General features: G+C 29.8%; 5 protein-coding genes, 1 long non-coding RNA gene and 1 pseudogene across 11 annotated transcripts; 4 read left to right on the top strand and 3 right to left on the bottom strand.

The window, feature by feature from the left end:
- Positions 1-5112: 5112 nt before the first annotated feature.
- LOC149884788 (glutamine--fructose-6-phosphate aminotransferase [isomerizing] 2-like) lies at positions 5113-9430 on the bottom strand. Its single transcript, XM_090095684.1, has 18 exons — positions 9306-9430; positions 8967-9074; positions 8611-8653; positions 8484-8530; positions 8276-8401; positions 8142-8200; positions 7890-8036; positions 7645-7795; positions 7447-7549; positions 7243-7313; positions 7071-7157; positions 6764-6957; positions 6544-6664; positions 6182-6454; positions 5879-6006; positions 5670-5798; positions 5353-5553; positions 5113-5236 (listed from the first exon to the last, which is right to left on the bottom strand). Exons 1-18 carry the CDS (start codon positions 9310-9312, stop codon positions 5192-5194), a joined length of 2040 nt encoding a protein of 679 aa, XP_089951810.1. The 5' UTR covers positions 9313-9430; the 3' UTR covers positions 5113-5191.
- A 1167-nt stretch (positions 9431-10597) lies between these two features.
- Positions 10598-11574, bottom strand: LOC149884787 (uncharacterized). The gene is made up of 3 exons (XR_016455159.1): positions 11417-11574; positions 11053-11235; positions 10598-10888 (listed from the first exon to the last, which is right to left on the bottom strand). It is a non-coding gene; the product is annotated as an uncharacterized LOC149884787 (long non-coding RNA).
- An 11691-nt stretch (positions 11575-23265) lies between these two features.
- On the top strand, positions 23266-24819 carry LOC145186707 (uncharacterized). The gene is made up of 3 exons (XM_080062928.2): positions 23266-23308; positions 24024-24337; positions 24492-24819. The coding sequence occupies exons 2-3, from the start codon at positions 24029-24031 to the stop codon at positions 24795-24797; spliced, it is 615 nt and encodes a 204-aa protein (XP_079919054.2). The 5' UTR covers positions 23266-23308; positions 24024-24028; the 3' UTR covers positions 24798-24819.
- Positions 24820-28762: 3943 nt separating this feature from the next.
- LOC145186692 (pre-mRNA-splicing factor RBM22-like) lies at positions 28763-34252 on the bottom strand. Its single transcript, XM_090095320.1, has 9 exons — positions 33027-34252; positions 31923-31976; positions 31697-31726; positions 31250-31382; positions 31006-31106; positions 30175-30347; positions 29760-29960; positions 29414-29664; positions 28763-29276 (listed from the first exon to the last, which is right to left on the bottom strand). Exons 1-9 carry the CDS (start codon positions 33078-33080, stop codon positions 28882-28884), a joined length of 1392 nt encoding a protein of 463 aa, XP_089951446.1. The 5' UTR covers positions 33081-34252; the 3' UTR covers positions 28763-28881.
- A 245-nt stretch (positions 34253-34497) lies between these two features.
- Positions 34498-46986, top strand: LOC145186611 (heterogeneous nuclear ribonucleoprotein F-like). Of its 6 annotated transcripts, none has more exons than XM_090095318.1 (10): positions 34498-34707; positions 35553-35638; positions 38708-38816; positions 40032-40210; positions 40502-40640; positions 41784-41918; positions 42986-43092; positions 43214-43468; positions 46125-46205; positions 46317-46986. In XM_090095318.1, the coding sequence occupies exons 2-10, from the start codon at positions 35557-35559 to the stop codon at positions 46655-46657; spliced, it is 1428 nt and encodes a 475-aa protein (XP_089951444.1). In that variant the 5' UTR covers positions 34498-34707; positions 35553-35556; the 3' UTR covers positions 46658-46986. The 6 variants fall into 6 exon arrangements, with proteins under 6 accessions (XP_089951444.1, XP_089951440.1, XP_089951445.1 ...); XM_090095314.1 differs by having other exon boundaries at positions 46125-46220; XM_090095319.1 differs by having other exon boundaries at positions 34498-34743.
- A 9805-nt stretch (positions 46987-56791) lies between these two features.
- On the top strand, positions 56792-58818 carry LOC149884786 (uncharacterized; annotated as a pseudogene).
- Positions 58819-60146: 1328 nt separating this feature from the next.
- Positions 60147-62031, top strand: LOC149884785 (uncharacterized). Its single transcript, XM_090094567.1, has 2 exons — positions 60147-60168; positions 60893-62031. Exons 1-2 carry the CDS (start codon positions 60147-60149, stop codon positions 62017-62019), a joined length of 1149 nt encoding a protein of 382 aa, XP_089950693.1. The 3' UTR covers positions 62020-62031.
- Positions 62032-72089: the final 10058 nt, after the last annotated feature.

The following is a 72089-nucleotide window of genomic DNA, read 5'->3' as shown; positions in this document are numbered from 1 at the left end:
CATAAAAGTAATCAATTACATAAAAATATGTTTCATTACATGAAAAATACAAAATTAGGGCCATAACGGCAAGACATCATGCATTTCCCGACGTGATTTTCACGACAGGAGCTATATTCTACTGTTAATAACTTTGACATCCTTTATGAAAATCTAAAGTAGTTAATAATTAGTATGTTATAATGTAAAATATTAGAGCTTTATTAAATGCTCCATGCAAAATTAACTTTAATTTACGGTGCAAGCAGCGTTGCATTTATAAATCACGGCGAGAATCAAAATGTACTCGAACATCATCCTACGATTCTTCAATGAGCTGATGTTAACTATTATAAAAAATATATAACTATTATATAAACTATTACTAAACTATATATTATTCGAAAGGTTATTTTTGGTCTATTTGAATCAGTCAAGTTGATTTCACAAATCTATTGTTAAAGCAAATTATTACCTTACCAACTGAATGAATAGAAGGAGGAGGAAAATATAGCTTTATAAATCCATACATTTAATGGCTTTAATATATTCTAAAGTAAATAAAGTTTTAAAAATTCATTTATTTGATGATTATGATAGTTACGAATTCACATTTTAAATCATTTGCTACAACTTTCATTTTTATGCTGATTATCACTTCTTCCATGGAGTTGCCCCACTATAAACAAATCCTGGAAAATTAAGGTGATGTAAAGTATGATTAAAAGATCAATCATGTAGTGCACGGTTCATAAATTATTTTAAAATACCAAGTTGTACTTAGAAAAAAAGGTATAAAAACTAACCCAACTTATCCTTATCAATTTATCAGATGGTCGCTTTTATCCTCTTCATTATTTGTCATCCGTACTTTATTCAAGTTGTACTATCTGATGTAATCAAATTTATGTTTTACTTATAATAACGCGTGTTAAGAACTGTCTTTATTTTTGTAAAAAAGGAAAAAGAGAGAAACAAAATGCTCATTTTGCATAACAAAGAAAGAATCATGAAAGGCCTACCTATTACCTAGTATTTTGGCTTCACTTTTATGGAGAGGCGGGTCGCCTGGATCTGAAAATTGAATTGGAATGTTATTTTCACATGCACTTCCTTCATTTTTTTAAGTATCAACAACGCCCAGAATTTGTGGTGATTAAACACTTGACTGGCTTGCAAGCATTTTCGAAATGCTTTGCTTTTTTACGTACGTCATTTTTTACAACTTTGACTTCGAATTAGAGCACTTTCCGTTGGTTTTCAGGTCTATGTTTTTATATTTTTCTGAATCAGCATAAATTTCTCTATCATAATCAATCATAAAAAATAAAAAATAAAAAAAGGGGGGGGGGGGGGGAACTGTAGTTGCGCCCAAAAATCTTGGGAAATTTGAACTTTTTTACTAATCTAAAATGTAACTTCTTTATTTTTTATAAGAAAGTAGACATTAGACGTGTGAATTATCCACTATAACTAACTCTACAGTTTTTACTTAAACTGCTATAGATTTTTCTAGTAAAAAAATTACATGAACTAAGTTTTATTAAGTTTTTTATTAGACAAAATTCATGAGACTTATTTTTTTTTAAAGCGAAAAGCATATTTAACTTGTCAAAATCATTTTGCCTCGATTGTTCGTCAAAACTGTTTTAGTGGTACGGATACAAAAATAACTTTTCCACAATAAAACCATAATTTTCCACCATAAAGACAAGACTTTATGCTGTAAAGAAAAGTCTATCCCTTTATTTTGTTCAATATGCGATATGTTGGCATACCTATATCTTTCAATAGTACTTGGAGAAACCTTAAAAAATCACAGAGGCGTTTGCTTGAATTGATAGTTATTAAGAGTTTATAAAAGTTTTAAGTTTATTTATCAGTTTAGTTAATGGTTTTTTAAGAAATAGTTATAAGCTTAGTCAATAAGCATGTATCTTATTATAATTTTAATGTTTAATTTTTATTTATTTACTGTTATTGCGATATTCTTGTTTATGTAGTTAAACCATAGAAGATCTATAAGCAGCATAAAGTTGCTGCTATCTTGAGTAGTTTATTTGGTAATTTTTTGAGACGATACCACAAAACATTTTATTTTTGAATCCTGATTTTAAGTAGCTATGAATAAAGATGCTGATACTTGCGAACTCCTTTCCTCTTTACTTAGACAAGTTGAGCCCTAAATTCAGCAAATATTGAGCTGATTGCCACTATCTTACACACTTAAAATTTAATGTGTTAAGATGAAGCATCAAAACATCTATCTCAAATCAATCTGCTTTTAATTTAACAACTTTCCTACATGATGAATAAAATGATTTCCGTTCTCCTGACATCAAATATGATGGCTTTAGTTTATTCTGATAGGGAAAAATAATAAGTGATCTTTTTGATGAAGTTGAAGTTATTTCTAACCTGTGTGCTATTCTTTATTAAGGTACAATGGGTGCTTATAAATATCTTGAAGAGCTTGACTTGCTTAGATTCTTATTTTGCATTCAATGTTGACAGCTTCATCACTTAAACGCAATTCACAGAGCTTCAAGACCAACATGACCTGATGAAACTTGAAGACTTGGTTACAAAGCTAAACAAAGTTATATTATTTACACGATGCAAGTTTGTTGTAGTGGAAAAAAGAGGCCTGTTGCTAATAGATCACCTATGGCAAACCTAAAGGTGAATGTATCAATGGAGCATGTTTCTTGAAATAAGTTCTTCTCCTTAACAGTGAAGTGACAATTTATATAAATGTTTTTATGAAAATGTTTAAAAAGAGTATTCAGCTGAATTATTACTTAAACCTAAATGGATTTCACAAACTGCTACAAAAAAAGTACTTGGAGGTACAGCTTAATGTTTTCTCCTGTTGAATGTTTTTACAAAACTTTAAGTATCACTAACAATAACTTATTAAAAAAACATGCTGATCAATACAGTGGCAAGTACAAGGCAAAGCTACTAAAGCTAATGGTAAGTTATGAAAAAATGCAATTACAACTAAATTTTACCAAGTAATGGGTCTTCTCATTGTTCATTAAAATCAAAGTGGGAGTAATAGCAATGACAGCAATATTGCTCGCATATTTTTTAACAATACTGACAAGGTATCAGAAGTAACAGGGCTTGATTTAGAATATTGGAAAGATTCTCAAATATTTTATGCTCACTGTCAAGTTGCCATTGTGTAAAAACAGGCAATTTTAGAATCTATTACTTAGAGGCTGCAAAGTTTCACATTATCAATGCTCTGCCATTGCCTGCTGGACAATTATCAGAAGATGTTTTGGAAGGAAGTTACAAAGCCTATAAAAGTGACTTTTTTGTTCTAGAAAAACCTCTAAAGTCATTACAACCCAACCTTTTTTGCAAAGACAAATTCCAAGAAAAAATAGAAAGCTGTTAGGAAGCTGCTGAAAACTGTTAGCATTGACATTATTTAACTTGTGAGATATTTTTGAGTTAACTGTTTCCTTATTGAACATATGTAGTTGTTCACTTGTGAATTGCTTTTTTTTTTTTGGAATTGCTAATTTATTTCTTCCAATATATTGGACGTCATATAATAAGAAGTTACTATTTTTGTGTGTGAGTGTGTGAGTCGATGCTTAAAAGTATGCCTTGAGTTTTAACTGAAGCCAAGTGAATTTGTTTACAATGGAAATAGAAATTAAAGAAATCAAAAAAGATTATAAAAAAATGGTAAAAGGTAAGTGGCAATTTTGTCCACCTACAATTTTAATAAATTTTCTATTTTCTATTTTTGTAGCAAGATACCAGATATGTAAATGCTATACGAACTATTAGTTGGGTTGCTTTGAGTACACGCAACTCAGAGTTTCATTCTAGGATTATTTAATACATGAATTTAATTAATGGATATATTATGAGACTGTTAAATACAAAATATAAATTTTTTTACATTTTATCATTTTATTCATATGTTATTTTATGTAATATTGCAGCTCTTAATAAACGAGTGAATTGTTTTTGACTTGTTATTGAAAACAACTTTTATTAAGGACATTTTTTGATATCATACATTATGAATGTTTTCAAGAAATGTATGATACATATAAGTTTATATCTTTAAATGTTAATAAGAATTATCCCTTATCATACTCCTAGTTTAAGATATAATTGCATGTAAAAAGACCTTATAAAAAACTTTGTAATGTGTTGTTTAATAAGTTTTTGAATGTAGAAGTAATTAAATCATCTTCTATACTTTTTCTATTGTTATATATTGTGGTTACAGTTATACAGAACTTAAATAATTTTATCATGATATCAAGTTGCCAAAATACTTGATCTTAAAAAGAAACTCAGTTGCCTACTATGCAGTTGTATTATTAACCTTCTTGCACACATCATTGGGTAGCTAAGAGCTGAAACGTGTATAAATTGTAAAACAAATGCTAGTTGTTTGAAATTTGAGATTTCTGAACAAGCAACCAATAATTTACGAAGTTGGCAGCAGGCAACACTTGCAAGTTGGTTAGCAATTATCATTTTAGACCAAATAAATGTGTTTCTTTCGTCTAAAATGAGTATTGCAAACTAACTTGACAACATAGTGAAGTTGGTCAGCAATAGTCAACTTATACAAATGCTTTTTCTTCACCATTATTAAACAAAATTTAAAATTTACACTTAGTTTAACTGAGAATTTGTATTTTATTTTATCATACTCTAAAAAATGAAAAACAGAAAAGTTGATATTTAACAAGTTGTTGTAAGAACACCTTTTGTTAAACGAAAAAATATATTTTATTTGAAGTTTATGTAAATATGTAATATTCCGTTGTTTTTTTTTAATAAAAAAACATGTGATGTTAAATAAAAAAAGTATTATTTGAAACTTAGATATTTATCAATACTTGAACTTAAGATTTAAGATCTGATAATGAGTTTCTTAATTTTCATATAACCGTTCGTTAATTCCGCCACCATCTTGATGCCAAAACTGACTTGAGAAAAATCTGCTTTATACGATATCCATTTATAATTTGAGATTCAGTGATCCTTGTGCATCGCTAAATTCCTAATAGTTGTGACGAATTTATTTGCTTTTTTTGCAATTTTATGTGAAGGTTTATATGTTTCATAACAAAAGCGAATAAATGAAAGTAATTTTAAACAAAGATTTCTTATCTAACGATATTTATTTAACTTATGAACACAATATATGACGCTAAAGTTCCAAAACTTATTCTACTGTGACAGATTTCGCTAAATTACGTGGGCAATCAACCTAAAAGAAATGTTCAAACATAAAAATATATTGCAAACAAAAAGTAGCTGTCAGCTTTGAACAACAAAAAAGTAACAAAAAAGAAACGATGAAATGTATTAAACTAAAAAACGTACGTCGTAACCACGTAAAACGGCAAGATGGAAAGAAAGAAGCTGCAATGGGATAACAGTGAGAACACCAGAGAGGCAATCCGGAACTTGTGGTATTTCCAAGCTGTTATAGCCTAATCTACTTGTTTCCTCGTCACCCTTTGAACAAATGATAATAGGACGACCTTTTCTGGCTAATACTTGTTGCAGAGCATTCATGCATTTCTGAAAAAATGTAAGACTGTAAAGTCTACTTTACTTCGTAAGCCGAAAAACACTACATAAGAGAAAATTCAAACTACACTACATAAGAGAAAATTCAAAAGCAAAAAACCCCTTACGTCATAGGTCTTATCTCTAAGTGCAATCATAATCACAGGCATGTCTTTGTCAACGAGAGCTAAAGGGCCGTGTTTCAGTTCACCAGCAAGAATTCCTTCTGAGTGCATATAAGTTATCTCTTTAATTTTCTAAAACATACATGAGGTATCAAAAACATCTAAAACACAAAACGCCATTGAAAAAGTGAGGAAGCTGAGCAGAAACTTACTAAAGCTCCTTCTAAGCATGTTGCAAACTGATAACCTCTTCCCATGACTAGTAAACTTTTTTCGTCTTTAAACGTCTTAGCGATTTCTTCTATTTTCTGGTCCAGTTTCAAGACTTCAGAAATATATTCTGAAAGAGTGGGCTATCAATTTACTTATTATCAATATTTACATATAAAAGGACCACTTTTTATAAAAGGACACCAAGGACCACAAATCATAAATTATAAAAAAAAAACACAACTTATAAAAGGGCCACTTTTGCTTAACTTTAAAACAAATAATAGTTAAAGAACGATCATTACCTGGAAAAACTTTCAAGGCTTGAATGATTTCTTTAACGCGCCCCTGCTTTGATATTCTGTCTTCTGACATCATTATAGCAAACATCACAAGTGCCAAAAATTGACTTGTATACGCTTTGGTGCTAGCCACTCCAATTTCCGGGCCAGCATTTATGTGCACACCGCACATGGTTTCTCGAGATATACTGCTTCCAACTGTATTTGTTATACCAACAAGAAGTGCACCACGACTCTTGCAATAATGAAGCGCCATCAGCGTATCAGCCGTTTCACCTATGAAAATAATCAAGACCTAATGTTGCGCACTATACCTGCCACAATAAAAGGTTTTTAAACAAGCTAAGAAAGAAACATTAACTCACCTGACTGACTTATGAAAAAACAAACATCATCACGAAATATTGGAGTGTTTCTATCTAAGAAATCGCTTGCTAGTTCTACCATTACAGGCAGTTCTGTTAACTCTTCCATAAGTTGGCGAGTCTAAGACAAAAAGAGTCACTATGCTAAAAACAATTGTAAAGCTAACAACAAAACATTTAAGATTTAGTCGGAACTACTGACAATAAAGTAAATTCATACAGCGACAGCACTATGGTAGCTTGTTCCGCATGCAATAAATATGAGACGCCTGCATCTTTTAATGTAATCCATGTGCGATGAAAGCCCACCAAGTAACACTCGGTTTTCTTGGAAATTTACTCTTCCACGCATTGTGTTGTAAACACTTTCGGGTTGCTCCATTATTTCCTTCTGCATGAAGGATGAATAGCTACCTTCAAGATAATATTTGAAAATTGATCCGTTAGATCAAGATAACGGCAACATAACTATAACAAGATATATTCTGATAGACGTAAACAATTTAATTAAGTTGCCTTGAGATTACCTTTCATTATTTCTTGGATCTCAAGTTGTAATGTTTGGACGTCCCTCGTTAATGATGTTTTATTGTTCATGCGTGCAATCTGCAGATCTTGAAGAAATATTGCATTTTTTAAACAAAATAAACAAGAGATTAAACAAACACTAAAGGAGTTAGGAAAAATAAAGCTTATTACTTCCATCTTTTACCCATGCTAAATCTTCATCCTCCAAAAAGATAACCCTCTTCGTATGTTCAATTATTGCGCTGTAACAAACAAACCAAAATACTTAAGGAAAAGTTTATCAATGACGAAATAAAAAGTTAATGAGGAATCTAGTTGGATCATTGTTTAAAACACAAATCAAACGATAGAAAGATTTAGAAATAAATTTCAAACCTCGCATCTGATGCAAAAAAATACTCCATGTCCGCACTTTCAGATAGTAGAAGTTTTTCACCCTCAGGGTAAGAACTCATGGAGGTTTCATCGCCAGCAAAGCCTGAATTAATAAGGCAGATTGAGTTATAGACAGTTTAAGATATGGTTTAAGTAACAATCAAATTGTCATTTTAACAAAAATGTCAAGATATTCACCATTACTCTGCCGTGCAGAAAGAACAGGGATTTGATCTACTATTATAGGTTTGTCGCTTTTGACCCCTATCAACAGTGGACTTCCACGACGAGTAGCAACGCATTGGTCAGGAAAATGACTGCTCTTGAAAACAAGAGCATAAGCTCCCTCCTAAAAATGAACATTCAGAGGAACTTATGAAATAACTGATATTTAAGAACATATAATTTATTTTAACAAAAATAAACACATATAAGTAATTTACCAGTTGACAAGTTGTTTTTTCCACAAGCTCAGGAAAGCTGAGCTTTGTTGTTCTTTCTGATTCCTGATCACGATCATATATATATTTTAGCAATTTAGCAATAACTTCGGTATCTGTCTGAGACTCAAGGGTGTAACCTTTTTTAGCCTAAATTAAGCACCAACATAGCAGTAAAGTTATTGATAAAAACTATATAAACTTTCATAAAGATAAGTAAATACTACATAGAGTTGATAAAAGTCATTTTCTTACCAAATACTGGCTGATATCTTTGTAATTTGTTATTATTCCATTATGTACCAAGACAAATTCTAGAAAAGCAGTAAAAAAGTATTCAATCATATGCATGTAAATATCATACATACAAATACTTTTATTCAACATACCATTATTTGAGTCCGACCGATGAGGATGAGCATTAAGGGGACTTGGCTCACCATGTGTTGCCCATCGTGTGTGAGAAATACCCAAATGTGTTGAGAATTCCTTTTCAAACTGTAAATTTTCATTTGCTGAAAAATAACACTTTCTATGATTGAGGAACTTTTAATTTACTTTAAACCATTCAATATTCTTAAACACATGTGTTATTACCTATTTCATCAGCAAGATTTTGAACTTTTCCCTTGGTCTTGATTATTCTAAATGTCATCGACAGAATTTTACGCATGAACATTGTAAATTTGCATATCATAGTAACTTTGCAAACTAAAATACTTACGAAACTTTACTGCCAGTTGCTTGATCAGAATCAACTGCTAAACCTAAAGTATTTTAAAAACATTGTGATAAACCTAAACTACCAATTTAAATAATATTAACTCACTAAAGAGATGTGAGTCCACTGGCAATATAAAAATGCCAGTTTCCAACATGGAATATGTGTACTGATTTGGATTAAGACAAGACATTGACAGTGTTTTACCTGCAGCTAGCTATATGAAGCAACAAAAAACTTCTTAAATCAGGTATGTAAACAACATGAAAAACCAATTAGAAAAACCAATGTCAGTTAACAAACTGAGTTTTTACATTTGTTATTATTTGATAAAAACACTCTAAGTAAATTAACCAAACCTGCAGAGTCGTATCCTCTATATTCGAGTCTATGAAGCCCGTTGACCAATGTGTCTAATATAAACTTTCTATTTCTTGGTACACCGTAGTTTAGGTAAGCAAATATTCCTTTTAAAAAAGAAGTTTGTAATGGTGTTAAAAAGTAGTACTAAAATACATACTTTGTAATTTTTTTCGAGAATAGTAGCAGTCAATCGAAAGGGCTGTAATGTCACAAGCAGACACAAACTTATTTAGAATCGTTAACTAGTCAGAAGCATGCATATATTGCATATCACATACTACAATCAATGGCTCGTTGTAGTAAGAAGTTTAAACTTAAGTTCATAGAGGACTTACCGCACATTTTTTTTGAATTCAATATTTCTCCGAAACGTTAACGTTGTTGTCAATGGTTTCATTGACATCTATGGTGAAGTTGAAGATAATTTATAGTTATTCATACAAACGATTTCTAGGCGTGAGAACAATTTAGTTGTTAAAAGTATGTTGTAATTTAAGGCATTGCGTCAGAATTTCTGCAACACAAATCAATGGGAAATTCCAACGGAAGCCTTTATTGGTTATCAAATGTGAAAGTCTTTTAAGAAGGAGAAAGTTACACTAATTGCTAAACGTTTTGCTACAATTACTCTTTAAAATGTTAACAATTGTTGACAGTTCACACGCAAAGCGTTTGTGCTATTTCTATGATTATTATATATAATTATTCCAATATCAATACGCATGCCTGCTGACCACTTTTTCGCTTCTTTTTTTTGGTGAAACAGTCATATTTTTTTAGTAAAAGCACACACACATACACATATATATATATATATGTATATATATATATATATATATCTAGTAGTATATATATATATATATATATATATATATATATATATATATATATATATATATATATATACTGCTAGATACCGTATAAGGTCGACATAGTGTAAAATGTTATATTAAGGCAACATAATTTTTTTTTTAATTTCAATTTTATTGCACATATTTAACATTAACATGTGTTATAAACAATGTGTGCTTGCTTATATTATGAATTTAAGCATGATTTACCACTAAAACAGCACAACTTACTTAAACTGTCGCCTTTAATTTGCGAGTAGCTAGAGGACTGTCGCCTTTAGTTTTTTATCACTAAAATGCATGAAAAGTCGACAGTTTTTAAATTTGCTAAAATCGATTATCAACCTTTTAGGAATTAGCAATAGGTGATATAATCAATATTTTAGTGATTTTTAAAGGTTATACCTTGTGCAAGACGATTGTTTTACGTCGCCTTTAATTGCTCGTCCATTTATTTGGCGGAATTAGGGAAAAGGGGGACATGGAGGACGGTTTCATATGGCCGAATTTCACACAAAGTGCAAATTAACACACAAAGTGCAAGAAAGCATTCTGCAGATTAAATTTTCTTTAAAAATTTACACTTTTTAATGACTTTTTTTACTATTGACATTTTTTAAATAGGCTACCATTATGGCTTTAAAACCCCTTCTCACGTCTAGTTCTAGACTGGATTTCCTCTTGGCCCACTTTTTCTTTTTCTTAATGAAATAGAAGGGTTCTCACTTCTGGACCCTTAATAAAAACTTCAAAGAAAATCAAATAGCAATCAACCAATGATTAATGTATCTCTTCAGTTATATAAATTTTGACTACACTGATGTTGCAAGTCTATTGTTGCAAATTCACTTCTTTTAAATGTTTATGGTAACTCTTCTAGCTTCATCACATTTATTTGTTAGTTCTCTCTGAACTGTTTTATATGATATTTCAAGCCAACTTTCTTCAATAGCTTAAGTTGCAAATAAATACCAACCAGACATAGTATTACACTCAGTCTTTTTAAAAAAACTCTCAAGTAATAGTTTTTTCAGTTCTTGAATTCCAGCAATTATAAGATCTTCTCACTAAAAAATAATGCAATTTCGCTGTCATCATTATCATATTCGCTACTCCTCATGTATATCAATGGTTCAAACTACTTAAATTAAACAGTTATTGATAAAATGACATAGAAAAAATGATTATCATTCAGTATTTAGCTACAACATTCAGATGTTATATTTATTACCTAAAATGTTAACATGCATCTGATACAGAATATTTTTTCTTTAGAAGGCTCAAAGTTTTGTCTTCAGATGAACATTCCATGATATTATCCTCAAATTCTATTTTATCTTCAGTATCCAATACATACTTACATCAATCAATGCATACTTAGACATAAGATTTTTTTGTAAAGGATAGGTTTTAACTAAAAATAAAAGCAAATGTTGTAAAGAAGCAACAAATCACAATCAATAACTAGTATTAATAGAAATCTATCATACATTGATAAATTTACATTTAAATCACTGGTAAGGTTTATTCTTTTTTTTTAGCAAGTAAAAAGTAGCCTTAAAAACAATACATTTTAAAAATACAAATGAACTTACTGACAGTGATCACTTTCCTTTCTTTTTCTTCTCTTTTTTATGTATGTTTTTAATAATCTTTTTGTGCTATAATTAAAACGAAAACAGAAACTTTAAGCTGTACTGCAAAAACAAAACAAAACTCTAACCAATATGTATGTTATGCCATTATAAAACCTTATATTAATTGAAGTTTAGAAGAAGTTTTCCAACTTTAGTAATTTCCATTAAACAAAAACACAATATTAATGGAAGTTATATTTTTGGAAAATAGAAAAGTATTTTATGCTAAATGCTCATTTTGCTCCATTCCTTTAATAAATTCCATTATAAATAGAATGAAAGGATATTTTGAATGTAGCTGTAAAATGACATAATGCTTAGGAAAAACTGCAGATAAAAAAGGCATTATATACTTCAAGAAGCTTATGCATATAAAACTCATCTATATTGTAAGTCACATAAAATCTTTTTCAATTCAAAGTATATCTTCTAATTCAAAATTAAACAAACTTTAGTGTAGAGGTTATTGATACACCTTGTGCAGTTTAATGTATTTCATATAATGATTTGATATACAGTTGTTTAGCTTAGCTAAAAACTGTTTTAGTTGTGACCTAAATACATCTAGTATAATTTTTTTAACATTAGGTAGGATTTATTTATGTTTATCTAGCTAGCTACATTTAAAAATTACGACTGTAAGGAACTGGTATAATTGGCAACTTAGAAGCTTGCATTACTGTTAGACATGGCATAGGTCAATAAACGTAACTGAAAGTCTTTTCAAAGAGAAGCAATTATTTATGATTTATAAACAAAATGAGAAGTTAATAGAGCTTTTCGTGTAAGTGTTATAAAGGCGACACTTTAGCTCGCATAAGTTTACTCATACGGGTTTTTTGTTCAGGAAAACTTTTTTGTTGTGTATATGTGCCACTGATCTCAAAATATAACTGGATAGCGTATTCAATTGCCTTTTTCAAAAAAAATTGAAGCCAAAATTGGCCTCCCAAGATGGCGGCGATCGGAGCTCCTAGCGGTGATCGATGTACATTTTATAAGGCTTTTTACAGAAATATTAAAGAAAATAAATAGAGTTTTGAAAGAAAAACTAGACTATGGAACAAAGTTTTAATGACTTTAAAGAAATGAAATGATTTCTAAAAAAATCAGACAATTAAAGTAATTATTTTGATACTAAGGTATAAAATATTCGATACTTTACGATTAAATATTTACTTTACGATCAAATAATATTTATGCATAATCTATGTACCTTTTAGTTCTTAGTTACCCAATGCAGTGTGCTAGAAGGTTAATAACATGACTGTATGGTAAGCGGCAGTGGTGTCTACTTACAATTTTGACAAATTTTATATTTTCAATTTTTGTAGCAAGATACCAGATATGTACATGCTGCATGAACTATTAGCTGAGTGCTGTGAGTACACACAACTCAGGGGTTCCTTCTAGGATTATTTAATACATATATGTAATTAATAGATATAGTATTTAATAAAAATATTAAGTACAAAATATTATTTTTTAATATGTTATTTTACTTATATATTATTCTTTGTAATATTTTAGCTCTCAATAATTGAGTCAATTGTTTTTAACTTGTTATTCAAAACAAATCATTAAGGGAATGTTTTGATAACATATTTTGTATGTTATCAAACATTATCAACATTATCTATCTTATCAAAAAATTTATGAAAGGTAAATTTACAATAAACTATCTGCATTAAATGTTGGAATGGATTAGTACTTTCTTATCATTTCGAACAAACCAGTTTTTTAAAATTCAAAGACAGAGGAGGTTTAATTAAACCAACTAAAAGTGTTACTATCATATGCGAAGAAACTGAAAGATGTTTCCAAAGGTTGCTTGCCTCAATAAATGGCAACCTTCCAAATGAAATAGGAATTCAAAATGCCATTTCTGGTGCTGTTTTGAGATCAGTTGATTACTCAAAAATATTTAATGAACAAACATCTCATATGTTTGACTCAGCTATAACTGATAACCATTTATTTGCACTGATTAAACTTATTTCAGAAAACTATGCAAATGTATATCTTTATCACCTGGGTAAAAAACAAACTGCCAAAATAACTGGAAAAAAGCTTAGAAAGCAATTAACAAAACTTATCCTATTCAAAAACCAATCAAAAATATTTTTATGATATATATATATATATATATATATATATATATATATATATATATATATATATATATATATATATATATATAATAACTCTAGAAGGAACCTCTGAGTTGTGTGTAATCACAGCGCTCAGCTAATAGTTCATGCAGCATTTATAATTTTTTAGTGCCTATCTGATGAACTAATGCCTAAAAAACATTTTATCTTAAAAATAAAATCAGCTGCCTAGCATGCTGTTGTGTTATTAACCTTCTAGCACACAGCATTGGGTAGTTAAGAACTAAAAGGTACATAAATTATATAACAAATGCTAACTATTTGAAACATGAGATTTCTGCACAAGCAAACAAATTTTCTTTACTTTTATTAAACAAACTAAATTATGTTAAACAAAACTAGATTTTTATTAGAAAATTATATATTTATCAATATTTGAGCTTAAGGTATAAAACTTGATTATCATCAGTTTCTTAATTTTCATATCACCATTCCTTAATTCCGCCGCCATCTTAAGAGGCCAAAACTGGCTTCAAAAAATTTTTTCGTATACGCTATCCAGTTATATTTTGAGATCAGTGATATGTGCTAAGAAAATTATATATACAGCTTAGGTACGTGCGTATCTGGGATTTTACGGCACCGATTTTAAAGATAAAAACTGTGACCTTTTTTTTCACAGCGTGCTCGAAGTCGGTGTGGTAATGATGTATTTATTTGTCTTTTTTTTTAGAATTTTATATTAGCTTAGACTTTATTAAAAAAGTAGAATGTTTTATGTTTAATAAATTATGTTTTTTTTTTTACGTGTAATAAATTTTTCAGTTTTTTTTATTGCTTTTTAAAATTGTGTTCCTGTTCTGGCACTGCATTGATATTGAAGGAATGTTGGTACATATTTGAAATTTTCCAGTCAACTGTATAGATCTATTTTCTATGTGCCTGCCAAATTTCATTAAAAAATATTCATGACCACATACCGTATTTTTCGACCCAGTGGAGGTACCGTTTCCACCTCTTTTAGCGTTACTGTGACTGATACACTTTATAAAACTGTTTCTGCTATTGTTACTGTTACTTTTTGTTATAAATTCTGTTGTTTTTTTTACAGTTACCAGTGATTTTCATTCGGTTTTAAAATTTTGTTTCTGTTCCGGAGGTGCATTAATATTGAAGGCATGTTGGTACATATTTAAAATTTTACAGGCAACTGTATAGATCTATTTTCTATGTCCCTGCCAAATTACATTAAAAAATATTCATGACCACATACCCTATTGTTCCACGCAGTGGAGGTATGTATTTCCACTTCCGTTACATAGTGTTAGGGGGAGGGGCGGTTTTTACAGTAGATAATTCAGTAAATTTGTTTATTTTATTCATTATAATGATATATTTTATTAGAACTGTTATTTATATATTTATCTTTCATTGAAATTCATTAGTAACGATAAAAATAAGGCAAAAACGCTGAGGCTTTTAAGGTGGCTCACCCCCATTAAAAATCAAAAAAAAAAAATTTTTTTTTCTTTTGAATTATGTTATTTTAAGCATTGAAGTACAAAATCCATAATATATTTTTACTATTATATGCTTAAAAAGTAACAAAAAATACCATTTTTGTGGTTAATACAGTTTCCTACTCCTTAGCAACGTCATAGCAACGGTATAAACAACAAATTTATTCATTACTTCTGGAAGGTTTCAACTTAAAGTTTTGAAGTATTTTTCAATGTTAGATCTATTATGCTTTTCTACTGTTCTGTAAAATATAATATTTCTTAAAAATATGCTCTGTAGCATTAATACAATGTAATTGAACTGAAAACTATCTATCTGGATATGGCGAACAAAAGAAGTAATATTAGAAATTTAAAGTGAAAATATCAAGGAAATAGGTATACATGGAGAGCAGAGGAAGTAAATGGTCGTAGCAGGAAATTAGAAACAACAAGTGTATCAAAGCTTAATAAATAACATGACTTAAGTGCTGCAACAAATTCTGATTCCAAAGTTGACAGTTTTTTCTTTATTTGTAACTTTAGAATTATTAAAAATGTATTTAAACAGTATTCTACATGCAGTGAGTGTAATAGCAAGCTAACTATTTTTCATAATGAATCTATAGGTATGGGATTTTCTATTGGAATTATAATACAATGTCCAAACTGTGACTTTGAAAGTACATTTTATTCATCACCATCTATAAATCGAAGTGCTTCTAGTTCAAAGCTAGTGACACAATTCAGAACTTTGTTGAAATGGCTATAAGACAAAATAAAAATAACCTACTGAGTATAGGAAATTCTGTAATAGCTGTACTTTACCATTGTACAAACTTTCCATATGAAGTCACTCGTCATCAATTTTGTTTAAAAGTGAAAAACAGTTGGTGCAAATGGCAATCAGATAACGCTATGGGTAAAACAAGCAATGGATAAAAAATTAATTTACCTGTGACAATTATGGAGGAAATTAAACCTATTTTTCAAGAATTGTCAAACCCTGAAATGCTAAGAAAGTGTTTACATGGGATGACACAAAACTGCAGAGTCATTTAGTGGTTTTATTTGGAAGTGACGCCCTAAAACTACTTTTACTGCAAGGAAAATTCTTGGAATATCTGTTTATTCTTCTATTTTAAATTACAATGATGGATTTTCTTCTTTAAGTTGCATTTTTAAAATGCTTGGGTTTTCTGGAGGTGTTAATTTCGAAAAAAGGAGCTTACAAAAAAGATAAAAAGTGATAATCAAGTATGTCAAGAAAATTGACTGATATTAATAAAAAACGAAGAAAACATGTAAGATCAATAAATGAAGGTTATTTAGACATTGAGAAAGAGAAGGATGATGTGAACTCTTATTCTAATGGCAGTTTTTAGTAACTTTTTATAAAAAAAACTTTTTGTTTTTGTTGTTGTTTTTTTTATAGTGTTTTTTAAGACTTTCTTATTTTAATATGTTTTTCTTATGAAAACGTTAATATCTTCAGTTTGGTTAAAGCTTTTTTCTTCAAATTTTCACAGTATGTGTATTAACTTATTTATGAGGGCTGGAACTAGAATTGTAACATTTTAAGTATAAATGAGTTAGTTTCAATGTAGTTTGTCAGACTGACACAGGCAATTAATCGATTTCGGCACATTTATTGCTGCCATTTTAGTTTTTTTTAACATTTGAAAAAAATTTTAGTTCCAGCCCTAAAGCAACTATTTAGCTACAATTTGGCAAAATATGGTGTAATAAGTGCAAATTTTACTCAAGATATCCTTGTTTTAGATAAGGTAAGATTTTAGACAAATTATGCTGACTCAGCATCAAAAAATGCAAATTTAATTTTTATTTTGAAAAGTTAAAGTTTTAATGTAATTTCTTTATATAAAAAATTAAAAACAAGTTTAGAAATTTTATAAATAAAAAGTTAGACTTAATGGGGGTGAGCCACCTTAATGTATTTAAAGATCACCTCCAATATATATATATATATATATATATATATATATATATATATATATATATATATATATATATATATAGCCAGCCCAAATAGTAAGTTCTATAATATTCATAATCTGGAAGACTGCAGCAATATTGTAGATGGAGTAGTTCACTAAACATGGAGCCATTATGCTCCAGGTACTTACAAAACTAGTTGATATTTTGTATCATTTACTATATCTCAAGTTATACATGTACTAAAGTAGTCAAGTAAATGTTGTTTTCTCGCAGCGAACACAACGTTTCAGTTCTACATTTTCTCTTCTCCTTAAATCATCTCTTTACAAAAAGTTTTCCTTCAATTTATACTATAAAAAGAATCTCAAATATGCTCATAAAATAAACCGCTTAAACTATATTTACAACATATCAAATAAACTACGTCAATCAAATCCGCCGTAAATAGTTTCTTCACGCAATTCAATTACACTCCTCCTTGATCCTTCGGGATCACATTTAATTCAAAGCAACTCTTGCTTTGCGGAACATCGCAAAAATTGTTTCTTTTGCGGATCCAAATCTCAAATACCGCTTCTGGCAATCCAACTACAACGCCAGTCGCACCCTCTCGTCAGGCTACTCTGCCAAACACGAGAAACATTTTAGATCAGCAAAAGAGACATCCATTTGTTCCTCATCTCTCATCTTCTGCTTCGTACACAAATCATGCCACGTAGGCATCCGAAGGAAAAACTCGATAAATAAATAAAGACATCTTCGATTCTCTTCACATCCTTCTTATCTTCTACTCACAAACAATCGAAGACTAAGTATTACTTCGCAACAAAACTGGAAAGAGCACTGTCAACTCAACGCGTTGCTTCTCTGCAACGACTTTGGTTCGCTTCGACCAAATTGCGGCATCGGATATACCATCGTATTTTTCAAAGATGTTCTAATTATTCGAAGATGGCTCCATCATGTGCCCGGTTAGCTTGTTGTTTTCTCGCAGCGAACACAACGTTTCAGTTCTACATTTTCTCTTCTCCTTAAATCATCTCTTTACAAAAAGTTTTCCTTCAATTTATACTATAAAAAGAATCTCAAATATGCTCATAAAATAAACCGCTTAAACTATATTTACAACATATCAAATAAACTACGTCAATCAAATCCGCCGTAAATAGTTTCTTCACGCAATTCAATTACAGTAAATGATCTCAATTTCTATTCTTTATCCACGTTATATGTTAAAATATTAAGAATGTCTATCTATATAAAATTAAGTTTAAAATTTGGTTCCATTGCTGTTATCTTAATAAGTTAAAGGAAATTGATGTGACTGGTTGGGCGAGACCAAATATTTTCGACGAATCCTACAGACTCTAAGAGAATTTGATTTCTAATGTTTAAAACAACAGATTTTTTACAATGCGCAACTGGCATGGTTTATGCGTTTTAATAAAAAAATGTTGTTATAATGTTAAAAAAATTCTAGTAATTTAGTTAATTTATCATATTGATAAAAATATCAAAGTATTTTTTATAATGAATTAAAAATTGATAATAAATTTTTATAAATTAATACGTATACAAGCCTAACAATATACTCTATGTAATTATGTTATACCATATAATATGTAATATGTTAATATGTAATGAATACCGCGCGTATCATAAAAGGTGTATTCCATTACTGTATTTTGTTTTATGCTGTGTATAGTTTGCATATAATATATTTCCAGCATTCTAGAAAGTCAAAAACGAACTTAAAAAGATTCATAGTTTTTTTTAATTATACCTATTTTTCGCGATGCTGTTTCCGAATAGTAATTAAATAAAAGACTTTCCTTTAAAAAACCGATTAAAATTTATTAGAGTAAGAATAGTAATCGAGAAGAATCGATTACTACTCTCAAACTAATAAATTGAAGACTTCAATAAATGTAAATAGTTTAAAAAAAAAATTAAAAAAAATAAATCTTAAACTAAAAGGCTTTTTTTCCCATTTGCTTAATAATATTTTTAATAGAATAGTGGCTATGAAAATAGCTTTTTTCGTGACTGCCTAACCATTAAAACATCAATAGAAGTCAGTCGATCCCATGTTTACTTTGACAAATCCTCACAATAATACTTGAAATAAAATAGATTAGATATATAAAAATGATAATGAAACAGTATAGATCTGTTTACTGCAGTTATCTATACACACACACAGATATATATATATATATATATATATATATATATATATATATATATATATATATATATATATACATATATGTATCAGATCTTTTGATACTTTCATATCAAAATATAGCTTTTACCCTAAGAAATAGTATTATTTAAATACTACTAGTATATACTATAGTACTAGTATATACTATTATACTATTATATACTATTATTATATACTGTTATGCATTTTTTTAAAAAGAGTATACTCTTTTTCAAAAAATAACTGGTTAAAATGAAACAGTGATGTTCTAGACATTTTTTACAGAGTTTAGAACAATTTAACTTTTTAGCCAAAAACTTTTCAACCAAGAGATATAATTTAAATTGTCTAACAGATGCTTCTTTTTTTAACTCAAAAAACCTTGCAGTTTGAGCATTAAAATCTTCTTTGTTTACAAACGTTTTTTTACTATAAACACTCTAGGATATAAGATTTCAAAAATGTATAGTTCAGGTTTTTTATTGAGAAATAAGTAAAGGTTTAGTAACAAACTAAATCAAGGAATTTTATTTATGTGCAAGAAAATCAATTTTGTTCTTTATATGCTTGCTAGTAATTTATTTTATGAAAAAAAATTGTTTTATATACTTATTTACAACCCTCAACTATTTGTATGGAATTTGTATGCCAGTTATTCGCCTCTTTTATAGCTTTTTTATCTTTTTAGGGAATTTTCATAGTTAGTTACATTAAGTTATGCTTTTGTTTGTACAGTGAAAGCTATGTTCAATATGCAAACTATATTTGTATTTATCATGTAGGCACACATGAAAAGAGAATTCCTAGCGAAAAACTTGCGATGAGACAAAAGACGCATATGAAGTCTGAGAAGGCTAGTGTTCTATTGTGTTATATAGTGTAAGTATAGTGTTACATAGTGTTTTTTTAATATGTTCATTGCAATATCTCTTAAATTTCTGATTGCTAATTTATGATTATATATAAATGTGTCTGTTTTCAGGGTAAAATTAGAAATCTGCAGACGAGTAAAGTAACGTAAAGAGATTTTTACCACGAAATAACTTGCCTACTAAAAATTGTATCTGATCGAAATGATGATAAACATGGCACAGCAGATTTCAAAATAAACTGCTTATATTAGAAGAATTAAAATCAATTAGCAAACACAAATTAAACACTAACACACCAATTTCTTGTATATCATATTTATTGATAACAATTTTATTATGACTTTAATATGTAATTTGTAAAATCTTAATAATAAGATGTTTTTCTGAGTATCTTTTATAAAAGTATTTCTGAGTATCTTTTATATTATTTATATTATATATCTTTTGTATTTGTTCACAAATTTGCATTGATCTATGAATTTATTTGTGTCTATATATCAAACCATTTGGTCAAAAGTATCGGCTGTGTTTTTCCAAGATTGTGTCGGCCTGTTGCAATCTTAAAATGAATATGCTCATTCTTAGGATTCAATTACTTGAAAAATGTAATTATCAGTTAACTTTAAAATAGATTAGTACGTAAAAAAAAGTAAAAATGCAAGTAAACAAGTATATTTATCCCTAGAAATGGTATTAAAAACCACTAAAGGCCCTATAAATTGAACCGCTATTGTACCTACATCGCACTATGGGACAAAAGTATACAAATTTTGCACAAAAATATTTGTGATAATTATTTTTTTTGTTTATGCCTGTAAATGTCATTACAAAAACCCCATATTGGTTTTTATCAGAATATTTGCAAAAATAGAGATTTGAAGATTGGACTTATTCCTGAGAAAGGATTTTGTGGGTTGGTTCCTTTCTGCATAACTCCATCCAATTTTCAATTTTTTGAAATGTTCTTAATAAAAAGTAAATGAAAAATAGTTTGGGTTTTTTATTATGGCATTAAGGATTATATTATAAGATATTATAAGTAGGTAGATATTGCAGTTATTTAATAATTAATAAATATGAAAAATTTACTGCTAAATATCTAAGTCCATGTCTTCAAAATACGTCAGGTTAGAATTATTCTGTTCTATCTCCCATTTTAAACGTTGGGAGAAAATGAATTTTTAATTTTACTAAGTAATGATCACTTTTAAAATACATTTTATTTTTAAATTTTTTTTTTCTAAATAGTTTCTTTAAACATAAATTATTTTAAAAATAAGTTATTTTTTAAAAAAGTAATTGTAAAATTTTAAGTAATCTTTACTTATAGAAAAAAATCTAAAACTTTCTTTCAACGTTTAAAATGGGAGATAGAACAAAATAATTCTAACCTGACGAATAGTCAATAAGATATCCTTAATTTAAATCCATGAAATTTGATTCCTCATTTGTAGAGTCCCAATCAGCTTCTTGTTCATAATTTTTAAGTAATAGGAAATTTTTGACAGCACCTGATATCTGATGTTTAATCCTTTTCATTCTCACATCCAGTTTTGCTGAAGACACTATAGGGTCCAATGAATCTAATGCTCGATAAAAAACATCGAGCAAATTACTTTTACGAGAACACTTTCGAGAATGATATCTACAATTCTGCCTATAGTACTTATTACAATATTCAGCTCCCTCTTCACCAAAAAATCCAGGTGATAATGGTAGTGTCATAATGTTTTTTTGAATGAAAAAGAATTTTATGAAGAGAGGCAGGCATTGTGAACCATTTATAATTACTGATAAGGAATATGTTTCATGGCAGAAGGAACCAAATTTTTCAAAGTCCAAATGTTCGTGACAATTAAGGGCAGCAAGAATTTTTACTTAAAAACGAGTTATACTTAAATAAATATTTTGTGCATGTAGGCTTTCAGAATTAATAGTTGATTTAAAATCAAATTATAAAGATGATCACATGCATGTATTAGCAAGGCCGTAGACAACTTTTTTTTGATGTTTGAGCTAAGCAACTTTGAAACATGAAGAAAACTCCATATTTAAGTATGTTCATATATAAAAGGAATGAGGATGCTACGCAAAAAATTGGGGTGATTGGAGACTGGGAACAAAAAAAACCCAAAAATGTTAGCCCCCCAGCCCCAAATATGAGGGCAATAAGTCAAGTTTGTTATTTTTTTTTAGTTTTAAACTTTATTTATATTCATCAACAAATTTCAAATTTGATTCAATAATATCTTTTTGATCGGCTTTCATGACTTTATAAAGTTTACACCCCCCTCAAATTGAGGTTTTTGTGAAATTCAATCATTCTGTTTGAAATTCTATAACTCTCAAACAGGGATTTGAGGGGTATATAACCTTAACCTTTTTGAAACCCAGAGTATTCACCTTTCATTTGGTACCAAAATAATTGATACTTTTTGGTACTATAAAGAATGCGGGTTTTGTAAAGCCAAAAATATGATAATAACCCCAAATTCCGTATCTCTAAATATTTCTTAAAATGCTTTATACGTGGAGAAATATAGATCTGATCAGTTGCAATCAATTGCTAAGAATCACATTTGTAACTATTAAATATGTGTTGTGGGAAAAGCTTCTACTTGTTGGTGCAAATTTTTTGCAAGAAATAACAGAAATTTTCTTTTTTTTTTTTTAAATTAATAAATATCAATTTCGATAACCTACAATATGAATACCGTGAGAGATATTTTCAAAGTTCGTTTAGCTACAAATTTCTATAATCCCTAGTTAATAAAAAATCATATCTAAATTGAAAATAAAAAAATTGTGATTTTTGATATTTGTGATCAATTTTTATTATTTTATCCCATAGTGCATCGCTTAGCCGATGTAGGAACCATAGCGGTTATTATCTAAAATTATTTATCTAAATTGTTGTTGTTTTATAAGAAAGTTGACTTTAGACGTGAGTTATCCGCTATAACTAACTCCACAACTTGTACTTAAATTTTTTACTGTTTCTAGAAAAAAGAATTACATGAAAAATGAATTTACAAGACAAAACAAAATTCTTCTACTTTTTTTTCTTTTTTTCTTGGTAAAAAATATACTTAAATCATCAGAAAATTTTTGCCTCGATTGTTCGTCAAAACTGCTTGGGTGGTACGGATACAAAAAATAGCTCCTTTACAAAAAACTACCATAAAGACGACAGGCTCTCTGAGGTAGAGAATAATCTATCCCTTTCTATCTATTCAATATACGATATGTTAGCATCACTTATTTCTTGTAATAGTATTTAGAGAAATTTTAAAGATATATCACAGGATCGTTTGGTTGTATTATAGTTATTAAGTTTTAACTTTATTTATTTAGGTATTAGTTTTTGAAGAGATATATATATATATATATATGTTATAAGCTTAGTTAATAAGCATGTTTCTTATAATAAATTTAATGTTTAATTTTTATTTATCTGCTGCTATTGCGATCTTCTTGTTTATGTAATTAACCATAGAAGATCTATAAGCAGCATAAAGTAGTCTTTGTTGCCGCTATCTTGAGCAGTTTATTTGGTAACTACTTGAGACGATGCCACAAAACATTTTATTTTTAAGTAGCTATGACTAAAAATGCTGATACTTGCGAACTCCTTTCCTTTTTACTTAGGCAAGATGAGCCCTAAATTCAGCAAATATTGAGCTGATTGCCGCTATCTTGCACACTTAAAATTTAATGTGTTAAGACGAAGCATCAAAACATCTATCTCAAATCAATCTGCTTTTAATTTAACAATTTTCCTACATGATGAATAAAATGATTTCCGTTCTCCTGACATCAAATATGATGGCTTTAGTTTATTCTGATAGGGAAAAATAATAAGTGATCTTTTTGATGAAGTTGAAATTATTTCTAACCTGTGTGCTATTCTTTATTAAGGTACAATGGGTGCTTATAAATATCTTGAAGAGCTTTACAAAAAAAAACAATGTGACTTACTCAGATTCTTATTTCGCATCCGATGTTGGCAGCTTCGTCACTTAAATGCAATTCACAGAGCTTCAAGACCAACACGACCTGATAAAGCTCGCAGACTTGGTTACAAGGCTAAGCAAGGCTATGTTATTTACAGAGTGCGAGTTCGTCGTGGTGGAAGAAAGAGGCCTGTTGCTAAAGGTATCACTTATGGCAAACCCAAAGGTGAAGGTGTCAATCAACTTAAGTTTCAAAGAAGTATTCGATCTGTTGCTGAAGTATGTTTATAAGTGATATCATTTAAATTTATTTCTGCTAATTGTATTTTATGTGCGAAAATAAGGTTTTAGTAATGAAATGTAATATGTTTATTCTTTTTTAAAAAAAGTAAAGCCTTATGTTTTTAAACTACTTTATATCAAAATTTTGTAGGAGCGAGCTGGGAGATATTGTGGTGGATTACGTGTATTAAATTCATACTGGATTGCTCAAGATTCAACATATAAATACTTTGAAGTTATTATGGTTGACCCTGCTCATAAGGCAATCAGACGTGATCCTCGCATTAATTGGATATGCAATGCAGTTCATAAACATAGAGAACTTCGTGGACTTACAGCTGCTGGCAAAAAGAATCGTGGTATGCGTAAAGGTCATGGTTACAATAAAGTTATTGGTTCATCTAGGCGAGCTAACTGGAAGAAGCACAACCTTGTATCTCTTAGAAGATATCGTTAAAAAATACTTTTTAGTGAATTAATTTGTTTCATTCTTTGCTTTTTTATAAATACTACTCCATATTAGAGTTTAATTGAGTTATTGGGTTTAATTGAGTTATTGGGTTATTGTTATTTGTTGAGTTATTGAGTTATAAGTATTGAGTTACCAATAAGAAAAGTTAGAACAAAAATGATTTCATTTGACATTCTTAAAGAAGAAAAGTTGTTAAGAAAATACTTATTAACTACTCATAGTGGCTTAAACAAAAAACTAAGTTACTGAAAACTTATACAAAAAGTTAGATATTAGAACCTTTGAAGCAGACATTTCAAGTTTGATTATTTTATGTTCCTGTTCCATTCTAAGTTTACTTGTCAAACAGGTTTGGACCAGTCAATAATATTAATTTTAGAAGTAGTTGGTTGTGCTTCAGAAGTTTCTTACTAATGAAGTTATAACAGGAAAATTTTTTCTTCGTACAAATGATTTACACAATGCTGGCGTTACAGCAATTAAGGTCTAAATCACTAGGGGTTCAGAATAAAGTAGGTTTTTGATCTCGTCTATCAATTTTCCGATTAATTCTCAAAAATAGTTTTCTCGTTTTTATTTAACTATACTTGGCTTCATTCCTTCGTTTAAAGCCGAAATATTTTTAAAAAGTCCTCTCACATTTGAACAGATTCTTTTCAAGAATGCTCTGAAAAATTCAGAAAATTGTGAAGCATTGTAAATGCTTTGGATCAAACACAGGCGTAATTACGGTGTCACAATGGACTCATGACGTCGGGAACCACTTACCCCCATGGCCATTGGGTCCTCGAGCGAATATTTGATAAAATTTAAAATCAATTTTATTAAATTGCAAAGAATTTAAAAAATTCTTTCAAGGTTCCCTTTTTCTTTAGAAATTAAATATGAACATATATAATTCAAATTACGATTCACTTAGGCAGCACCGTATATCTGTTGTTTCTATTAAATCCCATCTTTTTTAACATGTCAAAAATTGTTAAGATTCAATTAACAAAAAGTGCCACCCATGCAAAATGTAGTTTGAATTCAATGCAATCACATTAACTCATACAATGCTATATATGGATATGTTCATAAATATTTTTTTACAAAATTACAAATTTTATGAAAAAATAAAATCTAACGAAAATTAATAGATTCCTCCCAAAATATTAAAGAGAAAAAGGTGTGGGAATGGAGGAAGAAGAAAAAAATTTTGCGCTCCAGAAGTAGGTTTATGTGTTTCTGGTTCTAGTAGTGCTGATTTAATAAATGTAACAGCGTGGCTTTCAAAAATCATAAGTACCACGCTTTCAAAATGAAAACGAGGAAAACAACGAAGAAGAGAATTTAGAGAGACAGATTTGGGTTATTAAGTACAAAATAGTAAAAATTTAACAGATAAACTTAGACGGTCTTAGTAAACATAGTGGACCTAAACGATACACTTGGAACATATCCCAGAGATCCTACGCAGGATAGCTGTTGCATCTCTCAGAGATGCAAATTTTTCAAGGAATTGGACAATGTTCAGTAACGCATGTGAAAAAGTTTACAGAGAATCTTTGTAAACTTTTTCACATGCGTTAAAAACGAAAAACTTTTTCACACGCATGTAAAAACTTTTTCACATGCGTTACTGAACATTGTCCAACTCCTCGATCTCGGTTACATAATTCAAAATTTGAATGCTGCTTACTGTAATCCATGTTGGTAATTTTCACCCTAAATTAGTACTGACATCCGTGGTTAGCAATGTTTTTTCAATATATTGAAAACTTATTCTTTTACATAGCATCACATTGAAGAATTGGCACTGCATAAAATTTGGTAAAAAAAAATTAGACAATAGACAAACGCTCAGAGAAGGATTTTTTTTAAAATGAGACCTTTTGGAGAAAGGTTCTAGACCATTTGTTTGAAATTATTTGTAAGTTAGCAAGAAATTGTACTTCATTTCATAGCCATTCAGAAAATATCTAAGAAAATTATAGCAGCAATTTTGTATCAGAAGTTAAATAATTACGACATTATTTTAAAATAAATAATTCCCATGCCAAATGGATCAGTTTCAAAATTCAAAGCAAACTCAATAAGCAGAGGAATATCTTACTGAAAATTTAATAAGTGAAATTAACAAGTTTATGCTATTCGCTTTTATTAAAGACTACCCAAAATACAATCAAAAAGGACAATATAAATGTAATGATTAGATATGTGCATATTCGAAGAAATGATTGTTTAGAATCTCAAGGGTTTGAAACTAAAAAAATCTTGGGAAATTTTTTTATCAAACAGATGTTTGACTGCAGAGAAAAAGAAAAATAATATTATTTCTATGTTAGACGGAGTGAAGATACCAAGTGAAAAATGAATTGATCAAGGATACGACAGAGCAAATGCAATGAGCGGTATTTACAATGATCTGCAATAAAAATTAAACTACATTCAACAAAACGTAGAGCATGTTCATTGTGACTGCCATAATTTAAATCTTGTTGTAAAAAGTACAATAGTGAAAAATAAATTTGCGTCCGCATTTTTCGTTACATTTCAAAAGGTTTATTATTTGGAAATTCTGTTGATAGTTTGAGATTTGCTTTCCAAGTTCACAGGCAAATCAAATGCATTTTTTAAAAAAACTAAACCCCAATCGATGGTCTGGAAGTTTGACTTCTCTACTGGCTATTAAAAGAAGTCATTCAGATATAAAATCGTTTAACAGACTTTTTATTAATAGAGGGAAAAGAAAATTTGTGACGAAGCTTAAAACATAACAGATAACATGAAAAATTTGAGTTTATTTTTATGTGCATCTGTTTGAATGAAATTCTAACAGAGATAAGATCTGAACAAAGTCTTAGAAATTATATCTAAATTTATTTTAATAAAAAGTAATGCTACAGAAACTGCATGAGCTTGGAATTATACTTCAGAGTTTTAAAAAAAAAGCAGTCTTAAATGGAGCGTTTTGATGAATGGCGAAGAATTTTTCCACTTTTCATTTTCGTTTGAATTGGAATATTCAATGCTATCGTAGATAACACTTCATATCAATCACGAGAAAGATTTTGCTAAACTGTTGCAGGGAGTGTGATTTTTTTTACTTCAATCATTAGGTAATAATATTAGTAATAATTAAAATGTTTTATTTTGTTACGTAGTACTATTATTATTATTAACATAGCCGCCGAGAGAAATTTCGGACCCTGGGGAAGTTTTCTTAACGGGCTCTCATTATGATCAATTATACCCAGGACCACTAGAAGCGTGCTCTGATCATTTAAAATTAAAAATGAAAATTAACTAAATCTTTTAAAAGTCAAAACTATTTAAATCTTTTAAAAGTTATTTAAAAAATTATTTGTACACACACGGGGCCCCGGGAATCTTCCCCATCCACCCCCCCCCCCCTCTCGGCGGCCATGGTTGTTAACTGCTTTCTTAATTTCATAAGCGTGATGGTCACCAACGATTTTAAACGTTTCTCATCACCATCTTTACAAGTTAAAACGAAAAACGTTTATCAAAATCGTTAAAATGAAAAACTTTTATAAGACTCAATAGTAATTCAACTCAATTTTTTTGTCATATTGAAGCTAATTGAATGAACATCCTCGGAACACCCCATAATTACGGCTCTCAACTCCCATCACTACTGGAGACATTTCTTTCGCTAATCCAGCAAAACAAAAATGAGCAAAAATACTTTTTTTTGCACTCAAATATATATTACTAGAAGCATTTATTTGAGGACAAAAATGCTTTTTATTGGCTTTTTGCCTCAGCTAGTTGTTACTGATCGCTAGTATCGCACTGATTTACAAATTTTCTTGTCTATTTTGGTTTGTTAAAATCCCCAAAATTGAAAATTAAAGAAATTGTGTCTATAAAGACTGTTTTTTCTTTAAAATTATTTTGAGCCTATGTAAAATAGCCAATCGTTGAAGCAAAAATTAAACAAAAGATTATCCTTAAAATATTTTCTCTTTTTAATCTTAAGATAACAAGAGTACAACATGAACTCCATTCCATCTTTTGAGAAATCAAAAGAGGTTTTCTAGTTGAATTACATTTACATTGATTTTTATGCTGAACTATTTTCAGAAGATCCTTCTGTACCCATCCGATGAGGATCCTGAGATGGATAATGTAAGCCATGCCGAGCTGGAGGAGGCCCATTTCGCACAGGGAATCTAACACTAGGGGGTTGTATTTGATTAGTGTAAGAGCCAGTTGGTGGAGGAAATCTTTGCATAAAAGGAGGTGGACCGGGAGGAAAGCCAGCATGCAGGTTTGGGGGCGGCGGTGGAACTCCCTGAGGGGGAGGTGGACCAATATGAGCTGGAAAAATTGGAGGTGCATTAGGATAAGTTGCAGGTATAGGAATATTTGACGACGTATTTTCTTCAGATGGCACTGGATCAAAAAGATTTGGAGGCTCCATAATAGGGGGATCTTCTGTTGGTGCTGGTGGTAAAGCTGTATATAGAAATGCAAAATGATTTAGAGATATACATACAAAACTTAAGGAATTAGACAATATTAATTCTAGATGAAAATAAGTTTCTAGTTTTTCTTTCTTAATATTAAAGAAGCCAATGTTTAAGGAAAAATACCTCCAGGCAGCCCTGGAACAGGTGGATAATCCTTAAGTTTATCACGTTTTTCATCTTTTCCACCACCACTTCTTTGTTCTTGGGACCGACCCCAAAGTACTTTAAGGCGCTTTCCTTTAATGATTACTTTATTGAAAGAACGTTCAGCAGCCATTTCAGCTGCTTGTCGAGATGTGTAACAAATAAAAGCACAACTTTTACTGGAAGCCACCACAATTGAACGAATTTCACCATATTGATAAAAGAAGTTTCTAATAGTAAACAATGTTAAAAATATAAAGTAAAAGATATTCAAATGGCAATTCTTTGGTATGATAATTGTATGCTTGTAATGACTTAAATATACCTCAAGTCCTCCTCTTTAATTCTTTCATCAAGACCACCAACATACAATGTTGTGATTGACTTATCAGATGGTGATTCAAGTTTAGGCATACTCTCAGCACGCTTTAACATCTTAGCAGCAACAGGATCATTAACACCATAGAATCGATCTTTAATGTTTTGATTAGAAAGTGGATCATCAGGAGCATTTGGCATTTCATGTCTGAATTTAAAAAGACAAAATTAGAAAATGAACAGATAGGTACCTTGTCCTTGTGTGTCTGTAATTAAAGAGGCTATATTTATCAGCAACAGTTTCTGTCACCATGAAATAAACAAATGTTTTCTCATAAATGATTGTAATACAACAAACATAACCTCTATTGAATTTACACAAGGACAAGGTACACAAGTGCCTCACTTAAAAAATTTGTTACCTGTAGGGACATTCCTCTCCTCGCTTGCATTCACCTTTAACCCAAAATGAGCAGATGTGAGGTCTGTTTCTTTTATAATAAGGCGTTGTGCGCGCCAGCTTCATTAACAAGTCGCTAGCGGCTTGTGACTTACCCAAAACTCCAGCAGCAACTGTACCATCTGTGTTAGCCAACTAAATTATTTTACAAAACAAGAATTAAAATAATTAACCGAACTTGTGTTGTAAAAAACATATAAATCCCATTAACAGTTTTTCTAAACCTGTAGTTAAATATAAATAAATAAAAAAAACTGTCTGCAACTTGACTGTGTTAAAGAAAAAATGTTATCTTAACATGCTTAATAGTAATAATAATAATAATAATAATAATAATAATAATAATAATAATAATAATAATAATAATAATAATAATAATAATAATAATGATAATAATAATAATAATAATAATAATGATAATAATAATAATAATAATAATAATACTAATAATACTAATAATAATAATAATATTAATAATAATAATAATAATAAAAATAATAATAAAAATAATAATAACAACAACAACAACAACAACAATAATAATAATAACGATAATAACAATAATAACGATAATAATAATGATAATAATAATAATAACGATAATAATAATAATAATAATAATAATAATAATAATAATAATAATAATAATAATAATAATAATAACAACAACAAAATAATAATGACATTGGAGACTTGGTGATTGATAAAGATTATTAAGTAGTCTGTAATTAATAACCATCTATATAGTCTTTCAAATTATTGTAAAAACAGAGAATATGTAAAGTATATAAACCTCTTTCTCCAATGTCTGATGATAAAATTCTTTATTCACATCAGATCTTGGCAGTGTGTCTGCAATAGCTAGTGCTTTATCACGAACTTCTATTGGTAAACCTATTTTTAAAGTCATTTAAAAAAATTTATAAGAATAGCCAACTGCTTTACTCAACTTTCACAAAATGCAGCAAAGCATAATTATACTTATTACTGAACATTTAAAGAAATTACTACTTTACATCATTAATCAACAGAAATACCATATTCAAGATCTAACAGGCATGTTTGGCACACATTTTTCAGTTTTGCACATGTCTGACATATTTCAGTTTTTTTGTATCTCATCTTTGCACCAGGGCACCATTTAAAGATAGTGAATGGTCTAACACAGATCTAATAAAATTATCAAAAAAAAAAAAAAAAAAAAAAAAAATGTTTGTATATGTATGTATGTATGTATGTATGTATGTATGTATGTATGTATGTATGTATGTATGTATGTATGTATGTATGTATGTATGTACTTGTGTATGTATGTGTATACATACATACACAAGTACATACATACATACATACATACATACATACATACATACATACATACATACATACATACATACATACATATATACATACAAAAACACACATATATGAGGAAAATACAAAAGTTATACATAAAGCAAAACTTAAAAAAAAAAAAAGCTGACCTTGCATTCTTTACCAAACTTATCTTTTAGCTAAAATTCATAATAATAGCTTCTGGAAGTTTTTTTTTCAGTAATAAAACTTCTGTTATATAATCAGAAAAATAAGACAAAATAAAAAGAAATGCAAGCCTGTACATATTATAACACTCAAAGCTTCACGCTTTTGTTCCAAATTTACAATTTTTTTTATATGAAAGAAATTAAAAGCAAAATATTTATCACTGACCATTCTCACATATGGATTGTCTCCTAAACATGTTTGACAAAGGATTGGAAAATCCTAAATATGAAAATAAAGAAATGTAATATTTTATTAAATACTTTAATAAATATTTAATATTTTATAAAAAATAAAATTAAAGTCAATTAAGATAATGATTTTAGTTAAAAATTACAAACTTTTATTTAAAATGTAATAATTTTAACTTGAAAAAAATTCCTACTTGTTTTTTTTTTAATTTATTGAATATTCAATAATAGAGGTAAATTTTTTAAAGACTTTTTTTAAAAAATTGTCCCTACATCTTGTACATAACACAAAAAAAAGCTAATTGCAGAAAAACTTCACTACTTTTGTGTGCCAATTATTTTCCCTCAGTAAAAAAACTAAAATAATAATAATAATAATAATAATAATAATAATAATAATAATAATAATAATAATAATAATAATAATAATAATAATAATAATAGCTCATTTATAAATCAATTGTAAAATTTTCCTGAAAATGTTTTTGAATTTTTACAAATTTAAAAAGCTGTTGAATCATTTTAAAACAGTACTAACTGATCATATTGTCTTGAACTATTTATCCTAAAGCAATTCTTGCAGGAAACAAAATCACCAAGCAATAGTTAACATACAGACTTGAAGATTTTGACTTTAATTTTGAAATTGCATAAGAGTAGTATTTTGCAAACAGCCTATTTTTAACTAATTTTCAATATCAAGAGAGGAAAATCATAATGGTAAAAACATTTCGTTGTGAGATACTTACATAGTTGTAACTTGATGCTTTAAATAAATTTTCATACAAAATTACATATAAGAAAAAGAATACAACTTTGGGATATTGCACTTATTCATGTGTTGATTTATGAAACTTGTTTGAATGCTCCAGAAACCGGTTTCGGTTTAGCTTTCTACAAATTTTAACGTTAAAGCACCACCATTGTTCAGCATTTAAAATAAGATATCAAAATTACAGTATTCTTAACTAAATGCTTTTGAGTGATCTTGTTAATAAAGAAAAAGGTTTTTAAAACAAGGTTTATAAAAAAAAAAAGCTTTTTAAATTGGTCTCATTTTGTAAAGAGCTGAAATAGTTACCGATTGCTCCCAGTTTTGTCTGTTATATGTATTGGCACCCTTAGATGTTGCCATCGTGTGGTTAGAGCTGTTTATTTGGTACTGCGTTTAGAATCTTTCGTGCATTTGGTCTTTGATGTTTTATTCGGTGTTCTGATGACGTCACTGTTTCTGAACTCTTTTCCAAAATAAATTTGTCGACTTATACTTACACAACAAAGCAAAGTTAATGTTTTGAACTATTTAAGTAATTATTTTCCAAAACTAATAAGCTATTGTAATCTTGGGATGTAGCAACCGTTTTAATTTGAAACAACCTTCCAAAATCTTATTTAAGAAATCGTTGAATGTCATGCGTACCCAAAAGCGAAACAAATCTATGTTCATACTTTATGCAAGAAAGCCTTTAACATTAAAGGATTTTTAATATTGGGAAAAAGCTATGCTGATCATCTACCAATCAGCAACAATTTATTGCAATAGCATTTCTATTTAAGTATAAATAAAAATATTAGTATTAGAAATAAGGGTTCACTTTGATTTTAAGATTATTAGCCTGTTTTTCCTTAGAATATTGCGGAGAGAGCAATATTCTAAAGAAAACAGATTTTGTTAAAAGGTACTCTTAAATTGTTCAATAATGTCCTGCAATACTTCTTTGTGAATTGACTGAAATTTTAATAATTTGATAAAATTCGAGAATATTTTTCTGTCAAAGTTCTTTTTTAAACTCTGCAAAGAACATAAAGCAAAATGTAACATTAAGACACTAACCCTCTACCTCCCCTTCCCCTCCCCCTAAAAATACAGCTAACTTGAACAATGTCAAAAACTGTCATTCTTGATATCTTCTTCAAGCTGAATTAAATTATTTAGAATATAAAAAAATTTTCAAGAACATCCGCATCTTTAAACTTCTAGAGAGCCTTTTTGAATTGTTGACCTTCACTCAAAAATAGTTGACCGATATATATTTCTTTAACCATACGTCCAACAGACTTTTAGCCGACACGGATCAAAGTAGCTTAGCGAATGAAGTAAACTCACTAACTCTCATTTTAGAAGTTGGTCGGAAATCTAAATTGAATTAACTCTGCATTATTCTTAACCTGTATTACAATCTTCATGAGATTTTACTAATTAGTTTCCAGAATACATAAACATTGCCATGAAGCGTTTCAAGTTCTTGCAATAGAAATTTGGACCAAACGTGCTGATAATTAGCTTTAGCTTTAGTTTTTGTCCCTAATCAAATTTTGTACAAAACAAGGATTTATAACAGAAATTATTTTTACCAATATTTTCAGAATATTTTAGTAATATTAGGTTGTTATTCCATAAAAATATAACGTATAAGAATGTCTAATTTTAATATACAACAATTAGCTATATTGTTAAATTATTTACTTCAGCTTTTACCTTTTAAAACGTCTGTGGCTATATTTTATATTTTAAAGTAACTTTTTAAAAAAAATATATAATATTAACTAACAGCAATAAAAAAAAAAAAAAAAAAAAAAAAAGAAAAGAAAAGAAAAGAAAAAAGCAGCAAAAAGAGCAGATGTATCAACAATAATACCATCAATAAATAACAATAGTTGTAATGAAGAGCAAGAGCAATAAAACAAGATCAAAGTTGTAATAGGAATAAACCTGTAGAAAAGCAATAAAAGCAATTGTAATAATAAAAGCACTAATAAAAGTACAACTTTTATAAACTGTCTTTGTTTGCAATCAAGTAATTATTGTTACTTATATGTAAATAAAAAAAGTAATGTTTTTTTGCAAACACTTTTTGCAAACATATTCTTTTAAGAACAACTGCTACTATAATTCATGTAGGATTTTTGCAATATTTGGTGTGTTTGAAATACTAAAATTTTAATGACATTCTATATTTTCTAATTACTGCATTTATAATTAAGTAACAGTACATAACAGTTAAAAAAAAAAGAGAATTTGTTACATTTTTTTTAACCTTTTAAAAGTTGAACTAATTTTTTAGTTTCATAATCCTTATAAGTTTATGTTCATAACATAAAGCTCATGATTAGCTAATTAAGTAAAGCATTTTGCTTTTCTGTTTATAACAATTTAATTAGTATCAGAGTTCTGAATTAGTTTTTAAAAATAAATTAAATTTACAATTTTTTTTTATAAAAATGGAACCTTTTTATGTTTAAAAAGTTGGTTTAACAATTTTATATTTATCTTTAAGTTTGTTTGGTATGTTTGAAAAAATAATATTAAATGATGCCCAATAATTTTAAGGGTTGAAACAAATTCAATGTGGGTACATGTTGTTGGAATCAACAAAAAAACATATATAGAATTCATAGCTTTGTATGTCTAAAATATATGAATTAATCTAAATTCAATATATTTCAAAAAATTTATGTATTTTATATGATATACGCATATTGTTTGATATAGAAATTGTAATTTGTATGTAAATATCAATAAAATAATGGTTATGGTTAAATCTAATAGATGTTACAACATACACATTAATGTTTATTTTAATTCTATATTTTATTGATGATGTAGCAAAATGAGTGGAGAATCCTATGTTATAAAAGCCAGAGGGTTGCCATGGTCAGCTACTGCAGCAGAAGTCATTGAATTTTTCTCAGGTAAGAGCATCTTGGTCTTAAATCTTTATTTATTCCTATTATTTGTATACTTTTACAGATTCTACAATCTAATAGTAAATTACTGCTGCAAATTTTAATTCAATTTTCAAGTTAATACATAATTCAAATTAATTTGACATAGAATTTGTTTTTCAACTTCGAAAAAAGTTCTAAGAATTAGTATTACATTAGTCATTTGTTACAAATGTTGAGTATTAATCAATTTTTTTACAGATATATTATAGTCCATTCAGTAAAACTTCTTATTAGCTTTAAATTCTCTTCATAGCTAATCTTTTTTGCTAATTTCTTAATCAACTGTACTTTATTGATCAGTTTATAGTTTTTTTTTCTTGTAAAAGTGTTTTTCAATTGTGAAATCTAAATGATGATAAGGCTATTTTAAAATTATATGTTTAAACTATATGATTTAATTATTATGACCTGGATTACCCAGATTAAGGGGTAATAGCAAAGAAACTCTTCTTAATGCCTAAACTAGTGCTCAAAACTGAGCAACAAATTGTGGGTATTTATGTACTTAGTGATCTAAATTTTACTAAAGGTAAACCTCCTAGCTTGATTTCCCTTGTCAACCCACAGTCCTGGTTAGTCTTCAATGTTATCAACTACCAGATGAAGTCTCTACCAGACTGCTGGGCTTTTAATGAATATTTTTTTCTTGTGAATTTAAGAAGTTTATGAAGAAATTACAAGTAGTCAATGACTGCAGTTAAGTAAATAAAATATGGATTTTGATTAAATCTACTACAAATTCTTATGTTTTGCTATAGTAGTGAATTATGAATTTAACTGACTGGTTAAACTGTTCGCAGCAGTTTTAATTAACATTTAGTCTTCAATCTTTAAAGATTTAATCAAGAAATGCTACAAGGAGGAGAAAAAAAAAAGACATATTCTTGGTCACAAACACCTACTTAAAAAAATGTTTATCTGCACAACATGTGTAACGAATAAAAAGTATTACAGTTTACTTTTGCTTATGTTTCCTTGATAATCTTTCATTTAAAAATAACTATTTTATGATAAATGATTTATTATATTTAACATATACTCAAAAAAATGTTTTTTGAGACCTTTGTCTCAAAAGTGATTCAATTATATTTTTAAAGAAAATATCTTTAGTAAATGTGTCTCGATACAGCTAATGCCTAGTGACCTCTCAATAAACTTTCATGACCTACCTGAATGTGAATTTATAGTTTTTTTATTATATATGTACAGTCCCTGATCAAATTATTAGCCCATGTTGCTATTCTTATAATTTTTCTCATTCTAGTAGTAAAATTTGATTTTTTCTTCAAAAATACAAAAACAAATTTTTTACTTATATAAAATATAATTATTTTCTAACATAAAATACACAAAATTTTGAGAAGAATATGTTTGTTAAGAGAAATTCTCAATATTTTGTTGATCCTCTCTTATTTTTAATCACTGCACGAAGGCGATTTGGCATACTATAGAGACAATTTAAAGCCATTTCTTTCAAATGTGCATTATGGTTCCATAACTTTTTCAATCAATTGGTTCCTATTTGTGAGCTTTTCGGTGGAAGTTTCTCCTTAATAACTCCCATACATTTTCTATAGGGTTTAAATCCGGGGAGTTCTCTGGCCAATCCACTAATGGAATTTTTTGAGAAGCTAATAATTTTTTAATGGATTTTGCTGTGTGGCATGGGGGGCTCCATCCTGCATAAATTTTTTTTTTGCTTGTTTGGAAACCACTCCTTCAATTGAGTTAAAAGACAAGTTTCAATAACTTTTTTGTATTGATCCTGTTTTAATATTCCATCTACAATGAATAGTTGACCAAAGCATTTCCCTCTGATAACCGACCAAAACATGACTTCAGAAGGATGTTTAATTGTTTGGATTATACAATCTTCATGAAATTTTTCTATTGTTATTATATAAATATTGGCTATTGTGATAGCCAAAATTAACCAAAGCACAGAGAAACTACTTCTAATTCCCAATAATAACTACTTCTAATTCTCATTTAACTTGCTGGTTATTGCAGAACATGTTGCAAACCTATTTTCTTTTACTATTTTTACTAGAATTCTCTCATTCCTGGGTGTTATTTTCTTTTTTCAACTGCATTTGCCTTGTCTCTGAACACATTGTGAGAGGCCATTTTTCAATTTGTCTTGGATTTGTTTTACAGTGACTTTTGATATATCACATTTTCTTGATATTTCACTTATTGAGGAATGCTTGTTGGTCAAAAGATATTGAATAATTGCTTATTTTCAGAACTAATGTCCTCTTTTTTTCCCATTTTGTAATTTAGAGCTTTTAAACCATTTATTTTTACTAAAACTATTTTAAGAAATAAGTTGGTTTTTACAAAAAAATACATAATAAAGTATTGAAATTATTGCTTAAAAATTGTTCCAAAATATACTATAATACAAATCTTATGTAATTAAATAACAACGGTTAAAAAAAACATCACTACACTTAAAAAAAATATGAAATCAGTATGGATGACAAAAATGAATTTTATGAATTAAACAGGTGCCACTTATTCCCCTGAAATTGTTGCCACCCTAAATATAGTTTTATATTTCTAAAAGCTTGAAAGTGTTAAGTTATAAACAAAAAAATATAAATCAACTAGTAACAATATTGCAATCAGATTTAAATGGCACCAAAAACATTAAATCCTCAAAAATTAACAAAATTGTTAAGGTGAGCTAATAATTTCATCAGGGACTATATATATATATATATATATATATATATATATATATATATATATATATATATATATATATATATATATATATATATATATATATATATATATATATATATATATATATATATATATATATATATATATATATACATACATGCATGCATGCATGCATGCATGCATGCATGCATGCATGCATGTATGTATGTATGTATGTATGTATGTATGTATGTATGTATGTATGTATGTATGTATGTATGTATGTATGTATGTATTTATGTATGTATTTATGTATGTTTATGTATAGTGTAATTTAATATATAGTATATATAATATATATAGATGTAAATACTGTTAATGGAGAAGATAGTGTTCATTTTACAACTACAAAAGAAGGTCGACCTTCTGGGGAATGTTTTGTGGAAGTGTGTTCTCAAGAAGATGTATACAGGTCAGTCACAGAATTTTTCCCTCCAGTTTTTAGAATGTTGTTTGTCATTTAAAAACTTGTTATGAAACCTACTTAACAAGATATTATGCACTATTATTATGCTTTTTATTAATTTATATTGGGTAATCAACCTTTATGTACTTATAAATCATTAAGAACAATTTAGTTTAAAACTCTCTTTGAAATAAAAAAAAGTAAAACTCAAATAAGAAAAACTAATCTAAATAATCGATAGAAATATAAACCCATTTAAGGTGAGAAGTTTTAATTAAATAATTAAAAAATGTTTTTACTAGATCTCCGGCAGTTTACTAATTTTTATCTGAGCCCAAATAAGCTCAAATATATTAAAATCAAGCTATCAATCTAACATATGCTTGGTGTTGAGTTTTAGTGATACTCTATGTTTGGTTGTACAAGCTCTTCTCTACATTTTCCATATTTGGTCACAAAAGTGATTATATATGAAAAATATGAACCTACCTGAGTAAAATACCTGCCAAATAATATAATGAGAATTGCATCATGAAATATACTGAACTAGAAGGCACGGCATTGTGTTTTCATGGCTCTTGTGCACAGAAGAGTTACAATTGAGTAGATTGTTTTATGATTTTAGATGGTTGTCTCAAACAACAATTAACCTTTAAAATTAACCTTATGCAATCAATTGACTTCCAATTGGCGGTTCCTAAATTTTAACTAAATAGAACCCTTTTTTATTTTGTAATTGTTATGTGAGTATCACAACTATCAAAAACTATCAAAACTATCAAAAAGTATTCCTCCTGTCAATTGATTTAGTGGCAATCCTTTTTTACACATATATGTAGACCCCTGCATAGCTTTAAAATTGAATTTTAGGAGTGGCAATCTGTGTATACACATATCCTAGACCCCTGCAAAGGTTTAAAATTTAATCAAATGTGATTCAAAATTTGATTTAGGTGCATTCTTTGTATACATCTTTTCACTTTAAATAATATTTAGCAGTTTTAAATTTTAACACTTATGTTTTAAATTTTCATGAAGAGATTTATCTTGATAAAAATCCAGATAATTTTAGATATAAAAGTTCAATTATTATGTAGGTTATATGTATTACCAAAAATAAGTTCTTAAGATGTTGTGCTTCTGTTAAACCTTCTTGTCTTATAACTTAAAAGTAGAGTAAGGAAACAAACAATATTTTGTAACCTTTTCTTAAATTTTTAGAGCACTTGCTCATGATCAAGATCATATGGGAAAACGTTATATTGAAGTAAAAGAAGCAAAACAGTCAGAAATGGAATGGGTTGTTAACCGTATGGATGACAATCGTTCAGAGGCAATTGTTAGGCTACGTGGTTTACCTTTTGATTGCACCAAGCATGATATTGCAGAATTTTTTTCAGGTTTGTTTGTTGTTTTGTTTTTAAACATTTTATTTTAAAGAATTAAATGTAATGCTATGGATGCTATTCACAAGCAGTGCTATAACTATGCAATTGGGTTCGAGTTTTTGCCTGAAAGAAGTGAGAGCACTAACCTACATAGACATCTGCACAGACATACATTTTTTAGCTGTTAATCAAAATTGCATTGTATTTTATATAGTCTTTTATAGTTCAATCAAAATTTAAACATTTTTATAAAATATTTTCAAGCAAATCTTTTAATAATGTTCTGTTTGTTTTGGGTTGAAGGGTTGGAAATCTCTCCGTACGGGATAACGATAACTATGAATCAAGATGGAAGGGCCTCAGGGGATGCTTACGTAGAATTTGCTACACAACAAGATGCCGAAAATGCTCTTCTTAAACATAAAGAAAAAATTGGGCACAGGTGGGATGGATAAAGTTGTGGTGTTCCCTTTAGGTTAAACCAATGGTTTTCTCTGAACCTATGGATAAGATATTAGTTTTTATTCTCACTACTGTTATTAATAAATTATACCTCCCAGGGTTTTGAATTCTATTAATGTTTACATACTAGATTTTGTTAATCAAAAGCATGTAGATCTAGAAACAGCCAGTGTCTTGAAAGGGTGTGGTTATCTAAATAGGATTTTTAAAAAGAGTGAGGGGGTTTGGGGAGGAATCATTGAACTAATATAGAATAAGTTGCTGCCTAATTGTATGATAGATAATTCTGTGACATCTTCAAAATTTTTGTTATGGAATTTTATACAAAGTTAAAAAAAAATTTTTTTTAAGAATAAGCAGGTAATTTGAGAGATATTGTCATCTAAATTTACACATGCAAGCTTTCTGTATTTAAAATTTTAATAAAGAAAAAGGTAAGATCCTTAAACTTATGCTCTAGTTAAAAGTAAACAAATTATATCCACATTTAAAAAACTAAAAACTCAAAATATAAATCCTGTGTCATACCGCCTTTGATTGATAAAAAATTTATTTGTGTTTCAATTATTCAATTGAAAAGATTTAACAGCATACCTACCTAACCTATTAGTGTTATTTTTGTAAGATGTTTTAGGTGTTTTTACATTTCTAAAATTATCTAATGAAAATCCATTGTAAAAATGTTTTTAAAGCTAGTAATTAAAAGTATTTTTAAAGCTGGTAATTAAAAATATTTTTTTTACAAAAACAAGAAACTAAACATTGCAGTTTTATGCTCGAAATTAAATCAAAGTTTTACTTTTTACATGATTATTTATTTGAATCAGTAGACAGCTATTTTACTTGTTGTTAATAGTTATTTTTACCAAATTAACTAATGTAAAGGTATGTAAATTGGCAAGTAAAGTGATTTTTATTGTATACTCTTATTGCATCTAGTTAATAAACTTGTTTTTCACACTGTTTGTATATCAGCTATGAGGGTTTTACTAGTGTTGTCAATTGTAAAATAAATTTAATAAATACTGAACTCAGTCACTATGCACAAAATTGCTTACCTTTTATTGTTAAATGTTGCATGTTGTTTTTATGTTAAATATTGAATATTTATAACGCTATTTAGGTATATCGAAATATTTCAAAGTTCAAAAGCTGACATCAAATATGTTGTGGGGAGTCGTTCAGATGATCAAAGGCCATCATTAATGAATGTTAGACCAGGACCTTATGATAGACCTCAAAATTTTAGTGGACCAAGGCATGTTTTTATAATTTTTAGTCTAGCATAATGAGATAAACTAATTTTTCCAATACTTTTTAACATATTAATAACACGATCACTAAAATATGCAGAGAAAATAAGGACATGTATTTTTTGTTATAGTACAAGAAAAGGTTTTGACATTTGTAATTGCAATTGTTATAGTAACTTACTCTTAGTAACAATTTAGTTATTAAGTTGTTGAAAAAAGAAATAGTCTTCATACAGATGAGGACTATTATCATGGATAGAACTTTTTCTTCTTGATTTTGAAATATCAATCTTTTTAATTTGCGCCAATTTTTATGACTTTTCCAACTGAGGATGGACTATTTAGGAAAACTGCTATATGAGGTCAAAGTTGATTATTTTAAGGCATAGTATTTTATTGGTGAGTGTAATTTTTTTTTGCCAAAATTAAAATATAACTCATTTGCACATTTATCAATCTTTTGATGCACTCTATTGCAGCAAATATGACTGTTTCTCCTGGTTATCTGTTTGTTAAGAATCTTATTCTTGTTGTGGAGTCAATAGCTAGTTTCTCTATCAACAATTTGACACTTATTTCTTATGAGCAATTATGTTTTGAAGCACCTGGAGTGGTTAAAACTGCATTATGAAAAAAATTTTTTTTAGGTGCTTAACATTCTTCTTTTCCATTTTCTTTGCATTCTAGATTTGTTCTAAGCACTTTTTATTCTATTAACAGTTTTGTTTTAATGAATTTTTTCTTCTTTAAAACGATTTTTAAAGTAGAAAAAACATCAATTGTTTAGCAAAATGTATGAGGTGTTTACCATTGAAACAATTTTCTCAATAAAAATCATAGATTCTTTTTCTTTTTGACCCCTATTCAGAGAATATTTTTGAATAAGTTTGATAGAATGTAGTAAAAATATCTAGTAGAGAAATTAAATCAAGTTAAATATGGTATTTTTTGTGTCTTAAAGGTGTATGCAAAATTTTAGTGATCTGTTATCATTGTTATTACTTAATTGTTACTTATACTATAATCATTTCTGGAATTGATCTCAATTGTTTTTTAAGCTGAACTTATTTAGATCACGTGGCCGTGGTAGTATGCAGCTTGGACCAAGTGGTTTCAATACTTCTCCATCTTACAGTGGTGACGCAGGGAGGAACAGAATGGGATCCATGAATTCAAGGGGTAAATGTTTCAGATCTATTTTTTGTTTTAATATGGCATCTGCGTAAAATAAATATTTAAAGCTGAGCAGTAGTTGAATTTGTTGATTTAGTTTTTTCAGTTTTGAATATGAATTTTTAAGGTGGACGAAGTGGTGGAATGGGAATAAACAAGACCCCTTCTGTGCAAAGTAGCAAGACTGGTCACAGTGTTCACATGCGTGGTCTGCCTTTTGAAGCTTCAGTTAGTGATATTGTTTCATTTTTCTCTCCTTTAAACCCTGTGGATGTTCGGTTATTGTTTGAAACTAATGGAAGACCTAAAGGTGAATGCGATGTAGATTTTGCCTCCCATAGTGATGCTGAATCTGCCATGCAAAAAGATAAACAAAATATGGGTAAGTCATCTAAAAAAATGTAAACAGAACAGGGTATACAGTGAGAACAGAATTTAATTGTACAAAGTAATTTTTTTCAATAAAATTAACATCTTTGAATAAAATACTGTATCATGCACTAGTTATAAAAAACTTTTTTTTCTCAAATTATTCATTTGGTAAAAAACCTTCAAAAAAATTGTTAAATTTGTCTTAATGCTTTTAAATTACCTGGTTAAGAATTTGAAACAAGAAGAAGGGGATAAAAACACTTGCACATAAAATAATTGTACAAGAAAAACGTTATAGGTTAAAGCTAAGAAAAAGTACCAGTTTATTAAAACAACTGAGAAAAAGTTATACTTTAATATTTATATGGTCCTCATTTTGCTTTAGTTACATCTAACAATCATTTTGTTATTGATTCTACAAGACATTTGATTTGATTAATGTTGATGTTAGACCATGATTTAACAACCTCTTTCTTCAAATCTTCTTTTTTTGTAAATGCTCTATTACCTATTTTGTTATCTAATAAAGTCCATAAATGCTATGTTAGATTCAAATCTGGGCTCTGTGAAGGCCATTCTAAAACGTTTATGCCATTTTCATCAAAAAAAGTTTTAGTTTTTTTAGCAGTATGTTAACTGTTCCTCTTGCACAACTCAAATCAAGTGCTTCACCCCTGTTTCACCAAACTCTTTATGCACCATCAGATTTTTTAAAATTAAACTTGGATTCATCAGACCAAAGAATTTTTTTCCAAAATATGCTGGCATTATTAAAAATACTTTTTTGCAAAATTCATTCTTCTCTTCATATGATTTTTTTTGTTAAAAAACGGTTTTTTCCGAGCAATAAATCCACCGAACTCTGGTTTATGAATGCAATTTCTAATTGAAGTTAGTGAAATTGTGTTTCCTGTTAAGTTTTTCAGATGATTTGCTATATTTTTTACACTTTCAAGCCGATTTTTTTAAATCATTCCTAAAATTTCTATATCATCTCGTGAAGTTGTCTTCAGCTTTTGTTCGGTACGAATTTCAAATGTTTCATATTATTTGTATTTATTTACAATGGCTCCTACTATTATAAATGGAATATTTGTAAGTTCATCAACATTTCTATAAGTGTTTCCTTGTTTAACCAAGTCTTTAACCAGTTTTTGTTTAGTAGTATTTAAATATTTACCCGATGAACCGAGTTTTTAAAGACTTTTCTTTTTATCAAAACTGTTATTAATTGCTGAAAATAATATTCTAGAAATATAAATTCGATAATAAAATTGATATTTTATAAATTAAAAAAACCATTAATATTCATAATGAATAATAAAACAGTTATGTACAGTTATTTTTTGTGCACACAAATTAATACTTGTTTAAGTAAAAAATCAAAAATTGTATAACAAACATATTTTCTTATATTTTTACTGATTAATCATAAATAAGAAATAGCTATAATAAATTAAAAAAAAATTGGTTAAGTTATTTTCATTGTTAATCAAGATAAAAGCAAGTTTTAGCAAAATCAAATGCAAAAATTACTTTGTATGATTAAATTCTGTTCTCACTGTGTGTTATATATATATATATATATATATATATATATATATATATATATATATATATATATATATATATATATATATATATATTAATATATATATATATATATATATATATATATATATATATATATATATATATATATATATATGTATAGATAGATAGATAGATAGATGTAATCGTAATTGCAACTATGTATAGCACTTATAGTGTCATGTTTATTGGCAATCATCAGTCTTGAAGTACTAAACAAAAATTATATAAAATAAAACCATTGCAAAATAACAAAATTATGGTGGTGTGTGTTCTGATTTCAAAAGAAAAAAAAGAAAGAAAGATAGAAAAATTCTATATAATGAATATTGAACTTACTATCCAGTTAATCTTTCTCAAGTGGCAGGTAATGAATGTTACACGGTACAGCAGCGATTTGCAGACTTTTTCTTACTTTAGACAGCAGTCTGATTTACCTTACATTGTGCAATTAAGTTTTGACCATTATTTTAAGTTCTTCAGTATTGAGTTTCTAGATAACCTTGTTTTCTTCATTTAGTCCACAAAATTTGAACCAAGAAAATTTTTCACTAATAATCAAAAACAGAATAATCAAAAACAGAATAATCAAATTCCAAATTTAAGCAAACGTTCTTTTGATCGGTCAAAAAAAAAAAAATAAAAAATTTTACTACACATATAACAAAACAAGTCTGCATTACATATCTAAGTCCAACCTTTTACCAAACACTCTGAATTTTCTTCTTGACAAATTTATCCATCCTCCCTGACATTCCTTGTAGTGGCTAACTAAATCAAATCCAAATATTTCTAGCTCTACTTCCAGGGTGTTGGGTGTTTATCGCTTATGGGCAAAAAATACCAAACAAGAGAAAAAAAACAAAAAACACCGAGCAAGAGCTAGAAAGGAAGCAATACAACATTTATTGGTTGTAGTCTGTGTGGTGACACCATTCACAAACCACTATCTTAAGCAAGATTAATGGCAGCCAGTTTCTTTGCAATACATAGCTGGAATATCAAGTAGCAAGACTTGTCTATTTTTGACACCAAACCTTTCACTTAAGTATTTTCTTTGTTGATCTTCTTTATAGGTCACCGATACATTGAGTTGTTTTTAAAGTCATCACCAGTTGGATCGAGCGGCTGGAGGTCCGAAAACTTAAATTCTCGAAGTATGTATAGAAACGGTACTCAAGCTGTTTTTTTTTTTTAAAATATTTCATGCTTTAGTTTTTACATTTATTTGTTATAAGCTTCTAGCTCTTCACTTTACTTTTGTTTAGATATGTCCAACGGCTCTTTAAATAGTCAACGTCGTGGCAATGTTGGAGGTGATGGTGGTGGGAGTGGTTATAACAGTGGAGGCAGTTATAATAATGGAGGCGGTTATAGCAGTGGGGCTGGCGGAGGCGGTAATTACGGAGGAGGTAATTATGGAGGAGGTGGATACGGAAGTGGTGGATACGGAGGTGGTGGTTATGGCGGTGGTGGTTATGGAGGTGGATATGGTAACTCTAGTGCAAGATACGGAGCCGGTTATAATAATAGTTCTTCAGGATACAGTTCTCGTGACGTAGGTTACCCGATACAAAATCATAACAGTGAAAATTTTTACGGGAATTAACAGTCCTAAAAAGCAAGATTTCTATGCAATGGCGACGTTGAAAATGAAATTAATTTCGAATGGAGTTCATCTGGTTGTAAAACTAAATGCTTTAACTCAAGTTTTTAGTAGCGGAATGTTTCTTTCACATAGTAGTTTATTCCAAATAAAGTGAACACAAGATGGAAAATATGCAAATGTAAAAACATTTTTATGAAAAGTTGCATTCCTATTCTATGCTTTTCCGAACAATCTTTTGTAAATTTGTTATATCCAACATCTTGTAAACTTTGAACAGGAATTGTTAAAATTGAAATGTTAAAATTGAAAGACAATCAAATAATTTTAAACCTAGAACTCACCAAGACAAATGAAATACGGGGTTAGAATTCACCAGGATATTAAGACCTAACTATATTTACAACTAACTCCATAATTCTTGCAATAGTATGCATAATTTACTTAATAACATTTGTATCTAGATTATTGGTGCTTTTGTTAAGAATATAAATCACGAATGTAACATTTACTGTGACATGGGTTAGAAAATCTGTCAATTATTTTGAAAAATAATTTCTTTTTAAAAAACTACTTATTGTTAGTATGTTACAAATGGATTGAGTTGAATGGTAACAACAACTTGTCGAGCGGCAGATTCAAATGGTAACTCCCACTTAACTGATATTCTTGTGAGTCTTCAGCCGCTAACTAAATTAAATTTTTCGTCTTTCTATCTAATGAATTATTAATATGGCTAACCCAACAGCATCTGGTATCAACAACGACACTATTTACCTTCTTCATAGCAGTAAAAACCTTGCAAATAATTCAACTGCACATCAATAAGCTCATTTCATATCTAATTAAGCTTGCGCAAAATCGCTACGCCCGCGAAAATCCATCACTGTATAACACACATAATAGCGTATGTTATTGAAAGAACCCTTATGACTTCAATAAGTAGAACGACGTCTTCTTTACATCTAGAGATGGATGAGATAAAAACATTAGGTTTAGGAGGAAAACTGATGCGGGATCTGTGTTTAACCATTACGGTCTTGATATCAGGATTTACGGAACATTCTAGCGAAGTTGATGTGCATTTTTTTATAACAGCTTGAGAAATATCAATGTTTACATTACTCCGCAAATCAGTATTTTTTTAATTTCCAAAAATAAGATGCCATTTCTTTATGAATTTCAAATGCCCTTCGAACTTTTTCAACCGCAGGTGATAAATAACGTAACAAAACATAAAAAGTACACGAGCAAGTTCTTACTTGTCGTATTACTTGAATACGATATAATGAACTTTGTTTTTTACTTATAAGAAAGCGTGCTAAGAACTGTCATCATTTTTTTTTTGTGAGAAAAAAGTAACAAAATGCTTGTTTTTATATCACAAATAAAAGGAAACGTGAGAGACTTGAATTCCCCGCCCAACATTAATTTTTAACTAAAAGTTCAACGTCATCTTCATTGCAAAATTTCACTTGAATAACTTTTTCGTCCCGCGTTTTATGAGGCTTCTAACAAATATAGCTTGTTTATTGGTCGTTCAATAACAATTGTTTTTCCATTATTAACGTACCTAACTTCTGCTGCTCGAATTTGCTTGTTATGTGATTTGATCCATTTCTGTACTATTCCGGTTTTCCACAACCGCGTTTAGCATTTGAATCATGGATTAATACAAAATCATTTAATGCAATTTGATTTGTGCCATTTCTTTTTCTATGCTTATGATGTTCTCTTAGCTTATGATGTTCTCTTAGCTCTGTGATGTACTCTTCTCGCCAGCGCTTCCAATAATGATTTAGTACACTCTCAATATATTTACTACGTGTATTTAAATTGTATTCTATTAGGTCTTCCTTAATTGCTTTAAAGTTCATTGTTCTACCATATAACATGTGCTTTTGTGTTAATGGGGTGTCTGCAGGCATTTCGTATGTTAATGTAATTGGGTAATTATTAATAACAGCTTCAACTTCGGCTAATATGGTCAGAAGTTCTTCGTATGTAAGGTGGGCATTTGCTATTATTTTGCGGAGGCAACGTTTGGTCCAAGCAACCAGTCTTTCGAAGAATCCTCCCCACCAGGGCGCAGCAGCAGCGTTGAAATGCCATGATATACCACAATATGAAATAAAATCCTGCGTAACTTTAGATATGAATTGTGCGCCGTTATCGGAAATGATTTTAGTAGGCGTGCCTCGTTTCGCTATAAACTTCGTACACAAGATTCAGCTGAAAAACCTGGAATAAGATCTAAAAACAAAGAGCATGTAGAACAGCAAGTATATAAAAAAATCCAAGCTTTACATTAATCATTGCTCTCATATATTCTTAACGTATAATGGGCCTGCGTAGTCAGCACCTGTAAATTTAAAAGCGTGATCATCATCCGTAAATTCTAAATCACGCGGTAAGAGGATAGGATGTTTCATTTCTGACGTAATCGGTCACCTTGGAATAACGATGTTTTGAGAGAAACGGAAATCATCAACAATGGTTTGCCACACTATTAACAAACTACCCTCAAGCTTGGTGCCCCATCCTATTTTGTTTAAACATAGTTCCTGAAAAAAGATTTTACACCGTACTATTACAGGATTTATCATACCGAGCGGATCAAAGATGCTAGCAATGAATTGTAATATCTCCCGCTTTGTTGGAGTGGTCTTGGTGTCGGTTAACTTTGATAAATCAAATGTTATAATGTCACTTTCTTTGTTCCAGTTTAAACCTAATACTTAGGTAGTGCTGAGAGGCTGAAATTTTTGCTCACTTATTAAATTCTCTAATTATTTACAGTTCGATTAAAATTTTCGTAGGTTGAAACCTGTATCTTGGAGACGACCTTCGGCTTTTTGATAAAATTCAAGTGCTGTGTTTATGCAATCAACTCCTGTAATGAGATCATCTACGTGTAATGAGCTCATTAGTTTGTGTACAAAATTTGGATCGTTGTGTATGTACCGTTCAGCATGAGTTACATATGTTGCTGAAAGGAGAAATGAAGATGATGTAACTCCGAATAGTACCCTACAAAGTTTGTGCGAACTAATTTTTTTCTTATGAATGTTGCCCGAATTAATGTCGGTGAAATCTTTGAGCGATAAAGACCGGACATAATCACGATCTAGAGGGGATAATGGTATTTGCAGAAAAGCTTTTTCTATATCTGCTATACAGACAATCTTTTGGGCACGGAAACGTAATAAGACGCCATAAAGGGATGTTATCAATGATGGCCCTGCGTACAGACATCAAAACAATCTTGCTTGTAATTTTATCCTCTCTCAAAATAGGTTGGTGGGGTAAGTAGTGTACCTGGCCTAGATCTTTAGCGTTTTCGATTACTGGCTCAAACACACCTTGTAAAAATTGATCTTTTAAAATGTTATTATATGGTTGGAGGAGTGACTCATCTTTACTTAGTTTTTTTTGTAGGCTCGTAAATCTTTTTATACATAATTCATAACTGTCATAAATTGGATGGTAATCTACTTTAAATGGTAGCCTAACACTGTATTGCTTCTGGGTATCATTATATTTAATTGTGTGGCGAAACCTATCAATAACTATCAAAGTTGGAATCATCATATTCCTTAATCCCCAAACTGACGTCATGGATTCTTTCACTAAAGACTCTGGAGAAAGAGATGATTCTACTAACATGACGTGCAGTGTTAACGCAACTACCTGACTCACTATTTTCAAATACCTTTTTAACAAAAATAGGGCAAATTAGTAAAAAACCTAGTTTTAATTTTAAAACAATTGGATCCTTGTGGTATTTTTCTAATAGTTGTATTTTCGACAAATGACCAATAAAAGTCAGCTTTAATTAGAACATCTACTTTCATATTACCATTTCTCAAAGTACTTAAGATTATGTAAGTGTCTATACTTTTCACTAGCAAGATTTATATATTGTCCGTTAAGAGGAGAACATATAACTTTTACGTAGCAAACTATTCGTATTGTGCGGCCGAGTAGACATTTAATTCGTAACTCAACTTTTTCTAAAATTTCTGTTGTATTATTGTTACCAAATGTTTTTATACATATTTCCTTCGTACCTATTGTTTTGACTTTTAACTTTGAAAGTAACTCGGATGATATATAACTTAACTGAGAGCAATTATCGAAAAGTATTCTGCAATCATGTAAATTGCCAAGACTTGAGTTGATGCAAATAGGAATCTTGACTTGTATTACTTGGATATGAATTGTATCAATGTGGTATCCTGTTGAATTAATTAAATAAATAAATTTGATTTGATTCTCTATTATTTGCACTAGTGTGAAATATTTTCATAGTAATAAATCTGTCTGATTTATCTAATAAGTTAGTTAATGCTTGTTCTCACAGACGCAATTCAGTCTTTAGAAGGCCAACTATTAATTTAACATCCCAGTTGTCCTTGTTACTAAATTGACGGTTGACAAATAATGTTAGTTCTTCTGGTATCTTTTCCAAAATTACTGGGATAAGGAAAGGTCCGTACATATTACTACTAATACCCAGATTCTCGAGACTTCTTACTTGCATTTCAAAAGCTGTCAAAAAGTTGTCTTAACTTTTCAATTTTACTAATACTATGGATTTTCTCTAATGACAAAAGTTTAGGCATATGTGATGATATAAAAGCTTGCTTATTGTCATATCTTCGTTTAAGTATTTCTAATGCAGCCTTATAATTTTCGTTTTTCTAGGCGATTCCAGTTATAGAGGCTAGGGCAGGTCCCTAAAGTAAGTTGCGTAAGTAAGTCATTTTTTGAATGTCAGATAAATCATCATTAAGATCGATTGCACAATTAAAATTCTCTATAAAAGTTACCCAGTTTTTGGTCTGCCATCAAATGGTTCTAGTTTTAATATAGGAAGTTTGATTGTTTTATTTTTAGAACTGCTTGATAAACTTAAAGAATCGATCTTGGGATCGTATTTTTTTAAATGTCTATTAATAATTGATAGCTCGTTCTTACATAAGTGTGTAAATTCTGTGAATGATTCTGCGTCCTGTTGTAGTTCATCATCATCTTCAATAAGCAAGGAAATTTCTTCATCCAATTGAATAACCTTAGTGAATTTCTCATTTATAGTGTCCCAAATATCGCCTTTAAATTTGATATTGATACTTCTCATTGTTGTTAGATAAAGCTTCGGATGATTTTTCAAAAAGTTTATTTAGTAATTTTTAATCTCGAAATGACACTGAGTTTCGATCGAGATCATGGTTTTCACAAGTTTCGAGAACTTGTTTCGAGAGGTTACGAGAAGTAGTGAGATTTTTTGATTGAAAATGGGCCACAAAATTTCCCTTCTCTAAACATGACAATATTACGAGAATAACGAGAAATTAACGAGATTTAAAATATATTTTCGATGTTTTTTGAGATATTACGAGACAAGTTTTCTAATTTTTCAAATATATTTAAAATTTTTTTAAAAAAAGGTTTTTTGTTCATTTTTGCACCTAAATTTTGATTAAAGTAACAAAACACTATTTCAATAGCCACCTAAGCAGCCATTGGCAGTCCTCATTGTGAGACATTCGACTCTTTTTTCAGATTCTACGAGATTGAAGGGAAGGCTGCATCTGGCCAAGAACTTGGCAGTTTCTATATCTCCTCGTAGCTGCTCTTTGTCCTGCGGCTTATACTTCATGTATGTATCAATGTTTTTGGCTTTCTCAGTTGTTGATGGTCCTACCAACTTCCTCTTTTTAATGCCTCTATCCAAGACTTTAGGTGTATGTCCTCCTTGCTCTTGCTCTTTATCGCTCATCTTTGTCGTATAACTAAAAATTAAAAAAAGTAATAAGTACCTTTTTTTGTAAAAACTTCACTCTTAAAAAAGTTCAGGCAAACTCTGTACGGAATGGTTCATGACGACAAATTTACCTGAACATTCAGGAAATTTACCGTATCGGTTCAGGTATTTTAGCAAACTAGCTGAACACTTAGTGTAAAACTCCTGAAATGTTCAGGCAAAAGAAGTTGCGTGAACTTTTCTACCGGAACGTTCAGGTGTTTTACCGGAAACATCAAGTAAATCGCCTGAAAATATGAAATTATTTTCCTGCGCCAACAGCAATCGCCATTAAAGCTTTTAGAGGTCGCATGTGCTTGCTTTCTCTTATTTTAAAATTTTTTATTAAAAATGAGCATAAAAAAGTTGTCAGAGTCAAAGTTGGCAGAATATTTATTATCAAAAGGAATATCTATAGATGCTACAGAAAAGCTTAAAAGTAAGCTATCTTTTCATATTTTTTGCGAACATACGTAAAAGAGATGTGTACATAGTATATTTAGGCGCTACTCGACTTTCTCCCCCCCCTAATTTTATGATTGATTCTGATAGAGAATTTTATGCTGATTAAGAATCGTATAAAAACATGGGTCTCAAAATCAATGGAAAGTGCTCTAATTCGAAGTCAAAGTTGTAAAAAATCCCACTAAAAACCCTAATATTCGCCATTTTTTTTCAAAACGCTTTCATTTTTAACGAAAATTAATTACCGTTACATTGCGCAATAAACAGACCTGGTTTCCATAAGCCTTAGCATTATTATTTTAAAGTATTGTAACGAAAGTGTTATAACGAAATGAAATTAATGGAAGATTTCAAATAAAGGTTGAACGTAGAATGTGAGAATGTAGAAAAATTGATGAATAATTATTATTGTATCCTACGCTGGTTTTTTTTATTAAAAAAACGGTTTGAAGGTTACATTTTCTAAATTTTACATGTGATAGAACAACTATGTACTAAGTTTCATAAGTTCTTCTTTTAGGAAACAAAACTGTTGAATTTTTTTTTTAAATTTATTACAAAAGTACATTACTTGCAATATAGTTTATTCTCTAATAAATCAAAAAACGGCTATTTTCATAGCCACAAAAAATTGCGCAAGATAAACATACTTTAACGACTTTTTTAACGTAAAAACCATGCTATTAATGTTTTGCTTTTGTCAGCTAAAAGATCATTAACTTAGTATTTTCAAAATGGCGAATATTAGGGTTTTTAGTGGGATTTTTTACAACTTTGACTTCGAATTAGAGCACTTTCCATTGATTTTGAGACCCATGTTTTTATACGATTCTTAATCAGCATAAAATTCTCTATCAGAATCAATCATAAAATTAGGGGGGGGGGGGAGAAAGTCGAGTAGCGCCGTATATTTATATATGTATATTTACATATATATATATATATATATATATATATATATATATATATATATATATATATATATATATATATATATATATATATGCATTTACATACATATAAATGTATATATTTTTAGCCAACGTACGTAAAAGAGTTGTATATATAATAAACACATCTCTTTTACGTACGTTCGCAAAAAATATACACACATATGTATGTAAATGTAATATATACATATGTAAATATACAGATGCATATATACACAATCTATATACACTAGGGTGGTCCAAAATTATAAACTACTGAAATCCATTTCTCCACAAGGCTGCCTTTGTTCCTATTAATATTTGCAATATTGTAGCCAAATTTGAAGCAAATCTGATAATATTTAGGGGTTGCTATAAATTTTGACTTTTTGAACACTACGATAAAAAATCAAAAAAATTAAGTTTTCACTATTATTTAACATCAAATTTAAAAATTAAAGAAACTAACAATTTAAATCAGGTAAATATGAATGCTTGCAAAGTATCTAATAAATATAGATCATCTGATCAATTTATTTAACAATGTTGAGATAGATCTTCAATTATGCAAAAATTACACAAAAATATTTATAAATTCTTAAAAATTGAGTATTGTCAAAAAAATGATGCAAAAATAGCGACCTCTAAAAATGTTCAGATTGGTCCAATTTTTTGTATGGTTCTTCTCTAAGCATAGACAAACAAAATTAGGCTTGTGGAGAGAATGTAGACATTTTTGAATTTTTACCACACAAATCTGGACCACCCTAACATACACATCTCTTGTTTACAAGACAGTATACGTATTTAAATTATATTCATATATGAGTGTATAGATATAAAGAAGTCAAGATATATATATATATATATATATATATATATATATATATATATATATATATATATATATATATATATGTATGTATGTATGTATGTATGTATGTATGTATGTATGTATGTATGTATGTATGTATGTATGTATGTATGTATATATATATATATATATGATATAGTATATCATATTAATAACATGGTATACTATATATCATAAAATTATGATATTCACTATAATATAGTCTATATGATAAACACTATAATATAGTCATCATATTATGATGTATTATAATATGATATAGTATGATATATATATATATATATATATATATATATATATATATATATATATATATATATATATATATATATACTATGATATACTATCATATAGTATATTATATATACTGTGATAATCTATGTCATAATATGATATAGTATAATATAAAATATTATAATATACTATATTATAATATATTACATTATACTATATCATTTTATGATATAAAATATCATAGTATATATAATGTACTATATCATAGTATATCATAGCATATGTAATAAACTATATCGTATTATGATATATCATGATATATCTGGATGTATGATATATATGGATGTATGTATATGTATGATATATGATATATGAAATAGCTCAAAAAAGAATAATATCGAAAAGGGACTTACCAATACCATCAGGTCAGGTTATCCTTATGTCAAGTAAGGTTACCATTAGCATGCTACTGGTAACATGTAATCCAGTACAACCTGCGTCATGTTAACGTCAGGAAGGGCATCCGGTTGTAAAAGATTGCTTCAACTCTTTCATAATGGCTTTTATATGTCATTATGAAGAACCATCCAAACCACACTTGTATGGAAAAATGGGTGTAAAACTATATATATATATATATATATATATATATATATATATATATATATATATATATATATATATATATATATATATATATATATATATATATATATATATATATATATATATATATATATATATAAAATTATTACACACGTGTATAGATGTCAAAATATATTTTTATTATTTATCATATCGATATACTATATTTATATCTATATTATTAACAATGTTTATTTTTTTGTTAAAAATAGTTTATATTGAGTTGTCCAATAAGTTCTTGCCGTTTTTTTAAATTAAAAAATTTGCGATCGAAATGAAATTTTTTAGATAATGTTTTGTGTTATTCGAAAGAGAATTTTTTGTCTACAAGAAAGTCTATTTGGTTTTTTTGTTTTGATTCATTTTTTGTTAATTTTCAGAGCATTTAAATGGAGTGTCAAGTCGACAAAAACGAGCATTTTCGACACCACCTTCTTTTTGTGTTTAATCGAGGTGCCAAAGCTACGGAAGCTGCTAGAGAGATTTGTGCCGTATACGGAAAGGGTGCCGTATACGGAAAGGGTGCCATAGCTCAAAGAACTGCTCGATATTGGTTTGCGAAGTTCAAAAGTGGCAATTTCGACCTCAAGGATGCATCTCGTTCCGGGCGACTAAGTGAGTTTGATGAAGAGCGTTTGAATCAATTTCTGCACGAAGACGCGCGTCAAACAACCAGAGAATTGGCAGAGCGTATAGGATCCAATAAATCAACAGTAGCGGAACATCTCCACTCAATGGGAAAGATTAAAAAACTCGGAGCTTGGGTGCCGAAGGTATTGAGCGAAAACAATAAAAATCAACGATCCACCATTGCTGCCAGTTTGCTTGCTCGTCATCTCTCAACTCAAGGACATAAGCAAAGATTTCTTTATCGCATTGTCACTGGTGATGAAAAATGATGTCTCTACATCAACATGAAGCAGCGCAAAGAATGGTTAAGCCCGAAACAACAAGCGACCCCGGGAGCGAAGCAAGCTCTTCATCCACGGAAGACAATGTTGTGTGTATGGTGGGACTTGGAAGGCATTATCTACTGGGAATTGCTTGATTGCAACCAAACAGTCAATGCGAAACTTTATGTTCTACAGATGCAACGATTAAACAACGCCATTTAGCAAAAACGACCTGATAGGCAATATGGCGTTCTTCTGCAACACGACAATGCCCGTCCCCACATTGCCATTATGACCAAGGAGGCGATTCAAACGCTTGGTTGGGAAGTGCTACCACATCCTCCATACTCTCTAGACTTAGCGCCATCGGATTTCCACCTCTTCCGATCTCTTTCAAATGCTTTGCTTGGCGTTTCGTACAATAATGACGTCGAATTACGGGCATGGTTAGAAGAATTTTTCGAATCGAGGCCGGGTGATTTCTACCGAAAAGGAATCGAAAAACTCGTTGAACGTTGGGAGCAAGTCGTAACAAACAACGGAGAATACATTATTGATTAAATTGTTGTTATTTTATGTTAAAAAAAAAAGTTATATCAAATTTAGAAAAACGGCAAGAACTTATCGAACAACCCAATAGATTATACACATCACGTATCATATAACTTTTATAATAAACACCATATAGAATGTGATGTTTACACATCACATTTTATATGGTGTTCATTATATAAGTTATGTGGTATGTGATGTGTATAATCTAAAAACTTTATAAATAAAAAGGTGCTTATACAATGAAATTTACAAAGTCTAACTTAGTTCAACTAAGTTTAAATTTGTAAAAAAAGTAAATAATTAAAGTAAATAAGTAATAGATGTGCAATCCTACTATTTTATTAAATTGTTGGTTGAAATAATTGTTATAAACCGTAATAAGACGAAAAGGTTTCTTAACTCTATTGAAATACAGGGTGTATTTGATATGTAAAACAGGGTGTATTTGATATTTAAAGTCATTATAATATTTTATAAATGAATAAAATGATTTCACTAACAAATTTTTTGTTTTAAAACAGGAATTGAAATGGATTTTGCATTCTTATTACTCCCCTTTATAATTAAAGTGCCATCAAAGAAGAAAAGTTGTGCATCAATCACATCATGCTGAAGTTGCAGAACATTTCATTCAGTTTTATCCGGTATATTGGAATAATAGATTTTTAATAGATATAAATTTATACATTTATACATAAATTATTCTAATAGATATCAATATGTTATAAATGTTATAATTATACTATAAATTAAAGATGTTATAATAATATGTTATAAGTTATGCATATATGTAAAATTATTCTAATAGATATAAATTTATACATATACATTTTTCTGTATAGCAATGTTGATAACATGTAAAGTTATTAAATATATTTATAACAAACTTAATATTATACCTTATATATTAAGTATAATATTAAGTTTGTAGTAATATGCACAATAATATATATTTAATAACTTTACATGTTATTAACATTACTATACAAAAAAATGCCCCGTTGAGAGTCGGACTATCAAAGCAAGGGGAATACATAAATATTCTGACTTAAGATTAAGATTATTCCGAGTTAAGCGAAGTTCACGGTAAACCGTGATACCGGTATCTTGGTATATATACAGATTTTCAATCCTCCTTTTACTCTCTCTCTCTCTCTCTCTCTCTCTCTCTCTCTCTCTCTCTCTCTCTCTCTCTCTCTCTCTCTCTCTCTCTCTCTCTCTCTCTTCTCTCTCTCTCTACATACATATATGTAGAGAAAATTCAAGGGAAAATCTGTCCGACTTATCCAGGGTCCGAGTTAACAGGACTCTACTGTATGTTTAGCTATTAATATAGTAAATGTAGTATTAGCTCTAAGTTGTATGTTTTGATATTTATATTTATTATGTATTAAAATTACATTTTTTAAATGACTTATTTTAATTTCCTTACTGCGTCTAAATAGGCATCAACTCCGATGGAAGTTGTGATTCAAAGTCTTACTCACAAGCATCCTTTAGTCATAGCTTTGGCTACTCATTGCATTGTCGAACAATTATTTATTGTTACAGAGTGTCGAGCTATTCCTGTCAACAGATGTATATCTTATGCTGTGGACATATTAATTAAACTTTATTTTTTAATGAACATGGAGTATGCGGAACAATGTAGCCATATATTGTACTTTTTGCAATATACCGTGTTAGGTTACCAAGATGAAACTCATCTACCGAGAGGAGCCAGTGACTTGTCGCTTTACCTAAGACAAAAAAGACTTATTTAATTTTAAAGTGCTGAAACATTTATATTTTAATAACTATTTCCTATATTGCTTTGTTAAGCGTAAATTTGTAATAATTTTAAAAATATTTACTCTTTTCAAGCAAAATACCTGAACTACTTCTGCCGTATGGAACCAGACGAATATTCAGGTAAAATACCTGAACCTGAACTGGTTCTGGTTTAGATTTTTTACCTGAACTGGTTCAGGTTCAGGCATAATACCGGAACCGAAACAGTTCAGGTTCAGGTATTTTACCTGAATGTTCGGCTGGTTCCATACGGCACGAAGTAGTTCAGGAATTTTGCCTGAAATTTCCGTCATTTTACTGGAACTTTTTTAAGAGTGTAAAAAGGTTTTGGATTCATGAGTAAACAAAAGAAAAATGATTCAAAAATCCTAAATCAACAATTAAATAATTAATATCCAAGAAAAATAGTTTAATAAAGATTAATTAAAATGATTTAAAACACCAATTCACCTGCTCTAGGTTCTGATAGGCAACATCTCCTTGGCGCTTTTTCTCTGTCTTTTCTTTTTGCAAAGCCAGCCAGATCACTCAGTGAGAACTAATCGTGTGACGCCTCATACCATTGGTGTTTCCATCTGTAAGCTTGGAGACATGGCCACATTTGTCAATGTTGCACTTCGCAAAAACTTTCTCAATGCCATTCTTAATGACTCTTTCCTCAGTAAAGTGCTTCCATATTTTTGTCCTTGGACGAACCATGTTGTCAACCTAAAAGTATAAAATCAAATATCAATATCAAAATCCAAAAAAATTTATTAGGACAATAATTATTACGTCCGATCGTTAAAAAGCTCCAGGAACTACAAAGAAAACTTACACTTTCCGGAAAATGATTAGCAAAATTTGTACTGCAATTAACCAAACTTGTAAGTGTAAATATAACTGTTTATTTCACTGACATCATTCACTTTTAACTCTGCCATCTTATCAAAAAACTAAAAAAAAAATTTAATTAATGAATTACAGTAAAAAGGCACAACAAAATAAACAAATTATAAAAATATATAGTAATAAAGTGTTTTCTTACCTGATTCTTTGTAAAAAAGATGATAATATTGCTGAATAACAAAAAACTATTACATGTTTAATATAACTTGAACTAATTTCATTAAAATTTTAAAGTTTTTTAACTTTTAGCTCTGTTTACATTGCAAAAAAAATTCAATAACAGTTCAGCAGTCGCGCGCTTCAATTGTCCCAAAAATGCGTACTTTGTACGGATTAACTAGTTTATCCCTTTTTTTTTGAAGAGTCATTACAAAAAACTCGTAATATCTCTAAATTCACGCTCTATCTCGAAATGAAGGAAAAACTAGATTCTTGTAACTAATCTCGAAAAATACTCAAAAAAATCTCGAAATTTTCGAGATTTTTTGGTGAATTTTCAAACCCAATCTCGTTAGTTCTGGTATTTTCTCGTATCATCTCGAAAAAAAAACCTCGATTGAAAATTCCCGAAACGTCTCGAGACACCTGAGCTAAGTAATTTTATATTAACAGTTCTAAGTCTACGTTTTGATTGCAAGTTTGACATTCTGGCTATGGTCGGAAACATCACTTTTCTTGGCCAAAAGTCAAAATGTTTACACTCACGAAATAGTTTTTGTTTTTTAAATCTAGTAAACAACACTCTAAAACAACCAAAAATTAATTTTGTTGTAATATGCAATTAACCGTTATTCGGTGAGTAATCGAAGTTGAATTTGTTTTCTTCATTTGTAAACAGAATTGCGTTTTGTGTTTTATAGTGCTTACTTCAATTGCTTGTTAAAGCTGAAAACAAAGCGTAATGGTAAGTTTATTAATTTTGTAAAATATAATACTCAAAAATTGAATACTCTAAAAAATAAAATAACTTTTTCCAAAAGTCTTTAACATTTTGGAATTTATTTTATTTTTTAAGTTTGAGTAAGCTTAACACATTTTGTTTAGGAGTGTTAAGCATAAGATTAAAAACCAAAATTACTTTGAAGTGTTTAGTTTTTGAAAATTTTTATCTCGATTTGGGGTTTTTTGCGGTTTTTGAATAAATTCCTTTTTTTTCAGTCGTCATTTGTTTACAGAAAGGAAAAAATAAGGACGCACTAATAAATTATTTTATACAAAAATGTGGAGCCGATGAAATTTCAGATGAATGCTATAAATATTTAACAGAAAAAGCTCGCATGCTTAACAATAACTTGTCTGCAAAGTGGGAAAAGTGTCATAGAAGATTAGATGATTTTCAAATTAAATATTCTGGCTGGCTTTGTTCAGAAACTGTAATAAACAGGCAAATAAATTTAGAAATCGCTTCCACAGAGACTCAATTCACAGTAGAACTGAGCCCAGATGAAAAAATTGTATCACTAACTGGACGCCCGCAACTTCAGAACTCTGAGAAATGTGAACGAAGTAAGAGGAGACAAGCAGCAAACCTCTCGATGTCAGAACACAACGAAACAAATCTGTTAGTTCAAGCAGCATCAATTTCGGCTCGAAAACAAGGACAAGTAGATTTGGCAGTTGTTTTAAAAGAAAGCATCGAAAGTCCATCAAGACCATCCAAGATTAGGAAGCTATATGTCGATGATGTAAAAGCACCTATTGTAATGTCTGATGAGGAAGCGTTTGCATTTCTTCTCGAAAACAATTTTTCGAAGAGCCAATACTGTTCCATCCAGACTGAAAGCAAGCACCGTAACGCTAATATTTATCCACCCTATGATAATATATTAGCAATAACATGTAAGTGCAGACCCGATGGTGTACTTGTAGACGACAAATGTACAAAGGTTTCTTTACAAATGCTTTTAACGCATACGGCTAAAAAAATTATAGAGATGCAAAAGGAAGTATTTGCGACAATTACTGGTAACTTCATATCAACAGAAATGATATTTAGCTACGGTTTTGACATCAGCTCTGGTCAATCTCAATATAAGCAATCTTTCCTTGATCAAAGTACATCACGAAATGTTGATTCATGTCTTTTGGCCACAACAGTGCTTCCCTTAAGACTCTTGAGTAGCGCGGGAGCCCCGATTTGGAATAATTGTTTTCCGCAGTCCACAAGATTTTGTCGGCCTTTAAAATTAGAGTACACGAGTGAAACGAAGGAAGTGATAACAAGAGAAGCTGCTGACTTAAATAAACAAATTCAAGAGCTTGAAAACTTACGTGTTGAAATCTAAGCTGGTAAGACAATCGAAATAACGTTCGTTTAACTGTTATAGATGGAAAAGTTTTGAATGTTTTAACCGATACAAAATCAAATCAAAAATGTCCTATATGCCATGCGACCCAAACTGACTTTCTAAAAGGCACAGATTATAACAGCGTAAAATTTCATCCTATTGATGGAAATCTAAAGTACGGAATTAGTCCACTGCACTGCTGGATTAGATTTTTTGAGTTCGTACTACATTTAGGATACAAGATTGAAGTAAAAAAATGGCAAATAAGATCGGATGAAGATGCAATTAAGAAAAGAAAAGAGTATATTCAGAATGAGTTTTGGAAAGAACTAAGTCTTCGTGTTGATGTTCCGAATGCAGGTGGTTGTGGTTCCACAATTGACGGCAACACGTCGCGAGCATTTACGGAATATGATAAATTTTCGAAAGTTTTAGGAGTCGACACCGAATTAATATTTCGAATGAGAATAATATTAATATGTTTATCTTGTCAACTTTCCCTAAATTTGGATAAACTTGAAGAGTAATGCTTTCAAACTGGTCAATTATATCAAAGCAAGTACCCCTGATTGCCAATGACTCCCACCGTACATAAATTTATAGTTCACTCAAAGCAAATAATGCAGAATACAGCACTTCCTGTTGGTTACTTCGGAGAGGATGCAGCTGAGTCACGAAACAAAATATATAAAAGCGACAGGCTGCACCATGCACGTAAGACTTGCCGCATTGATAATCTTTTCGATGTATTTCATAGAGCTCTTGACACATCGGATCCATTAATTTCATCTCTTCGCTTAAATACACGTGTGCACTAAAGGAAGCGTTTAACACTGCCACCAGAAATAAAGGAACTATTGTATTGTGAGTTTATCAGTGAAACATGTGCGACTGAGAATTTAGAAAATATGGATGACGACGAGGACGATTATCCAGAACAACTTGAAGAGGAAAATACATTTTTGGATAATGATTGTATTTAAATTAAAGAGTTTAATAAAATTTTAATATTTTCGTAAATACGTGTGTAAATTATATTTTCAATTTCCAGAAACAACATTTACTCGTAGGTATCGTATATTTTCTAATTTAGAACTAAAAAAATAAAAACTCAGAAAGAAAAGAAAAAAAAATTTTATGTAAAAATTTTTTTTTTAAATTTTAATTCTAAATGTTGATAATTTTTTAAAAAAAAATTAATTATTTTATACAAAAACACTTAAAATATATTGCAAATTCAAATTCCAGTTAAAAATTCCGTTATTTTAAGTTTTAATAGTTTTGGCCAAGAAAAGTGATGTTTCCGACCATAGTGCGCTTTCGCGGGAAGAAATGTTAAACCTTTTTTTTTTTTTTTTTTTTTTTGTCGCTATAAAATAAATCGCTGCAAAATAACTCAAACTTGCTTTTAATTAAAATAACGTCAGATAAAAAATTAAAAGTTCAATCAAATAGAATACTGTTCACAAACTATTTCAAAATCCCTTTAAAACCCGTGGCTGATTCTTCAGAAGTACTATATCTTTCATTAGATGACTCAATGGGTTTATACTTTTTATGTTTGTATTATAAGGTCTGGTTCACATTTGTGAGCTGTAAATATAATAGAGCTTACTTTACTTACACAAGCCATAGCCACGAGCGCTGAACAATATTTAAAGACGAATTTTAATTCGCCAATCAATAGATCATGTAACTTTAATGTGATGAAGAAATATTCAAGCAGCAATTCGCCATCCCAGGCATGGTTGCTTTGAAATAATACCGATGAACAGGTAAGCTAATTCATTCATTTAATAACTTCTTTCTCAAAATAATCTTCTACCGTATTTTCACGATGTGGATGAGCTATGCCATTCATAAAAAATTATTCGCGGCATATTGCAACAGCATATCTACAAAAAATTGGTTGATGTTTTTGTAAAATATGTTTTAGTAAGCAACTGTTCTATGACAAATGCCTTATTTATTAACAAATGCAATTAAATTTCTTTAAAGCGTTTAAATTCAAAGCAAACTATCTTGAAAAAATGCAAATGTGGATTAACTACATTGTTGCACAATACCATCCAAATAATTGCTCAGCGCAGTGTACACTTAAATATTACCTTCACAAAATAATGTGTGATCAACTAATTATAGACCACCTTAATCATTGAGTCCCCCTTAAAGTAGTCTTGTAAAAACTTGAAGCTTTGGCAGCTTTTCGTTTTATCCTCAACAATCGATGTAAAGCATTTCAAGAGGAATCAATGCAATAAACGCTCAAAGTTAAATATTTTCCATAAAAATAAGAAGAAAAAAAGTCACGCAACTCTATTTAACAAATATAAAAATATTTTTTCAAGTTAAAAAACCCCGTTTTATATGCAAGGCTGTCTAAAAACAAATACTTTCCAAGGGTCGCTTCTATTTACTACTTTAAAATTTTGAATAAAATCATTGTATAATCATAATGGCTTCCAATTTTTAGTATAAATACGGCAGCTCAAAAGTAAAAAAAACAGGCAATAACTCAAAAGAATAAATCTAAACAGTAATATTTTTGAAAATATATAAATATAATTTAGTTGGCATAATTAATGAATCACCTTCGTTTAACGAACCGTTATCATAGTTTAGAATCAGGTGGTTAAAACATCAAAAAAAGTCATGTTTTAAATCCCTTTATTTGACAATTGAGTTTATTTGACTATTGAGTTTAGCAAAAAAAAAATACAAGCTAAAAAAAAATCCAAAGTATGAATGCTCCATACCATTTTGAAGGTATACCATTTTGACAATTTTTGGTTCTTTTTTGGATATTTTTACTAAAAACTTCAAATTGCTTTTTCTCCCTTGGACGTCGGTAAAAGGTTTTCAAAATTTGCCAGGTAAGTCACCTATGTGTATATAGCAAGACCCCAAAAGGTTTTTTCGGCGCTCTCCAAAAGTATTAATTTTTAAATATTACAGGGTGTGAAGAGGTGTGTTCCTAAGGACGAAGACATTATAGTAAGCGAATCAAGATTTAATGTCAAACTTCAAAGTTTGAAATATCTCAAAAACTTTCTCTAAATTTTTTCTCTGAATATGTTCTCATAAAATTTCCCCTAAAATTGTTTGCTAGATTTTCTCAACCTATTAGTTTTATTTTCGAGTGTGTTAGTATTTTTGTTTTGAGATTTGAGTATATTATATGTTTAAAGTTGGAAAAGCTTAAAGAAGATGTTTAAAATCTCTTTCGTTTTCCTTCCTCACAATATTTTGACATGAGTATTACCTAATGTGATACGAGAAAATTACTATTTTACATTTCTCACATGGAACAACAACATCTTAAGTGGAACGAACAAAGTTTGATGTTGATGTTTCCCCATGCATGAGGGAACAGCGTCATATTGTGTAGGTTTATAAAACTGAGTTTAGCAAGGCTAATTATTGATTTAAAAAATCGAGAAGCGGTATGCAAATGCAGCCCGAAGGTTCAATCATAGAAAAAAAACAACACAATGATTTAATTTCTATCATTTTTGTTTGCACAATAACTTTCTCAAAAACATTTCAACGTTACCCAAGTTTATCTTACACTTATTTTATATAGAAAAACCCCAAAGCTAAAATCGGTTTTTCTAAATTTTTCAGCCAAAAACCCAACAATACATTAGCACTGGATCTTAAGTATTCATTGCATTTATGTATGTAGGGTAGGGCGGGGCTAGTTGAGAATAGGGGTATGTTGGACAACTAAAGTCCAAAAAAAAATTTTTTGCAATTTTTCTTTTAGACTCTTAAAAAAACATTTATCACTTAAGTGTTGATATTTTACCCATTTATTTGACTTTCGATAATACTAAGCCATTTTTCCCTAAGTATTAAAGCTATTTTTATAACCTAATTTTTGTGTTACCTAGTCTAGTCGGGGTAAGTTGAGGAGGTTTGAAAAAAAAAACAACAATATAACGGCATTATCGGATACGGAGAAACTTATTTCGTTGGAAAACATTTCAAATGATTTCTCGAAATTGTTCAAAAGAATCAATTTACTTGTAAAAAATGTCACCAAACTAATGTACCACCAAAGTCCATGGTTGTACATTAGTTTGGTGACATTTTTTACAAGTAAATTGATTACTTGTAAAAAATGTCACCAAACTAATGTAAAACCATGGTTTGGTGAAATTTTTTACAAGTAATCAATTTATTTGTAAAAAATGTCACCAAACCGTGGTCACTCCCTACGCCATCAACATTGTTCGCATCGTATGATTCGCTAAGCGTATTAAAGTTAAATTGATTTGTAAAAACTTTTAGGATTAATAATCCGAACAGCGAATTGAAATCCGCAAAAAAAATAATTCGCTAGTGGTTCGTAAATTAGTTTTCGGATTATTAATCCGAAAAATTTTTACGAGCTGACTGTTTTAATCCTCAAAATAAGTCGGATTGGCTTTTTGCGGATTTTACGAACCGAATCGGCGGTGCCTAACTAAATGGCATATTGAAAATATTCAAAAAGATCTCTCCAAGAGATATATTCGTGTTTTTGTAATTGATTGCTTCATACATTCTAGGTACTAAAATTGGACCGATAGATGGTTGCACACAGTACATATATACAAAGTAAGTTACTTTTTGTCACTTCCTAAACGCCTCCAAGTTTCCGGTCTATCTTTATAACCAGTATAAAATCACCTCATCAGGTAATTACAAAAATACAATTGTCATTCAATTGTCAACATTCTTCTCATTTAACTTTTGTATAAAATTGTAATAAAGAATAGATAAATCAATATATGTATATAGGATTTTTATTTTAAAGGAATGGGAAGGTCTGGAAAAGTCCTCTTCCACATTGTCTATACCGGCCCAAATAACCCTTTCATCTTGTTTAACCAACAACAGCAATTTGCTAGATACTATCCAATTATGTGGGCCGGTCACATCAAATGCCACTGCAAAGATGACAGTCCAACAGAAGATAATGGTAAATGTCACACCCACCAATTCTTATTCACCATCCATCCAATCACTGACAGAGGAAGTATTGATAAAATCGTCATAAGAATCAAACGATTCTATATACGGAATCGGCTCTCCAAGACCTGTCAGCAGTGCCGCTATGTTATTCAAATGCAGCAGCTACCAAACCAGCTGTAAAGAGTGTGGATTTTATTGCTAGTTCAAATGGATCAGTGACAAAACCTATATCAACAACCTCATCCGCTACATTACCAGAATTGTAGTTTTAGAAGATTGTTCAGGCTGCGGCATGCCATAGATGACTTGATCCTCTGCAAGACAAAAACCCAAAACCAGATATATAGAGATACTGAAAAAGGAACATATAAGTAACAATAGACATTATGAGCACTTATCATTATATAACAACGAGGTATGCACATTAGAATCACAAATTAGTCCCAATTAGTTGGAGTCTTTAAAAAAAATGTTTTTTCGCCAAAATTGTTTACTAGTACAGAATAACGACATCCTCTCAAAGAGGATACCAACATCGATAGATTTGGGAAAGAAAGGTTGTCTCAATTATTTTCTGGGTATAATTGCTATTGATAACAACTTAACGTTGGAGGACCTCAAAAAAGAAAATTGGCTTTATGGTTATTTAATAAAAATCATTAAAAGAGAGGTCTGATATTGTGTGGACCTTCAGACACAGGAAAGAGCTTCTTGGGTAATTTGTTGTATGAATCCTATCAAGCAGATGAGGTGGGATATTTTAGCTGTCTGACTGGTCCACAACCCAGTAGTTTTTTCAGTTACAACAACTAACCAATGCTTATCGATGTGATGAGATGATTTTTGAGAATATAGGAGCCATTCAAGTCATGGAGCAACTATTGGAAGGGAGTCATACATTACACACAGACGTCAAATACAAAGAAGCGACAAGAGTTGATCCCAGAAGTGTACTCATTACAATGAATACCACCTTTAAAAATGAAATATAAAAATGGCATCCTGGAAAGAGAAAGGCGTTTGAAAATCGATGTTTGATATTGTTCACACTCAAAAGATTGAGAGAAGTTCACACTAAAGAAGAAATACACAGTATAAGCACATTACAAAATGATTTGCTATTATATTTACATAAAGCTATACAATGTAAAAAACAAAGCACTATTAATTTTTATAAATATATATTGTTCAATTGACTTTGATTCTTTTTTTCTCAGGTTCCTTTTCGGTAGTTAATAGTTTATGATACGTGTAATTGGGAATAAAAATCTTCAACATGGAATTAGCAACAGCCACATTTAGATTCTTTGTATCTCTATTAAAGGGGTCCATCATGGTAGCTATGGTATGGGTAATATCATTACCAAACATAATGTGAAGAGGGAGAATTAGATTAAAAAACAACAATCGAAAAAGACGCACAACAGATGACTTGTCCACTCTTCATGTAAATAAATGATGAAGCAAAAAGAATTAAGTTAAAAACAATAACTGAGAAATGACTTAAACGCGAAGTCTCGTAAACGATAAAGCGACAATTAGAAAAGTCATAAACAACAACCAGAAAAGACTTATACACGATGATTCACCGATCTATCACGTAAATAAACGAAAAAACGGAAAGAAGAAAAGTTAAAAACAACTGAGAAAAGATGTAAACACGAAGACTCATCAACCTGCCATATAAATAAATGAAAAGATATCGCAACTGGAAAACAAGCAAAAACTATAAATCTCAAAAAAAAAGAGAATCTAACTGAGTTAAGAAAAGAGCTTTAAAAGGAGAGGGAAGACGTAAATTCAAAGAGAAAGTTTTAAGAAAGTTTTAAGAAGAATTTTGTGATAATGTGAGGCGGGTCTTTTTTTATTTATCGTGTAATTATTTGTGAGTCGGAGTTTCTTTACGAGGAATGGGGTTTAATGGTTTGTATTTTAGGAGGATAGGGTGTATAGATGTATGGATGCCTCTTGATTCTGTGTAATGGTAGTACTCTGACTTGTGTTATATTGCGCGCTTACTTTTCTTGGCGCGCGATATGTTTCTTCCCTATTTTCTTTATGAATAACAAATCTTTTTTCGTTATTAACAAATAATATATTCTCCACTTTACACTATATAAAAAAAACTGTTTCTTACTAATTCTTCTGTTCCTTCTTTTATCGTTTATCATGTAACCAACTATAAATTTCCCTACCCTAAATGCCCACCCGTATATCCCTTATGACCATAACTTGTCTTCCCCACTTTAAACAACTTTCGTAACTTTCTCAAAACCTTCTCGTAACCTATCTCTTAGGTTCTTTCTCCACTTCCCTCCACTTTACGTGTTTCCTTCAAAGCTGTTTCTTCTTTGGGGGATATTGATATTGGGTTGATTGAATTAGCTGTTTGGGGTGTATGTTGATTTACTGTGTTATAAAGTGAAGACTGAATGGGGTCCGATTCTGGTTTGGGAATACCAAGTCTTATAAGACTAGCTTTGTTCGTATAAATGATAAAACATATTAAACTTAACAGCAATGTCCACTTTATTGTACCACCTATTCCTTCCAATATGTTATGAAAGAAACTGCCTAGGCCAGTTGTAGAATCTTTTACGGCAATACCAGACGCTTGAATCATGTTAGTTGCTGCTGAACCAAAACTTCCAACAACTTTCTCATCTAAATCTCCTACTCCATTTAATACATCGTGTAGTGAAGAACCAATAGTCTTAATTATTGAACTGCTCCCTTTTGCAAGAGACTCAATTGTAGAGCCTAATGCTTTTCCGATACCAACTAGAACGTTTCCATCACCTTGTTCTACCTGGAGTTCTTTGATTTCTTGAATAGCCTCATAAACATAGGTGAAAATGTTTAGCATGGTATATGGTTCTAACACATGAGGCGATTTGGTTAACATCTTTTCGTTAAATCCCTTAATTTTCTTTAAGTGGATTTCTTTCGTTTCATTGATAGTGTTTGAGTTTAATGTTACAGCAGAAACCGTTCCGTCTGCAGTAACGACATGGTATTTATTTTTACATCTTTTAGGTATGTAATTGAAGGCCTACTTTTACATGGTATATTCGGACTGAATTTAACCGCGTGACGGTCGATTTATCCGTAAAAACCGAGTGGTGTTGCCATGAGTTATCGATATAGGAAAATCTGCATAGCAAGTTTCATTAACTTTTCGATCAAGATGCAGTTTATATTTGTATATTCTATGGCACTCCTCGAGTTGTAGGGCATCTCCTACTGTATGTACCAGAACTCCAGCCTCTGGTTGGATCCACCTTGACGCGGTGTTTGGGAATGTAGAGATCATCCAGTGTTGAAGTTTAGATATTTCTTTTTGTAAGAAGCAAATTCTTTCCCATTCCCTAACCATGATTTTTTTTTGATGAATAATTGTCTGCGCTATGTGTGCCTCTAGAAGAGGAGCAATAAATGTGTCCGCGACGGACCTGGCGTATTCTCTAGCTGCGTCGTTTAAGAACTGTAGAGGGTCTTGTGGAATTTTGTTGTTGTTGTGAAGGATAAGGCCGTTATCTAGTTGGATAGTTCTATCATGGCTATCAAGTGATTGTTGGATCGCCCCACCAGCTTGTAAACTTGAAATTAAAACGTATTCGCCTTCTTGTTGTATGGTATGCATTCCGAGGGAATGCATTTCTTCGTAGTCATGGTGAGGGTCTTCCCACACAATAACTTTTAAGAAGTTCTTGATGCAGCAAATTCCTGCTTTGAAAGTTTGATCTATGGTGGAGGGGCATTCTGTGTCAGTGACATGTTGTTCAATGTGGCTTGAATTACCTACTAATTGGGCGGGAAATCGGCGAATTTCAAACAGATCTTGGGTTAGTATATTTGTCTTAAATATTTGGCAATTGTATTCCTCAGAAATTTTATTTTTCCATTGACCTTCTTCAATTTCAAAGATTAACGGTTGTTCAATATTTACGATTTTGGTTGGAGTGGGTAGATCGTCTTTTATTTTGTTGTTGCTGTTGTACTATGCGTGAAAAATGTGTCTTACACTTTCGATCGGCGAATGTTCTCTTATCTTTATTAATGAAGTTTTAAGTATTTAATTATACACCATGGCAAGGCAAAGCTCATGTAGGACTCGTATTTCATTATCTTTACGAGATCTCACACTAGAAACGAATATATTTTCATGATTACATGTTAAGGTTACTTTATAATGGGTACAAAGGTAGATAGGGAACTTAGAAACGGTTGGGGAGTGACGAAACACCTCTGCTGTATAGGTTTTTAATTCGTAATCTTCTTTATTCATTTGATGTTCGCAGTTTTTTATTGTGGGGTATTCGTAAATTCCCATATGCGTGGTTTTAGCGCAGTTATATACCGGCCCAATGTCAATACTTAGAATATGTGGAGCTATTAATGTGAAAAACACGAATATTTGCGTTTGTAAATAATTAACACTGTATTTTCTTTGTGTATGAGAGATTTGGTTGAAAGTTGTTAATAAATAGTTTCGGGGTAAACTGTCTGCTGAGGTTCCAATGTCTTTATGAGATACCTGGAGCTGTTCAAAATAAATTCGTACCAGTTCTGGACTGAGGTTGTTTTCTGGTTCCCAAGTATTATTTGTTTCGTCATAATCTTTCCATTTTATGAGGAACTCTCTCTTCCCTCTTCGTGTTCTGTGGTTTCTTATTCCGTCCACTTGAATTATGTTATCTTCATTTGGTTCATGCCAATTCTTCTTTTCTGTGTTTGTAGGGGGAACTAGGGATCTAGTTGTTTCCTCGTCTTTTTTATGGTTTTGGTTTTCAAATCTTTCCGCGTTGTTAGGTTCTTCTATTAATGTTTGGAAATTCATTTGTGGATTTTGAACACTTTCTTGTTCTGAGAGGTTCTGATCTGCTGTAATATTCTTCATGGGTTTATGAAATTTCTTAAGTCTGTTTGAGTGAATGACTGTTGGTCCCTTACTTCCATCGATTTTTTGGATTTTAAAGTTAACTGCTGAGAGCTTTTCTAAGATTATATATGGACCTCGCCACTTTTTCTGTAATTTAGGAGATAATCTCTTTTTTCTTTCCTTATTGTGAAACAATACCTTATCACCTTTTTGGAATGCGGTTTCT

This window comes from Hydra viridissima, unplaced genomic scaffold (assembly GCF_058129835.1).
Source record: "Hydra viridissima isolate aposymbiotic clone 2 unplaced genomic scaffold, HvirCarnegie_v1 scaffold_8, whole genome shotgun sequence".
In the NCBI taxonomy this organism is placed as follows: domain Eukaryota; kingdom Metazoa; phylum Cnidaria; class Hydrozoa; order Anthoathecata; family Hydridae; genus Hydra; species Hydra viridissima.
The sequence above is the reverse complement of the archived record's forward strand: the minus strand, read 5'-3'. Positions and strand labels throughout refer to the sequence as shown.

Excerpts from the sequence above, each read along its gene's own strand:
- LOC149884788 (XM_090095684.1), bottom strand. Across the intron at positions 7,314-7,446 it reads TTTTTTGCATCAGATGCGAG|CGCAATAATTGAACATACGA; the intron begins GTTTGAAATTTA and ends TGTTTGTTACAG. Across the intron at positions 5,799-5,878 it reads CATGCTTAGAAGGAGCTTTA|AAAATTAAAGAGATAACTTA; the intron begins GTAAGTTTCTGC and ends TGTATGTTTTAG.
- LOC145186707 (XM_080062928.2), top strand. The coding sequence starts at position 24,029 with ATGGGTGCTTATAAATATCTTGAAGAGCTTTACAAAAAAAAACAATGT. Across the intron at positions 24,338-24,491 it reads GTATTCGATCTGTTGCTGAA|GAGCGAGCTGGGAGATATTG; the intron begins GTATGTTTATAA and ends AAAATTTTGTAG.
- LOC145186692 (XM_090095320.1), bottom strand. The coding sequence starts at position 33,080 with ATGGCAACATCTAAGGGTGCCAATACATATAACAGACAAAACTGGGAG. Across the intron at positions 31,107-31,249 it reads CCTGTTAGATCTTGAATATG|GTTTACCAATAGAAGTTCGT; the intron begins GTATTTCTGTTG and ends CTTTAAAAATAG. Across the intron at positions 30,348-31,005 it reads ATCAGACATTGGAGAAAGAG|TTGGCTAACACAGATGGTAC; the intron begins GTTTATATACTT and ends AAAATAATTTAG.
- LOC145186611 (XM_090095313.1), top strand. The coding sequence starts at position 35,293 with ATGTGGGTACATGTTGTTGGAATCAACAAAAAAACATATATAGAATTC. Across the intron at positions 41,919-42,985 it reads CAAAATTTTAGTGGACCAAG|ATCACGTGGCCGTGGTAGTA; the intron begins GCATGTTTTTAT and ends GAACTTATTTAG. Across the intron at positions 46,206-46,316 it reads CGAAAACTTAAATTCTCGAA|ATATGTCCAACGGCTCTTTA; the intron begins GTATGTATAGAA and ends ACTTTTGTTTAG.
- LOC149884785 (XM_090094567.1), top strand. The coding sequence starts at position 60,147 with ATGAAGGAAAAACTAGATTCTT. Across the intron at positions 60,169-60,892 it reads GAAGGAAAAACTAGATTCTT|TCGTCATTTGTTTACAGAAA; the intron begins GTAACTAATCTC and ends CTTTTTTTTCAG.